Source organism: Nuphar pumila, chromosome 2, assembly GCF_984573655.1.
Source record: "Nuphar pumila chromosome 2, dmNupPumi1.hap1.1, whole genome shotgun sequence".
In the NCBI taxonomy this organism is placed as follows: Eukaryota; Viridiplantae; Streptophyta; class Magnoliopsida; order Nymphaeales; family Nymphaeaceae; genus Nuphar; species Nuphar pumila.
The window spans coordinates 115,920,795-115,992,883 of record NC_143250.1 but is presented as its reverse complement, the minus strand read 5'-3'; the positions used below and the strand labels follow the sequence as shown (position 1 = coordinate 115,992,883).

Below are 72,089 nucleotides of genomic sequence, written 5' to 3'. Positions count from 1 at the left end.
TGATCTTTTCTAACTGTGGAACAGCGTTGTTAGCATCAACTACTTCTAAAATGTCAGATAGTTTAGACCAATGTTGTCAGTATCGCTGCATATCGATCAATATGTATCATATCGGCAGAAAATCGATAGGCGTCACCTCTGAATCAGCTATTTTTAATAAATGCAAAAAATACTTAAAATTATTTTAATAGCTTTAACACATGTCACGTTCTGATTGACAAGTAATACTTTTTAATTATTTTTTGGTTGATTCAGAACGATTCACTTCAGTATCGGTATAGGCCAATTCACCTGAATCGTTGGCCAAACGATTCAGTGCAGATACTGATACTGACAACATTGGTTTAGAGTCTTTAGACAGCCTGTGCAGGCCCATCTGCCTGTAAGTTACAGGCAGGTCCAGATATAAATCAAGCCAATATAAGCAAGCCAGGTAAGAGGAACGCACATTAAGATACATGCTGATTTGTCATGCTAAATCACAAAACATCCTCATGGCAGCAAGGAACTTGATTTTTTCTTTTTCCTAGTGTTTGGATGCAATCACTTATCCAGATGAATGGGAGAAGGTGGGATGCTCTATTATAGATCACAATGCAATTTCCCAGCTTATGCCGGTTATCAGGGTAAGTGGGTGCACCCAAACACCCCTTAACTGTAGTGGTTTTACCAACCAAGAATAACCATTCGGAGCATTTTAGCTCCAGATAAACCACCACACTTTCTTTACTCAGCGTTCCACTGTGTGTTTTAAGAACAAAACGGTAACAAAAACAGATTGACAATAGTATCTTTATTCTATCTTCATGAGATTGGGTATTTTTCTATATCATTCAGGTCAAAGTTATCACCATTTCTAAACCACAAAAACTTGGCTTCTAAAAGTGTTTTTTTCTCTCTGTTCCTAGACAGGTTCCTCATCATAGAAAAAGTGGAATTATTTTTTGTGATTCTCAAACCTATTAGGCTGCCAACAAAAGAAAAAAACAGAAGATTTACATAGATTGGGAGAAGTTTGGAATCGTAGATCCGACTTCCGGATTATGGTTGGTAAAAAATTATATGCAGATCGACAGGAATGCAGGTATGTCATGCCAATTTGTATAAAGTGCTACGAACTTGTGCGTGTATGTGTGCATGTTTTGAGAACGGAATATCTATTCTGCGTTCCCCATAAGAATCAAAAGTCTAGAATGTCAATGCACGTGAAGAACTGCATCCGAATCGCTTCCAAAACCTTAATAGAAGACTACCAATTTCTTGGATACACCAAAAAACCCCAAGAAAACAGCAAGCAAACGAAGACAGAAAGAAAGAAACGCCGAACCAACAAAGCTAGAGGGTGGGGGGTAAACGAGAACAATGTGGATGAAGAAGAAGAAAGGGACTCACTGGTGCTGTCTGAGAAAGATGAAGCGACCAAGAAGGCTGCTACGAGAAGCCACTTCAGGGAGAGGATCGCCATTGCTGCCAGCAAGCGGTTGGTGGATCTACAGCCTTCTCTTCTCCTCCTTCACACTCAGACTGCACTCTCTCTCTCTCTCTCTCTGTGCCACCCTGTTGGTGAGATTAGATGACCATTATTTCCCTGATTTTTGGTGTAAAAGACCCAATTGTCTCTCAATCAGGAAGAGCAAATACTCGCCTTTACGAAAAGCGATGGGAGGGTAAAATAGACATTATGGTACTTCAAAGCAGTATGCAACGTCAATGTTGGTACGATCTGCTCATTAAGTGAATCGGTTTTTAGAGAGCGATAAAATCGGTATAAATCGAATCAAATCAGTTTGTTTTTTTATGGATCATTTCGAACGTTGCTTTTATTTAATTATTCTTTATAGGGAAATTTTCAAAAAAACGGGCATTAACAAAAAATGCACCTAAGTTTTGAAGAAATTCAAAAATCACAAACAAACTTTTAGCTATTTAACCTAGGTTGTCACTTTATCACTAACTCATGATGAATTAAAAGAGTTAATTGATTAGTTAACCCTCCAAAGACTCCTCACTTTTTAGGTGCATTTTTAAAATATGATGTTGAGAGTAAAATAATAAATTTATATAACATCTAACAACAAACTTTTTTTTGGACAGAGAAAGATGGGGGTTAGGCAGACCCCTACCCGTTATACAACCATACCATTTGGGGTTCGAACTTGCAATGTCCCGACACAAAGTAACGTGCACTCTAACTGCCAGACAAGCCGAGTCCCCCATTGGTACATTTAACAACAAACTTGACGGTACCAGCCATTTTAATTAACCATGAAATTTGGTAGGCGTGTTTTTCAAAATTTTCAAATTTTAGGTCCTATTTTGTTAATGTCCAAACTTTAAGTGCCTTTTGAAAAATTTCCTTTTTATAAATATAGGTATTTTTCAAGAGTAATATTTGGTAAAGGCACTATTAATTGCAAGCACCTTTTTTTTTTCTTCCTTTTCATTTTGATTGCTTTTCATGAAATTAACTTTACCAAATCATTTTGATTTTTTTCTTCCTTTTCATTTTGGTAATAGTACTCTCTCGCATATTAAAATTGTGTTTTTTTATTAAAAAAACATGATCCAAAAGCTAGTTCTTATTATTTTGAATATATTGAATCCATACAAATTGAGTTAAAAGAACCTGAAGCATGGAGATCCAGAGGTGTTTGTAAGTAAAAGTACTATTACCCTATTTTTTTTAAAGGTGTAAAGCTGGGGTTAGGCAGACCCTAAGCAGATAACTCTTAAGCCCCATGTGACAGCGGGATTCGAACCTGAGCCTTCAGCTTGGCACAGGACCCCGCTTACCACATGGGATACCACCTCGGTGGTATTACCAAATGTTACTCCATGTTTTAAACATGCAAACGAATAGCTTCAGGATAGAATCAGTCTGATTAAAACTTACTCTGATGCCAGCTGTGTTTTTAATAATACCTGAGTGTTGTTTTGTTTTGTTAAGAGGCTAATTTAATCACCAACACGGGCCGCGCTTGTCTGGCAGGAGCAGTTAGTGCACGTCACCTTGTGTTGGGACGTTGCAAGTTCGAATCCCAATGGTAAAGGTTGGCCTAACCCCAGCTTTCTCGGTAAGAAAAAGGATCCATTTTATTAATATCAATTGTAGTGACATAGTCACAAATCTCGTTCATGAAAATATATTGGCAAGTAAAATTGTAGTGACATTTTGAAAAAAGTAGTTTTCATTGAGAAAATATTAGTAAATATAAAATACAAAAATGTACCATAAGTATAAGAAAATGTAAATAGAAATACAAATGATATAACAAAAACTATGAAGAGGTGCTTTTATCGTGAAAAAAAAAGTTTCAAAATAAACAATATTGGGAAAATATCATGTTTTCGGGCATAATATTGGTCTGTGGTATCTATGATATATCTGCTAGTCAAAGCCTTGCCTTGGATGTGGGCATCGGGTCAGGTATCCAACAGGTAACCGGATACCTGACCCCAGATATGCTGGGGATGGGCGCTTTGGGTTGGGGATGAAAGCAATCCTGATACGGGTTGGGCCAGGTATGCAGGTATCCAACTCTATACTTGTTTTTGAATAGTGGGACCAGACCCATATCTGAATCCAACTCCAATATCATTGAGAAGCAGCAGATTCCGTTAGAATCTAAGCTTCTTTTGTAGTATTGGATCAGCCAGAAACATATAAAACTTATTGATATTTATGTGAAAAACGCAAAATCGGGTCATGCCTGACCTGATCTCAATCCAGATCTAATTACTTTTACATGCCTGATTCAGATCCAGATTAGAAGACATAGTATCTAGATTTGACAATATGGGTCAGGTTTAGGTCAGACTATAGTAAAAAGTTGACGGGGAATATTGTAAGCTGATGTTCTCTACAGGCTCCAATCCACTGGATATTGGGTAATCAGTAACGGAACTTGTCTTTTCTCTAGCGTTCTAAGGTTTTATAATGAGAAAGCATTTAAGGAAAAGATGAGCGCCTACTAGCATTTCTACCAATACTTTCCTATATTACTATGGAAAATGGCTCACTTTATAAAAAATTATATAAGCCATTGCAATCAATTAACAATTTAGTTGGAAAATTATACATGCAAGTCGGCTGTACCTGATACCATCTTGTGCCTTTTTAAGCAACACAGGGGTTAGGTTCTCCCCTCCGCTCCGCTGCTCGCCCTTCTCCCCCTCGGGCTCCTTCGTTGGAGCCGCTTCTGGCGACCCCACCTTCTGACGACCACCCTGCGTCCCCCTTCTCCTCCGGCAAAACCCCTTTGCCTCTAGCCGTCTCCCTCTCTCTGTTACCCTCGCTCTCTCCCTTCTTTCCCCTGCATGTCAGCAGGCATCCCCGGCCGGTATCTCCCCCTTCCTCTCCCGTGGACTCACCTCGCTGGCAGTAGTCACTGGAGCCCCATCATCGCAACCTTCTCAGGTAACCCCTCCCCCGAGTCTTGTTATTCTTCTCCTCGTCCTTCCTCTCCGTCTTTTTTGACAGTCCGGCAGGGCCGACGCCCCTACCACCTGTTGTTTTTCGACAAGCCAGCAGGGGTGAAGCCCCCATCGCTTGTGTCTATCTGGTAGGTTGACAGGGGCAAAGCACTCTTGCCGCCTTTCTCCATGGGCAGGCCGGGGCTTCGCCCCTGCCGCCTCATTTTTTGGCAAGCAGGGGCGAGGTCCCCCTGCCACTTTCCTCTCTATTAGGCAGGGGCTTCGCGCCTGCCACATAATTTTTTGGCAAGCAGGGGCGAGGTCCCCCTGCCTCTTTCCTCTTTGTCAGGCAAGGGCGAAGCCCCCTGCCTCCTTCCTCTTGGTCAGGCAAGGGCTTCACCCCTGTCGTCTTGTCTTTCGGTAGACAGGGGCGAGCCCCCCTCTCTATCTCTCTCTCCTTTCTGTCAGGCAGGGGCTTCACATTTGCCGCTTGATTTTTTGATTGACAGGGGTGAGGACCCCTACCTCCTCTCTTCTGTTAGTGCTGTCCCGAGTTTCGGCAGACAGGGGCTCTCCCCTGGCCCCTTGCTTTTCACATTTTCTCTCTCACGTCCTCTCCTCTCAGCCGTGTGACCATCTTCTTCCCTCTTCACATTTTCCCAACTCTAGCCATTCTTCCTCCATTATAGACATGAGCCAAGCATTGCCACATACCTTCAGATTTCTTATTTTCAATGAGGTAAGGACATAGTATTTTTATGCATGTACATGATGCTATGGAACACAAGCATGTTGTGCACCATGAAAATCTTCATAAAGGGGCATTTTATTTTTCTATGGTTGCTTAGGAACGTGTGATACACTTAAGTATCGATAGTCCTGATATGTACAACAATACATATCCATGAGACATAAGGCATGAACAATACCAAGTGAATCACGGTTAAAAAAAAATAAAAATAACATAAGTCATCTCATGTGATTAGTTTAAATCTATATCAACAGAAAATAATACTGCATGTTTGGACCATATAAGGATTCTCATTTTGTCATGCAATTTAACTTAAATCCGTATAAAGAAAAAAAAGAAAGATATACTTTTGTAAATTCCATAGTGATTGTCATAATATCACACTATTCATTTTGGATTTGCACAAACCGTAGGTAAATGGGCATGATCGAACTATAGTCGGTGATTCAACATGTTAATCCTCATGTTACTATGCGATTTGGTTTAGATCAAAAATATATATAAGAAAATTAAGTGTGATCGGATCATATTGTTGTTGCATGTTAGATCGGATCACCTCATGATTGCACATAAAATAAAAATTCATGTATCGTGTTACCATTGAATTACTTTAGATCTGTACAAAAATTTAAATAAGTATATACATGGTTGTCTCGTGCATCGTTTGATAAAGGTCATAACTGAAACAATTACGCATGTCCTTCATTTTGGACAATGGATATCATATCAAAAATAAATAAATGTATATACATGTCTGAATTTTCCTTTTTGTCACCATAAAAAAAATGAGCTACATACATAATCCATGAGTATTATTATTGTTGCAAGATATCATAAGCTGACTATGCATTTTTTAGTTACGTGACATTAGATATGCATAAAAAAAAGAAGAAATATATGCATATAGCAGATTTAATGTAAACCTTATACACCTTGCTTGTAGTGTATACTATAAGAAAATGGGAAACACACACACTTTACTCAAATCTGTTCGTGGTTTATTCAAAAGATTTTTTTTCTAGTTCACACATGTGCATTGGAAATCAGAGACAGGCTTTGGGCGACTAGACCCCAGCCTATCGCGTGTTGTTGTAGGTGGTCGATGATACGGTGCAAAGTCGGTTGGAGTTGTCTCGACCCTAGCTACTGTCAGCACTTTGATAGCCGGCACCACTGCCATAGCAGGCCGACTGGGCCTACTGACCGAATCGATTGCTAAAGAAGGGCAACCTTGTGTAGTCGTTCTGCTGTGTTAAGCAACAGTAACTAGTGTTTCACCCTAGATGGTCACACGATTGAGAGAAGAAGACATGAGAGAGTACTCCCTAGTGGCTAAAACTAGAATTAGGATTCACCTTGTAACTTCTGCAGAAGTCTTTGATCTACCACCTAAGACGTATTGGTAGTTCTGACCCCCTAACTTCGAGGACTGGAGACCGGGTGAGATGCCTCGCTCTCACAAAACAAAATTGTCCCATGGAGCTTGTACCATCTACCCTCTCCAAGGTAAACCATGGGTCCGATAACATACACCATCTTTCAGGTGTACTCAGAGCCCTGGGAAACCAGTAACATATACTGTTTTCAGGTATACCCAATATCTCGAGAAACCAGTAACATATACCATCTTTCAGGTATACCTAGAATCCCACAATTAAGTTATATGTGCACATATTACATTTTGTTTATTTCTTAGTGCGAGTCATTGCACCGCAAGGGATTTTCAAAATCCCAACCCACACTTGGGGTGATCACAATGTATGCACATTACCCAATTTAGTGTGTAGTAAGAACTAATACAACTTTTCAGAATTTTGGTTCAAACTCGAGCCAAGTACTTGTATATGCATTAGCTTAGCTTTTATTTTTGAGCTAGGGTGTACGTATAATACCCCACCCATTTATGCCCCCATATGGCATATCACAAGTTCAATATTTCATAAGTGCACGTATGGCATTAGAAGAGTTTTATGAAACCATAAACTTAATTTTGAATGTTTCATAATTCATGACCTGCCATATCAATAGAATTTATCAAATCTTATGCATTAAATAATATGCATTTTATAACTAGAACCATGGTCATGACATTCACAAGTACAAGATATATAATCTCAATGTGTTCGATGGACAAGAGTCTGTGAGACCCGATCATGCTTGATAGATTTCCAAGGTAAATGCAATTGAACTAACATTATAGTTCTTATATCAGAGTTTTCTCATAATCATAGGTCCATATACAAGTTGATCCCTTATGCATGCATATATGTAATAACAACATACAAATTTTCAAATACCAACTTCATATGATACAAGTTATATATCAAAATTAATAAACATATTGCACCTAATCATTAATTGGGGTGCCTAGTTCATTCTATGAAAATTATTGAAATTTCATGCACAATACATTTACCTGTACATCATATGCAACTAAAATATCATGCATCCATTTTTGCTTACATTACTTATTTATTTGCTATAAATAAATGCAAGTAGGTTTGGGTGAACATGATTTTGTTCCACACACATCAAGATTATTATTTCATTAATCTCAAGTACATTATTATCAAGTTGAGGCTACTGATAGCATAATGAGGATGAGCAAGAAAGAAGGTAACCCAGCCATCAATAATCTCTATGGCCCACATAACCAAACTCTAAGTTTACAATGCATTTTACCCTTAGTAGTATTACATTATTTTTTTTTCATTCAGGCATGATTGGACTTGACCCAATCTTTTCCTTGTCCAAGCGGTAAAATATACATCCTTTGCAAAAACATTTTTAGTTTCATTTTTTTATGGCATATCAATAAGGTGGTGTATCCTACTAGTAACCCAAAATTGACGAGATGACTCAGGTTGACACATCCAGTTGGATGCACCACTAGGGTGAGACACTAGTTATCACTGCTTAACACAGCAGAACGACTACACTAGGCTACCCTTTTTTAGCAGTCAGTTCGATCAGCAGGCCCAATCAGCCTGCCACGACAGTGGTGTCGGCTATCAAAGTACTGACAGTAGTTGGGGTCGAGACAACTCCAATCGACTTTACACCGTATCATCGGCCACCTACAGCAACACACGGTAGGCTGGGGTGTAGTCGCCTAAAGCCCGTCTCTGATTTCCAATGCACATGTGTGAACTAAAAAAAAATCCTTTTGAATAAACCACAAACAAATTTGAGTAAAGTGTGTGTGTTCCCCATTTTCTTATAGTTTACACTACAAGCAAGGTGTGTAACATTTACATTAAATCTGCCATATGCATATATTTCTTCTTCTTTTTTATGCATATCTAATGTCACTTGACTAAAGAATGTACAGTCAACTTATGATATCTTGCAACAATAATAATACTCATGGATTATGTATGTAACTCATTTTTTTTTATGGTGACAAAAAGGAAAATTCAGACATGTATATACATTTATTTATTTTTGACATGATATCCATTGTCCAAAATGAAGGACATGCGTAATTGTTTCAGTTATGACCTTTATCAAATGGTGCACAAGACAACCATGTATATACTTATTTAAATTTTTGTACAGATCTAAAGTAATTCAATGGTAACACGATACATAAATTTTATTTTATGTGCAACCATGAGGTGATCCGATCTAACATGCAACAACAATATGATTCGATTGTGATGTCATGACAATCACTATACGGGCTGGAATTTACAAAAGTATATCCTTCTTTTTTTTTCTTTATATGGATTTAAGTTAAACTACATGACAAAACGAGAATCTGTATATGGTCCAAAAATGCAGTATTATTTTCTGTTGATACAAATTTGAACTAATCACATGAGAAGGCTTATGTTATTTTTATTTTTTTTAAACTGTGATTCACTTGGTATCGTTCATGCCTTACGTCTCATGGATATGTATTGTTGTACATATCCAGACTGTCAATACTTAAGTGTATCACACGTTCCTAAGCAACCACACAAAAATAAAATGCCCCTTCATGAAAATGGTGTCACTACAACAAAGCAGTAGATTAGCGACAACCACATTCCGTCGCTAACAGGCGTAGCGACGGATTAGCGACGACGAGGCGACGATATGCTTACATCGCGAATTTTTCGACGCTAACTGGCGACGGATTTATTCCGTCGCCAGGTCCGTCGCTAATTGCGACAGACTAACAAGCGCTGTATTCCGTCGCCAATCCGTCGGTACTAAACGACGACCACGGTTTGGCGATGGATTTACGTCCGTCGCTAGATTTATATGAATAGCGACGGATGGTTCCGTCGCTATCCGTCGCAAACGCGAAAAAAAATAAAAAAAATTTATTTGAAAATTAAATACCAAGAACAACACAATTTATATTTCCTGTAAATAAAAAACAAACCACACAAAAAATTCTATATAAAAAGAATCTACAATAATTAATCGTTCCACCTTAAAATTAACAAGTTTAATTATTTACAATTCAACAATTACAACTAGGAAACATAAAAAAATAGAACTTCTTCAACACATTTATCTAATCATCGCCAAGATTTTGTGCGTCTTCTTGTTCATTGCCTTTATCAGTCCCTTCAGCTCCGCTACGCTGATTATCGCTAGCAGCCTACACAAGAAAAAAACAATCAGTATTGATAAACAAAATATAATGAAATAAATTATACACTATATGTAATTCTATCATGTGCTCATGTGTGTTCTAAGGCAATAAAAAAACTCTATATGTGATTCTATCATGCTCATATGTGCTCTAAGGCAAAAAAAAAGTTATATATATATATATATATATATATATATATATATATATATATATATATATATATATATATATATGATTCTATCATGCTCATATATGTGCTAAGGCAGTCAAAAAATTGAATATGTGATTATAGCATGTTCATATGTGTTCTAAGGCATCTAGAAAAACTCTATATGTGATTCTACCATGCTCAGATGTGCTTTAAGGCAGACAAAAAACTATATATGTGATTCGATCATGCTCGTATGTGTGCTAAGGCAGTCAAAAAATTGAATATGTGATTATAGCATGCTCATATGTGCTCTAAGGCAGGCAAAGCAAAAAAATTTATATGTGATTCTATCATAAATGATATATGTTCTAAGGCAGTAAAAAAACTCTATATGTGATTTGTGCATGCTTATATGTGTTTAAGGTAGTCAAAAAACTGAATATGTGATTATAACATGCTCATATGTGTTCTTAGGCAGTCAAAAAACTGAATATGTGATTATGACATGCTCATATGTGCTCTAAGGCAGACAAAAAAACTTTATATGTGATTATAGCATGCTCATATGTGCTCTAAGGCAATAAAAAAACTCTCTATGTTATTATAGCATGCTCATATGTGCTCTAAGGCAATAAAAAAACTCTATATGTGATTCTATCATGTTCATATGTGTGCTAAGGCAGTCAAAAAACTGAATATGTGATTATAACATGCTCATATGTGTTCTTAGGCAGTCAAAAAACTGAATATGTGATTATAGCATGCTCATATGTGTTCTAAGGCAGTCAAAAAAACTTTATATGTGATTTTATCATGCTCATATGTATTCTTAGGCAGTCAAAAAACTGAATATGTGATTATAGCATGCTCATATGTGCTCTAAGGCAGGCAAAAAAATTTATATGTGATTATAGCATGCTCATATGTGTTCTAAGGCAATAAAAAAACTCTATATGTTATTATAACATACTCATATGTGCTCTAAGGCAGGCAAAAAACTCTATATGTGATTCTATCATACTCATATGTGCTCTAAGGCAGCCAAAAAGTTATATATGTGATTCGATTATGCTCATATGTGTTCTAAGGCAGACAAAAAACTGAATATGTGATTATACTTAAGAGGGACCTGGAATCGAAGATCCCCTGTTCAGAACAAGATTGTTGATCTCATTTCGGAGAAAGGGGGCGACAATGTCATGGAAGTAGTTATTCAGTGATTCCGTAACGATCTGGCGTACATCATCACCGGAAAAAATAGTCTGCTGCTTAGAGCTTATGTCGGCGCAAGAAGTCGGTGAGCCGTAACTGAAAGAAGCAATAACTGGTGAAGTGTTCATATTACTCCCAAACCCGAACACACGACCTTTTTTGGGTTCATCTGCTGCAGTCACCCATGCTGTAGGATCAAATGATGGATGTTGAGTAGCGTCATCGTCATATCGCTCTACCATTTGTTGCTCATATGCCTCATACAAAATAATGTTTAAAGTATTCATTAATAATTAATGATAACATTATGATAACTTGCATATATATTGCAATGATTATTAATAGAATAAATACATACCGTTGTCGTTCTCACCTTCTCTGATACGAAGACTCCTGTGGTCTTCCGTTTATGTGTTTCAACAAACACATCCTTATATGGTACACTGCCTCATTTTTCTGCTTCCTGCGAAGTTAAATGACAAAAGATTTAGTACACAAGTTTGCAACAATACTTATAAAATTAATATTATATATTGATGAGTTACCATTTTCTTCAGGTGGCTCCCAAATGTCTTAGATCCATCTGTGTGTAGATGGGCTTCGGGCATCTTCGATCGATTTTGTGCAGCCTTCGCAAAGCGATTTCTAAATGCATCTCCCGCCCACTTATCACACATTTCATCCCAGTAATCTCTCCTGATAGTAATAGGGCCATGACCCTTCTACAGTAATGGATCATCTACTACGCCAAATATTTTTTTTGCTGCAGTCTTCATAGTGTGCAGCATGCCTGCAAATCGATTGACAGCCACCTTCTGCCACACCTTCCTTGCATCATTTTCTTCCACCGTAGTTGCGAAGCGATTCGAAGCCTACAAATATTTTCAGAAAGTTAGTAGACATTACTTAAATAAATTAAATATGAAACACATTAACTATGAGGAACAACTGTATACCGTGAATGAGGACCACAATCTGTTTAACACCTCCTTTGGGCACTCTTTCCATTGAGCAACCGGTCCTGGTAGATGTTGAAGAAGTGAATTCCTAATCTCTCGTACTACTTCTTGTGGCTCAAACCTCGTGCTACACATGAATTGTTACATAGTAAATATCAATATAAAATATTTATAAGATATGCAATAATTGAAAACAAAATACTTACGGTCGATTATCGATATACACTATTCGAATGAGTCTTGTGCCAGACTCAGAAGACTTTGCTTCCTGTGTTGGCTCCTGACTTGTGTGATCAACTGGTGTAGGTGGGTCGTCTATAGGCGAAACATCATCTGTAAAAAAATACATTAGAAGTTCTCAGAATGCGCATTTGAACTAATCAAGCATCCAATTAGTTAATCAATATACCTATCACAGGAGCCCGTGAAGATGAAGGTTGAGCCTGACTACTACTGGATGAGCGACCACTGTAACCTCCACGAACCATATTCTAACAAATAACATATGTCATACAATACATTCAAATAATTCACATCAAGTATTACAATACATTCAAGTCATTCGCATCAAGTATTACAACAATTCAAATCATTCATATCAGGTACTGCAATGATTCAAGTCATTCACATCAAGCATTGCAATGCATTCAAATCATTCGCATCAAGTATTACAATGCATTCAAATAATTCGTATAAAGTATCACAATACATTCAAATAAAATTTTTAATCATTCACATCAAGTGTTGCAATACAACTCATGCATTCGCATCAAGTATTACAATACATTCAAATAATTCAAATCATTCACATCAAGTATTGCAATGTATTCGAATAATTCGTATCAAGTATTACAATACATTCAAATAAAATTTTTAATCATTCACACCAAGTATTGCAATACAACTCACATCAAGTACTGTAATGCATTTAAATAGAGGTTTGTAGTATAAGATTTTGCTCACTAGCTTGAGAATTCTTCTTCGTCACTAGTTTGACTTTCTTCTTCTTTTTCTTCATTGTTTGCCCATCCACTTGGTACATCATTTGGATCACATTCCTCTACGAATGTTTCATCGACCAATGGAGATATGACATGCATATTATGCACAACATCGTGACCATAAGCGAAGTCATAAACATCATCTGATTGATAGTAATCGCTGTCTTCAGCTAACTCATCTTCCTGTAACTGATCATACTCGGGGTATAGTTTGGACTTCACCTTGCAAACTGCCCGCCATTCATTTCTATCTGACTTTTTTATACTCGGATATAAAGTATAATAAACTTGTTGAGCTTGCGAGGCTAATATGAATGGTTCATATGTTCCAAACCTAGATTTATGATTCACCTCCACAATGCCTGAAGCTTTGTTGAGTCTTGTTGCAATTGGATCAAACCAATGACACTTGAATAAAGTTACTCTGTTATTCATGCTTAAGTAAGTCAACTCCATTATTTTCTCTATAACACTGTAGTAATCATGTTCATTTTCACCGTAGCTGCTACCCTTGACACACACACTACTATTTATCGTTGATTTGTTTATACCATAATCTTTTGTATGGAATCGATAACCATTTACGATATACCCGTTGTAGCATTGCACAACTTTGGTCGGACCATTTTCTAAATCACATATTCCTTGATCTTTAACATCACCATGGCGAACCTACGCACAAACATAAACAATGATTGTGATCACGATCAATTAAGTAACTTAGTGTTGTTTATAAGTACAAAATTTATGTTAGCTTCTTTACCAGCTGTTTCAACCACTCCACAAACTTAGTTTCACATTCTTTTTGTACTTCTGCATCAGTGAGATGTGAAACTTCGCTTTGCAACTCTAGATCAAATCGTCTGCAAACCACAAATACTTATATTACCGAACCATGTATCCACATATAGAACATAAAAGGATTGATAATTGAGTTGCATATACATATACTTACTCGATGTATGGGTCGATCGCTGAGCAATTAAAAACAATATAGATGTGTGCTGCATCTTGCTCTCGATCTGTCAATAGCCTTGATCGTCAACTACCAAATGCATGCCCAAGTGGTTGAAATATCGACAGCTTGTCAGCTACAGTTACTTGTTCTCCATCATCGTTATGGGGCGGGCATGTGTAACGTGTTGAAATATGAGGTTCAAAGTACATAGATGAGAAATTTGAAATCTCTTCTAAAGTGTACGCCTCACAAATAGAGTCTTCTACTCTTGCTTTATTACGAACCTTTTTTTTAGGTCGAACATGCATCTGACAAGAATATACATTTCAAATTTTAAATATTTGTCATTAAAGAGACAAATATAAAAAAACATATACCTTTCAAATGGGTACATCCATCGATATTGCACAGGGCCACCAACCCTTAGTTCATATGGCAGATGTATGATCAAATGTTCCATAACATCGAAAAATGCTGGCAAAAATATCTTTTAGCAGACAAACAGTGGTGATGACAGAGTTCTCGAGATTCTTTACATCTGATACTACGACCTCCGATGCGCACAGTGTTCTGAAAAATCCGCTCAACTCAGACAATACCCCCCATATAGGTTTGTCTAATATATCATGGAATGCTAGGGGTATCAATCGTTGCATAAAGATATGACAATCATGGCTCTTCAACCCATATAACTGTCCATCGTCAATCTTCACAACCAGAGTAATGTTAGAGACATATCCATCTAAAAATCTCAGTTGTCTCAACCATTGACATACATGTTTTATTTGATCAGGTCCGAGCACATACTTTGCCTTTGGTTTCAGTGCTTTGTCATTATACTCTTTGAGTTCCAATTCTGGTCTTTTACATATTAATTTTAAATCCATACGGGCCTTCGGATTATCCTTCGTTTTTCCTTTAATATTCATTACTGTATTGAACACATTATCAAACACATTTTTCTCTACATGCATCACATCCAAATTATGTCGTATCAATAGGGTCGGCCAATACGGTAGTTCCCCAAAAATAGATTTCTTCGTCCAATTGTGATCCTTCCCAAATCCACGGAAGGGTGTAGGACTGCGGGCATCTGTTAATACATCTGGAAAGTATCGCAATTTTCTTAGAATCTTTATGCCAGACAATCTTGAGGATGAACCTTCTGTTTCAGTTGTGTCTACTTTAAACGCATTCTCTTGTCGTCGGAACGGATGATCGTTGGGTAGAAATCGACGATGAGACTCAAACCAACAAGGCTTCCTTCCATGCCTCAATCTAAAAGCTTTGGAATCCTCCATGCAGTACGGACAAACCAACCTCCCATGTGTGCTCCAACCAGATAGCATACCATATGCAGGGAAGTCACTGATTGTCCATAGAACAACAACCTTCATGTTGAAATTTTATTTTTTGTGGGCATCATACGTGGTAACACCGTCATCCCACAATACTTTTAGTTCATCAATCAATGACCTTAAATATACATCAAGATTTTGGCCAGGTGAGGTCAGACCAGGGATCAACAGAGACAAGAAAAGATTTGGACGTTTCATACACAAGCTTGGTGGAAGGTTGTATGAAGTTACAAATACTAGCCAACATGAGTATGAAGTTGATCTACCCCCAAATGGATTAAATCCATCTGTACATAGACCGAGTCTAACATTTCGCACTTCCATTGCAAAGTTCTGATGAGTACGATCAAAGTGCTTCAAGCTTCAGCGTCAACAAGATGCGTGATCTTGTTTTCATCGTGTCGAACTTTATTTGCATGCCATCTCATGTGTTTAGCTGTCCTTGAAGACATATACAATCGCTGCAATCTAGGAGTGATAGGAAAGTAGCGGAGCAACTTCTATGAAACTTCCTTTGATCTCGTGCTACCATTGCCTCTTGTCTTTGGCTTGAACAAAGGATGCCCACATGACGGGCATGATATGTTGTTTTTCTGCTCCTTGAAATACAACATGCAGTGATTTGGACAAGCATCAATCTTTTTGTAGCCCATACCTAGAGCGTTGACCATAACTTTCGCACGATAGAAATTTTGCGACAATTTTTCATCTTTGGGCAACATACTCTTCACAATCATGCACAAACGGTCAAAACATGATTGACTCAAATTCATTAGTTGAAGAACTACATACAAGATAGTGTGACTCTCACAACCGTTCCAAAGTGGCTCATCAGCATCTCTAAGTAAATCATAAAATCTACTAGCTGCATCGTTTGGTGATTCTTCATCTACGACAGTTCTTACATCACTAGAACTCATAGCAGAACCCAGTTCTGTTCTTGCGGCATCAAATATCAAATCCGTATATGGATTATCGTGCACCACATTCACCCGTGCATCAAAATCGTTTCTAAATTCTTCTCTATGAAACGTCCAGTTCTGATAATCACTCACAAAACCCTTCCTGTATAGGTGATGTCTAACGCTATGAGGTTCTACAAATCGATTATTCTTACAAATCTTGCAGAGACACCTAATCTGACCTGTAGGATCCACATTACTGACACTTGCCGTTGCAAATTCAATAAAACTGTCAACACCATCCATATATTCATGCAAGAACTCATTATCCACTATCCTACCGTACATCCATTCACGGTTTGCAGTCATTTTTTATGAAGTTACGAATAATAGCTTAACGAATTAAAAGAGAACAATCAGAATGCTACGATGAAGAACATATCAAATTTATCATGCAATATATGATGTCATACAATAACAAGAATTTTGATGCATGCATTGATAACTTAATATTTTCATGTGCAAACTATTAATGACACAATACAATCATTTGAAGCATGCTTTCATTATATAATTTTACATGGAAGTCATAATCAAATTGAAAGTAACTACATGCAAGCATGAATACAATTACATCAAACATTGCAATACATTGTAATCAATCATATCAAACAAATGACAAACATGTACCTGCATCAAACACACTTCAATATCTTACTAACTACTACCATGCCTAGCATGGACTCCGTACTCCAAAAATAAGAACACTTCAATATTCATACATTAAAATCATGCTCAGCATGATCTCCGAACTCCAACAAAGCAACCCTAAATATTAACAACTAAGTGAGTGTGTGAACAATAAAGTGTTACATCTAATAAATTAAATAACATGTGATACGCTTGCATCACTTACTCACCACGGGTATTTACCCGATTTGCATTGTTTTGGCTGAGCATGAGCTGGTTTCGTTGAAAAATCTGCACAAAAAATGCTGTTTTGAAATGAAGTCACCACGAAAAAAAACCGAAGCAAATAAAAATATCTTGCATAGGGCTTGAGAAGCCTAGTACCTAATGTGTGAGATCATTTTTGTTTAAAATTTGGAGCGTTGATGAATATTCATTGTGATATACACTAACATCTTAAATAATCCAGACCAATATTGTCAAAATTGGATCGAATCGACCATTTTTTATTCGATATTGGGACCGATACAGAATGGGCCCATCGAGGCACAGATCGGTTGTACTTGGCTGAATCTGCCGAATCAGACTATATGCATGGAATTTTTTTTTTGAAAATTTCTGATTTTTGAATTAAAAACATTTTTAGTAGCCCGATTTAAAATGATTTCATTTCATTTGATTCAAACCAGTTGGGGATTTTTTTCGGAAACCAATTCAATTCCGAAACTCTTTTTGACAACATTGAAAAAAAATCGATGTCTCCTTCCCTATTTTTTTTAAAGAAAGATATTATTAAATCAGTTTGGGCCCAAATCAGTACAGGAGAACGAAGTAACAGGAAATTTCTGATACAGAGAGCAGAAATGCAGAAATGGGAATGCTAAATTGCAGAGAGAACCCCCTGCAGGCTCACGGTTAGTGCATGAGACATACAACTTAATCAAGTGTTCGACAATAGCTCAACCGTGCTGTCCCTGACCAGAGCCACTGCTCAAACCATTGCCCGGTGGTTGCCAATCTAAGCTAGCGTTGCATCAGGCCATTTTCTGCGCACCCTGTCTGCAACAATCCATCAGAGTGACTCGAAGATTAAATCAAATTCCTTCTGCATGCCTCTGAAGATTTGATCATTCCTCTCGCACCAAATCAGCTGTCAGGCCAAAACGATCCAGACACGCCATATAAACCTCCAACGTTTGCCCGCTGCAGAAAGGTAGGTGTGCTGCATACCGTAGGGGGTCGACCCCTTGTTGGGGTCGACCCCCTGACGGGGTCGAGCGCCTGCCGGGGTTGACCCTCTACCGGGGTCGACCCCTGTCGGACGTGACAAGGGGTTGACCCCCTGCCGGGGTTGACCCCCTGCCGGGGTTGACCCCCTGCCGGGGTTGACCCCCGGCCGGACACGGCAGGGGGTCGACCCCCTACCGGGGTCAACCGCCTGGCGGAGTCGACCCTTTGCCGAAAAACGCAGGGGGTCGACCCCCAATCCATTTATCAGTGGGGCCCGGAAATACCTGCGCTTCCTCCGGGCGGCGGCGGCGGAAGGTTGACGGAGATCGACTTCCGACGAACGGTGGGGGCCGACAGAGAGGTCGACGGGATGGATAGGGCGGCCGAAGGAAGAGGGCGGCAGGAGGGAGAGGGCGGCGGGCGGGAGCGGGAGCAGCGAAAGAAGAAAGGAAAAAGAGGGCTGGGATTAGGGGTAATACGACATTTCGCGATGGCTTAGCGACAGATTAATTCCGTCGCTAAGCCATCGTAATTCAAAAAACGAAAAAGGTGACAGAATATATTCCGTCGCCTAGGCCGTTGCTATTTCGCGACGAAATTTTATCCGTCGCAATTCCGTCGCTAACTGTCGTATTTATTGCGACAAAATATTCTATCACAAAATCCGTCGCTACTTAGCGACGAATTTTGTGAGGGAATATAATCTGTCGCTAGTTTCGTAAAATTCTCCAATTATAGCGACGAATGCATTTCTCTCGTTAATCCGTCGCTAAGTAGCGACGACATAATTCTGTCACTAAATTCCGTCGCTAATCAACTGTTTTTTTGTAGTGTGCACAACATACTTGTGTTCCATAGCACCATATACATGCATAAAGATACTATGCCCTTACCTCATTGAAGATACGAAGTCCGGGGGTATGCGACAATGCTTGGCTCACGTCTCTAATGGAGGAAGAATGGCTAGAGTTGGGAAAAACGTGAAGAGGGAGGAAGATGGTCACACGACTGAGTGAAGAATGCTCCTTCCTCGCTCCCTTGCCAGGCCGGGGTCAAGCTTGGCTTCACTGCAAGCCCACCCTTCGACCTTGGTAGCTCGAGCCAGAGTCGGGCTCGACCTGTCTGCGAACCTCACCCTTGCCCCGTCCCTTGTATTTGATTTTTCAAAGTTTTTTGCATGTATACTCATGCTTCTCTTTTTGCAGCTTGCGCAATGGCGCCCTCTGGTGCCCTGTGGCCTGAGTCCATCACCACTTATACTCGAAGACAAACTCAACACCATGACTCTCTAAAGTAGGGGAAAGTTGCACAAAGGACAATGGATGAATTAAATATTAAAGCAATTAAAAATAAAGACTAAAAATGGAAAATAAAGGACCATATATATATATGCCTTTAACTCAAGGATGCAGTTTCACGATCCTTATCCTTTTTACTGCTTTCTATTTTCGCCGTGCTTGATGTGCCCAATCTTTCCTTTTTTGTATTTACTTTTCTATCTTTATTGCTTTCTGTTGCCACCGCGCTTGATGTGCGCAAGCTTTTCTTTTCATATTTACTTTTGTGTATTTACTGCTTTCTATTGCCGCCACACTTGATGTGCCCAAGCTTTATTTTTTGCGTTTACTTTTTCATATTTACTGCTTTCTATCCCTATTGTACTTGTCTTTACTTTCCTGTTGTCAGCTTTGCTTTTATACTTTTATTTTTTGCCTCTTTTCTTTGTTGCCCTACATTGGGTGTAAGCTTGCTTCTTGTGACTCCTCCCATGCAAGCCTCGGAGGGACACCTACCAACTTCGCTCTTTCAAGAAAGAAAGAGAAGTTGTGTACAAGTGCTTTAGTCTCCAAAAAAGAGTTCCCCATACAGGGCTTTGACTTCTCGATCACACAGTTGTGAAAGGCCATGATGAAGCATTCTAGTATCTGGCCCCACCCCGAGTCAATGCACTTGGGAGAGATACTTCAGATCCTGGGAAATCCTAGAACAAGTATGATGTTATTTGTTTCACAAAGTTTTAGTATGCCAGACTTATTGTACATCTTGATGCAAAACTCTGTGCTGGGTTGTCCTCGAGAAACCCATACCCTATCATCGTAACCATACCATTAGACATGTATGATTCTACGATGAGTAGGATGAGAGGTCGCTGGTAACCTTGAAGCGTATAATATGCACTTGTTGAAACACATAAGAATGATAATGATTCGCCTCATAAGCAAGATGCTCGAGTGGGTCTAATAGACCAGAGCATGTAGGATAGGGCATCCATTAAGTAACCTCTGACGTGCCCATTTGGTAAAAACGGGAAACCCAAACTTTTGTATAATTGATAGTTTTTATAATAGATATTTGGCTCACTAATTTTCTTGTTAAATTGTTTTTTGATAATTATAGTTTCAATGATGGATTTTTATTGTAGGCAGTTTATGCACAAGAGTAGGGACGTGTGCCATCACATGTACGAGTTGACCAACACTTTTCACCTTGTGTTTCTGAGGAGAATATCCCCCTCAAGGTTCAGGAAGAATGTGTCTTTTGTGGAGGCATACGACACACCCTAGACACCTATCTCCTTAGGGTAGGGTCCGTCGAGACGACTGCAGGTCAGGGACTTAAGGGCACCACTACCTTAGACAGAGACACCTCAGACTCACCTGCAGCAGGCGAACAATTACCTCACCCTTCAGTCACCATGAGAAATGCTTCACCCACTTACACACTCGTACTTGCCTCACCAATCTACATCTTTGACTCGCCAGAGCATACGCCTACAATGCCGCTCTACAAGGAAGAGCCCCCCTATGATGAGCCACCTCCTTTCACCCCTCTGCTCTGGTTTAGGTGCACAAGTAATTAGAGAGAATACCTTCGACAGTTCACTAGCCGTATATAGATGAAGTTAGTATCTGTCAAGTTTTGTATGGGGGTCTGCAAACTCCATTGCGGATAATGTTCCTTTTTTGGCTTATACACCAGTATAGCTGGATTTTTGTATAAAATACTGGTGTAATGTTTAACATACTGAAGGATAGTATGCTTTTTATTCTAATTTCTGGTATTTTTGATTGATGTGTCTTGTTTTATTTACAAGGATGATGAGGAGCTCAAACGAGGACTCGACAGATGAGTGGTCTGAGTAGAGGGGATTTGTGATAGATTCTCTCAACACCCTTGTCGAGGCGATTAGGGGCCAAGTCTGCTCGCAGCAGAATCAGGTTCCTTTCTAAAAAATGGCACCAATCAAGACGTATGAGAAATTTCTGAATCTCAATCCATCAATTTTCTCAGGCAAGGTGGACCTAGACATGACAGAGAGTTGGGTCAAGGAGGTGAAATGCATGTTCTAAGTCTTGTCAGTCCTAGATAACAAGAATACACTTTTGGGGGCCTTCCATCTGAAGGAGGATGCCCACAATTGGTGGGACACAACCCGAGAAGTGCAATTTCTGGAGGCTATCATTATCCCATGGAAGGCCTTCAAGAAGGCTTTCCTAGGAAACTATCTGCATGCGAGAGAAAAGAAGAAGATCAAGTTTTTAGAGTTGTGCTAGGGAAGCCTGAGTTTGGGCAATTACATCACCAAGTTTCAGTGGTTGGAGCGCTATTGCCTAAACTTATTCGAGAACGACCGCAAGAGAACCAGAAAGTTCATCCAGGGGCTGAAGGAGGGACTCCGACACCGAGTCCTCACTAGTATGCCCTCAACTTTTTCTGTGGTTGTAGCAAAAACTACCCTCCTGAGTGAGGATTGAGAGAGTTTGAAGAGCGCGCAGGGCAAGAGGCCATCTGCGGTAGGTGGTGAGCATAAGAAGAACCTCTTCGACGGCCAAGTCAGGCGGCTACCCTTCCCGGTGAAGAGAAAAGGAGGGAAGAAGTCAGTTCCTTCGGCAAAGAGACAACATCAATAGGGCAACCCGCCGCCCAGACAGCAATCCAGCGAGGTCTGCCCTAGATGCAAGCGGTTGCATGCTGGGCAGACGTGCCCTCGTGAGACAGGTTGTTGCCTGTATTGTGGCAAGATGAGCCATTATATTCAAGACTACCACAAGAAGGAAGCTGACGACCTCGGGTGGACTGGTGGCAAGCCTCAGCCCCCTCGGCCACCTCAGCAGTAGCCATAATCTAGCAATGTAAAGAAGGCTCCAGGACAGGTCTACGTCACCATGGTCGAGTGGTTGACTAAGGGGGAGCTTGTGCAAGGTACTATCCTAGTCGCTAGCCAAGCAACCTTCATGTTTTTTTTTATTGTGGTGCTACACACTCTTTTATTTCTGTAAAGTTTGTAGAAGAACTGTGTGTACGTGTAAAATGCGTGAGTGATGCCCCAGACATGTATAACTTGGTTAGAAAAAACATGGAGTGTGCTACCTACATGCCAGATTTGAACGTAGTTGTGGTAGACCAACATTTGCCGGCTTGTGCCATTCTCCTGGACATGACGGAATTCAATGTCATCCTAGGCATGGATTGGCTGCACAAATATCACGCTAAGGTCCTTTGCCAAGATGGCAAGATTGTTTTGTCTTCACCAGGTCTTTTGAAGGTGGAGTTCAGGATTCCCAGGCTGATTCATGCGAGCTGAATGATTTCCTTGCTGAAGGCACATAACTATTTACGTAAGGGATGCACTGCCTTCTTGGTCAGTGTTGTCCAGTCTAATCCGATGCCTACTCTCATCAGCGAGCTGGTCGTGATTCATGATTTTCTAGACGTGTTTCCACAGGAGCTCCCAGGACTTCTCCTGCCTCGTGAGGTGGAATTCAACATGGAATTGCTATCGGGCACAACATCGATTTTTAAAGCACCATGTCGAATGGTGCCAATTGAGCTCGAGGAGCTCAAAAAGCAATTACAATAGCTGTTAGATAAGGGATTCATATGTCCCAGTGTTTCACCTTGGGGTGCTTCGGTGTTATTTGTGAAGAAGAAAGATGAATCCTTGCGGTTGTGCATCGACTATCGAATGCTCAACGAGGCTATAATAAAGAATAAATACCCATTGCCGCATATTGAGGATCTTTTTGGCCAATTGTAGAAGGCCAAGATTTTCTCGAAGATCGACCTTAAACCTAGGTATCATAAACTTAGAATTAAGGGAGATGATATTTCTAAGGCAGCCTTTTGGACTAAATATGGGCATTATGAGTTTACTGTTATGCCATTCAGACTCACCAACGCCCATAACTTTTATGGATTTAATGAATAGGGTATTTAAGCCATTCTTGAACTCATTCATAATCATGTTTATCAATGATATCTTGGTGTATTCAGAAAGTTGAGAGCAACATCGTGAACACTTGAGTATTATTTTAGAGACCTTGTGTAATGAATACCTGTTTGCCAAGTTTTTCAAGTGCGAGTTTTGACTTTAGGAAGTCATATTTTTGGGACATGTCATTTCCAAGAATGGAGTGTCCATAGATCCTACGAAGGTGAAGGCTGTGCTAAATTGGCAACAACCAAAGAATGTGCATGATATCAAGAGTTTCCTTGGGTTAGCTGGATACTAGCGAAGGTTTATCTAGGATTTTTCTAAGATCGCTCTGCCCATGACAAAGTTGCTGAGGAAGGAGGCCAAGTTTGTTTGGGATGACAAATGTGAGGCTAGTTTTTAGTTGCTGAAGGAGTGACTCACCACTGCTTCTATTTTGACCTTGCCCTCGAGACAAGGCGGGTTCATGATCTACACCGATGCCTTTGGGTCAGGATTAGGTAGAGTGTTGATACAACACGGTAAGGTAATCACTTATGCCTTTTGCCAACTTAAGATTCATAAAAAGAACTACCTGACTCATGACGTGGAGCTAGATGCAGTTATTTTTGCTTTGAAGATTTGACGACATTACTTATATGGGAAGTAGTTCAAGGCTTTCATAGATCACATGAGCCTTAAGTACTTATTCTCTCAGAAGGAGCTAAACATGAGGCAATGACGTTGGCTAGAGTTTATCAAAGATTACGACTCCACCTTTTTCTACCACCCCAGAAAGAAGAACGTTGTAGCTGATACCCTCAATCGTAAGTCTTCAGGAGGTTTGGCCAACCTTCTCTATGCTAGGTGGAGGCTGATCGAGGATCTGGTCTCTTGTTAACATGTTACTAGTATACAATGTTTGATCAGATTATCGAACATGGTGGTTCAGTCTGAACTACTCGTAAGGATCATCGTTGGGCAGATGTGTGATGCGCTCTATGAAAGATCGAGGGCCCAAGCACTACAAGACGATACTCATTTCCATCTTTTACAAGACATAGGCATATGGATGATGAATCACATTTGGGTCCCAAGCAACTCTATTTTGAGAGACAAGATTTAGGCTAAAGTGCAAAAATCCATATACACCATCCATTTGGGTGGTACGAAGATGTTAAAGAACCTACAATGGAGTTTTTGGTGGAATGACATCAAGTGAAACATGGCTAAGTATGTCTTGAAGTGCTTGACCTGCCAACAGATCAAGATTGAGCATCAGAGGCCTGGTGAAGTGTTGCAATATATGAAAATCCCATAATGGAAGTGAAAAGATATCACCATAGAATTCATCGTTGGTCTACCGAGAACACGAAGAAAGCACAATGCTATTTGGGTGATCATTGATAGACTCACCAAATCAGTTCATTTCTTGCCTATCCGTCTCAGTTAGTCATTCGACACTTTGGCAGATCTTTATGCCCAAGAGATTATGAGACTACACGGTATTTTTGTCTCTATTATTTCTAATCGCGATCCACGGTTCACCTCAAGGTTTTGGGGGCAACTTTAGCTAGCCTTGAGCACTAAGTTGAAATTCAACACCACTTTTCATCCTCAGATTAATGTGCAGTCTGAATGTACAATCAAGACTTTAGAGGACATGCTTCGAGCTTGCATGATGGATTAGAAGAGAGAATGAGATTCTCACCTCAGTCTGGCAGAGTTCGCGTACAACAACAACTATCACGTGAGTATTAGGATGGCCCCATATGAGGCACTATATGGGAGGCCTTGTCGTTCACCTGTCTACTAGGATGAAGTCAGCGAACGAAAGTTGGATTCACTGCTAGTGCTATAACATTACACTCAGCAGGTGCAAATGATTCACGAGCGACTCCGCACTGCGTAGTGTCAATAGAAGAGCTACGCTGCTTGTCAGCATCGAGAACTTGCTTTCTCGATAGGAGATATGGTCTTTGTAAAGGTTTTACCAACAAAAAGCGTCTTTCAATTCAAGAAGAAGGGAAAGCTCAGTCCCATATATGTTGGGCCGTTTGAGATCTTGGAGCGGATCAGCAAAGCAACTTATCGTGTGGCACTACCTTCTCAGTATGCGCAGATCTGTAACATTTTTTATGTATCCATGCTGAGGAAGTACGTTCACGACATGTCACACATCATTCACTATGATGATGTGGACATTTGAGGGGACCTGACGTTCGAGGAGAAACCAGTAACAATCATTGATCGTTATAACCAAGTGCTTAGATTGAAGATGATATCCCATGTCAAGGTGCGCTGACAGCACCATCAATATGAGGAATGTACTTGGGAGCCTAAGGTTGATATCAAAGAGAAATTCATTGACTTGTACTTTGAATCTTGAATGCAATAAAAATTTCGCGGATGAAATCATTTTAAGGAGGGTAGGATCTAAAACTAGAAAAAGGATCGGGTCTGGACCCGACTCGGACTCGAGCCGGGTACCCGATACCGCCCTGTGCCTTTTTAAGCAACACAGGGGTTAGGGTTTTCTCATTCGAGAAAACCCTTTTCCCCTCTGCCACTCCCCCTCAGGCTCCTTCATCGGAGAAAACCTTTGTATAATTGATAGTTTTTATAATGGATATTTGGCTCACTGATTTTCTTGTTAAAATATTTTTTGATAATTATGGTTTCAATGATGATTTTTTAAGGTAACGTGCCTTAATTTTTTAATTCCTTAAAAAACCTGCATACATGAGACAAATATATGATTCAAGAATTATTTTTTACTAAACAAAATATATAAACCACATCTATAAGGGCAGAGTTGCAAAAAAAATAAATGAAATTGTGGTGTTTTCTATTAGATTGCTTCTACAAATGACTGAAACATTACTATGGGTCAAAAGCAGCGACTTTGTAACTATAAGCAAAAAACTCGCCGCTATTGATCAAGCAATAACGCCGAGAGTGTTGTCCTCGCTACTTGATAGGTAATAGCAGCGACATAAATATCATATTGTTATAACTCTACTACGGCCATGAATCTCACCATTATTGCTTCATTAATAATAGTGAGTTGGACAGAGCCTTGAATGCCTTGCCCCTGCACACATCTCGTCGTTAAAGACATATATATAACGACAACATCTAAATGTTGTCGTTAAAGATATGTTTATAACAACGAGATTATTTGGGTATTAAATATTACCGTTAAAACACTTTAACAACCATATTTAATAGGCAAAAGATCTCACCATTATAGAGCAATAACAGTGAGATCTAAATCTCATTATTATAGACATTTACTCGATAACAATGAGAGACATGTCACTATTATAGAGTCATATTTAAAAAGGGTCAGATGGACCCATTTCATATTTCTTTCTCTCTTTGTAATTTCGTCGGGCTGCCGATGACTCGATCCTCCTCCCTCTTCCTCTCCTTCCCTATAACTGTCGGATCTATCGCCAGAGCTCTATCTCTGCCTATAACCGTTGAACCCGTTCACAACCTAACCCTCAATCTCTCTCTCTCTCTGCTATCACTAGTTCACCCTCTTTAGATCTGTTTTGTAATCACTCCAAATGAAGGTACTCATTATCTGCCCTAGAAAGGAGAAGGAGAAGGAGCTCTCCCTCTTGCTTGCTGCTATCATGAGTTCACCTTCCATCGATTTGATTTGCAGCCATTCCGAACGAAGATACTTACTGTTAGGCCTAGAAAGGAGAAGGGGAAAGAGCTGATCTATCATCAAAGCTCCTTATCTACATCCGATTGAAGGACAAAGTTTAGAGCATCTTCATTTGATTATTCTAGCGTAAGGTGAGGATTTTGCTTAGATCTTTTGGTAGATGCTGATATCATGTTTATGTTTGATGTTTTGTTTTTTTTTCTTTCTTATTCTTCTTCTTCTTTCATTTACCTTTTGTTGTTTCAGTGCTTGAATTGATATAGGAAAGGTTTTTTTGAGAAGAATCACATTCTTTTCTAGGGTTTTAGGGGTTCAATTTCAGGAATGATTGAATCTATCTTTAGTATCTTGGTATATATTGTGGATTTACCTGTTGCTATGAAATTAAAAGATCTAACAAGGAATTCCATGTGCTCACCTTTCCTAGACAAGTCTTATGCAACTTAGACAAGAATCATCAAGTTATAGGAAGCAAGAGTATCTAAATTTATAATTAAAATTTTGTTTTTTTTGTGCAACTTATGTCATGAAGCTTGATTTTCTCATTGTAATAAAATATTTGGCTAACCTATGATTTCCCTTCATTTTAATGAAATTTTCATTAACTTCCAATAATGAAAGCCATATTTATGTGAATGTTAGAAACTTAGAACTTTAGGGGTATTTTTTTTAATTTTAGAAATTTGTGTTTTTATTTATAAATTTCATTGGTCAAAGATTCTCTTGTTGAATATAGTGGGATCACTATATATGAATATGGATTAATCATGGATACACATTCACGATAAAAGTTTTGAACTTTATACATCTGAAATTGATCAATTCTTTGAAGCTTTACATGCTTATATTGATTTCACTGGTAGGATAAGATGCTCATGTCAAGACTGCAAAAATAAAAAATATAAAGTTTTATACTTATTAAACTAAACTTGATTGAATGCGGTTCTACTCATTTTAATGTGTCTCAAATTCACATAGATGAAGTGCATGTACATCATGATCGATTCAAAGAAATGCTAGATGAAGTTATTAGGGGTACAACATTAGATTCAACTTCGGATGATAATGATAAACACATGTCCCTTCAAGACTTAATGGGTGATGCCAAAAGATATCTATATCCAAGTTGTACAAAGTTAACCAAATTAGCTTCTATTATCAAATTATTACATATCAAAACAATGAACAATTGAAGTAACAAATCATTTGACATACTGATTGATTTATTAAAGGATGTGTTGCCAAAGTGAAAAAGATTGTCAAACTCACACTTGCTTCGATTACGTAAAGATAGATGCATGCTTTTCTGAGAGGAGCATGAGAACAACAAAATGTGCCCAAAGTGCAATTGAGTGAAAATGACATTCTAAAAGATATTATCGAATTTAAATATATAAGACAAAATTAGGTGTATACATTTAGATCTGATTAGTTTGATAATATGCACATATGTAAGGATAAATACTTTATATGTATCAATATGTCTCACCTAACATACCAAGATGATTCCTTTATTTTAGTCTCTCAAGCTATGCAAGTAGTTTGTATTAGAGATCACACAAAGAGCAAAATGCATATATCACAGAAGATAATACCGAGAAATATATACAAGATTCTATCATTTTCATCTGAACGAAATGAAGATTGCAGAGGGGTTGATTCATTACTCCACATACCATCGACGAATATCTCATGCCGTTACATCGAGATAATTTAGAGGATAATTAATAAATATTTTGATGCATAATTTCGTAAAAGATAAAGGTTGGAAAAGAATTCAAGTGTCATCACCACAACCATACTAGCTTTTATGCATTATAAGCAAATCAAGTAACAAAAGACTTTAGTAACTATCAAGCCTGGTATGTCTTTGTACTTTTAGAGGTATCATAGGAGGGTAAGTTTCTTATTTCTTAAGTTTATTTTTTCATATAGTATAGTGCTAAATATGTTTGACTTAATAGATTCTTCATTTGTTGATTGCAAACTGAAATAGATGGGTAAAAATCAATGATGAGTGTATTTTATAAATTAGTGGATTGTCTTCGTACCTTCACAGGTATCATACAATGGTAAGTTTCTTATTCTCTAAGTTTAATTTTTTTATATAATATAGTGATAAATATGTTTGATCTAATAGAATCTTAATTTGTTATTTGCAAACTAATATAGATGGGCGGAAACTAAAGATGAGTACATTCTATAAACCAGTAGATTATCTTCGTACCTCTAGAGGTATCATACAAGGGCAAGTTTATTTTTTTATATAGTATAATGCTAAATATGATTGATCTAATAGATCTTTAATTTGTTATTTATAGACTCAAATAGATGGGCATGAATAGATGGTGAGTGTGTTCTACAAAGAGATACACCTATTTAGTTTTAAACTTTTTGCTTATAAGAGAAGTGTATATGTTTTGATTTTTAACTTTTTGTTGTAAATGTTTTGGTTTATATGAATATTAGAAGCGTATATGCTTGTTGTAGGCTTGAAGAGGATATAAAGAGTGTAAGGGGTTTATATTTGAAGTGTATTTGTTGCAGACTTGGGGAGGATGTAATGGGTTCGTATTTGACGTGTGTTTGTTGCAGGTTTGGAGAAGCTGTAGTGGGTTTGTATTTGAAGTTTGTTTGTTGCAGGCATGAAGAGGTTGTAGGAGAATTTGTATTTGAAGTGTGTTTGCTACAAGGCTGAAGAGGATGTGTGAGGGTTTGTATTTGAAGTGTGTTTGCTACAAGGTTGAAGAGGACGTGGGAGTGTTTGTATTTGAAGTGTGTTTGCTATAAGATTGAAGAGGATGTGTGAGGGTTTGTATTTTTTAAGTGTGTTTGCTACAAGATTGAACCTCGACCATGTAGGTTATCTAAAAAAATCAGGTGTCAACTAAGTTGTTGTTTGAAAAAATCAAGTACCATATAAATTTTTACATGAAGAAAAAATCAGGTGTTTTTTTTTACTACAATACCTAATTATTCATGCCACAAAAGGGCCGTTAAGAAAAGATTAAATTGGCTATGTTTGTCATATTTTATAGTTTGCCATCAATTAGGATATTGTGCCAAAAATTAATGCCATCTACGCCAGTGTCCGTTTTTTGGGATGACAAAGTAGGTTCATAGGGATGTGGGCCACTTAATGAACCTGCCTTGCAGTAAATCCCAAGTAGTCTACGATCTTCATGCACCCTACTGCTGGTCAAATGTGCTCAACCTATGAGCGTTGCTTCTTTCCAAATTGACTTTATAGAATATCAATTTGATTTAATCTATTAGTTTATATTAAAAACTTAAGTCTATAAGATAGAACAACAAATTTATATGGTGATCTCATGTTGTTAGGGTTTTGTCTAAAAAATTATGTGGATTTACAACTATGTCCGTCGGAGCACGGCGGATAACTTGGGGTGTTAGACAATACAATCACTACACACACATACACACACTTGAGTCACCAGATCCTGAAGTGATGCAGATAAGCAGGCTTAACTAGCCCGATTAGGTTTCTGATCCCAAGAATGGTTTCCCTGCTCCTCATGAAAAAAAAAACTGAATTTTTAAACTTTCAATTTTCAAGCGGCACTAATTGGTAATTATCTTTTCAGTGGGGCAGCTAATTAACCACGCAGAAATCATATAATCATGGCGTCGCTAATGGACAAACATTATCTGTGATCAAGAAGGAGAAATTGGTTTGGAAGAGTTATTAATAATTGCAACTGACAAAGTCCAGGCCACAGACATTTCAAATCAAGTACTCTGTTCTCTACTAATAATTGGCCACCAACTTCTTTTACCAGTATTAAACTTGGTCAACAAATGCTTGACGCTCTAAATGGCTTCATGTAGAAGAGACTATTTAGTACCATATTCTACAGATCTTCATGATTTGCCATGTTCTACAACCTCCAAATTCCACCATCCACTCGGTTGGTCCCACTTCAAAAGCTTGATCTTCCATGAGTTTCCCAGATCAAGTTTACTGGACGTTTTGAATACCATCCAAGCCCCCATCTCGTTCTCAACAGGCGTGTGCGCGCCCCCCCCCCCCACCACACACACACACATATATATATATATATATATATATATATATATATATATATATATATATATATATATATATATATATATATATATATAAGTAAAAGCTGCCTACCACTTTTCTGACTTACCACTAGCTTACCTGACTTTTGAAAGGGTTTTTATGTTTTTCTTTTTTAAATCTAACCATACATATATATTCTACATACTTGATTCTATAGAAATCAGATATAAGTTTTTATAAGGTTTAAAAATTAATGGTCTTATATTTTCACAAATATTCAATGCTTAAAAAAATGAATTTTTGATCGAAAAACATGATCCAAGTATTATTTCATAGCAAATTGACCATGCCAAACACATATGCAGGGTCAAATTTGCGAAAAATAACCAGAACTCATTCACCTGAAGTAGGCTGGTGGTAGGCAGCTACCACTTTTCGTCTTTCTCTCTCTTATATAAAATTGTGAAGCTATATAAATATTTTCCTCTCTCTCTCTCTCTATCTCTCTCTCTCTCTCCGAGGAAGGATCAGGTATAGGGATGTCAATGAGTCGGATTTTATCCAATATCTGGCCGAATTCAATTCCGTTTCGTCATGTTCGGTAAGTCAAAACCATATCCTATTATAATTGGATGCGAATATGGTTTTGATTTTTTCTACGGAATCTGACAAATAACCTAATTTGACGGATATCCGAATCCATTTACATGTAAAAAGGTGAACCTGGTATGAGCTTTTCATCGTCTGAATCCTAATATGAATCTGAATTTGAGACCGTTAAGCCAACGTCCCATTAGTCAAACATGGTATTGGCAACATCCAGCCCAAATCTGAACCGTTTACATGCTTAATCAGGTACAATGTGATTGCATACCTTAAGTGTGCTCCCGCACCTGATCGCTCACCATCTTTGAGATGCAGCCTGTAAGCTGTGGGGCCCAACAGTAGATGTTGGGTGATACAACTGTGATGCGCGCTCATGCACACTTACACACACACACACGAATATATGAAAACAAGAATGATCCAAATGGCCCACATCAAAGCAAAAAAAGATCAGATTCAGCTATATTTGTGAGTACATGAAGTCCATCTCTAACGGATCTAGCTACCAAAGTCTCATTGCATTTCTAGTTTTTTGCTATTTCTGTATCTTAAGGTTGCCATCTTCTCGGGTTGGTTTCTATACAAAGCTCGAGTTGGGCTGCACTGGGCTCGCCCCGCCAAAGTTTTCCAACACCAACACAGATCCACCATCGTCACCTACACAACTTCCCCTTCTCGCGGCGTCTGGAACCGCACTCCCTTTTTCTGCACACCAACAAACAAACACGCCGTGAGAGATCGATCGAAAGCAACCAACTAACCAAGCTTCAATTTTGAGCAGGAGTCCCTAAAACTAGGGATGCAAATGGGTTGAATCCAAGATGGAGGTTTTGCAAATTTTGGTTGTTCTGGATCGGACTCTTCATGTATTTAGCTGTTTCAGATCCGACCCGTTTGCATCCTACCTAAAAGAAGCTAGTGACAAGCACCTAAAACAAACAATCAAGATAGATGATAGTCGGATCTCGTGTAGGGCTCATGCCAGATCCGACCTCGATCAACAGGCCTGTGGTATTCAACCAGAGCCTTAAAAAGCTGTCACAGGGACCCGGAAAAAGAACACAGTATACACCATTTTTGTACTACTTTTTTTTACACAGAATTAGTGTATAAGAAAGAGGACACCACACTAGAGCAATTAACATACACAAGCACACCGGTCACAAAACTGATTTTCTCCTTAAGAAATCTTGAGATATTTTGAAAAAGGAAGTTTCACTTGAGAAAATATCAATATATATATGTTCTTTATTTTTGATAGGCAAGCAGGGGTTAGGCAGATACCTAGCTACCTGTTCATTAATGATCAATACATATGTTCTAAAATATATAAAAAATAAAAATAATATAAAAATTCACGTAGAAAGTGCTGTTTTCGAATTATTATCTGGCTAAAAGCACGTTATTTTCAAACAGGCGATATTTTGAAAACATCTCTGGTATAAATATCATTTTCAAAATCGGCAATAATTGTGACTAATTTTCAAAGGGATCATTTATTGTACACCCCCTACTGCATCATTTATTACCCGTGGCCTCATCAATAATTGAACTAAGAGGATTGACAAAAGGGACAATCACAAACAGCCGTCCATCTCAATATGAACGGTGGCGCAGCTAAATTCTACAACTTATAACAAAATTCTAATTTTTACAATTTCAATTAAGAAAAATGATTCAAAATGTGAGTTGAGGGCGGATCAGGTGCAATCACATTAATTAAACACTTTAATGTACCGCTGCACCTTGTGGCCTTCCATCTTAAGCTGTAGGTTGTGGGGCTCAAAAACAGGTGAAGAAAGGGCAGCCATGCTCAGGATTGTGCAATGTGATTGTACTTGATCTGCCATCAAAGGTGGGTGCACACCTACTGATCACTCACATATGCAATCAGGGGTAGTGACCAGCCCAATGAGCCAAGCTGACCCTGCCTGCTGGGCCGGGTTTGGACCATGATTTTAATTAAGCCCGGGCCCGTTAGGTACTAGGTCGAAAGCCGGCCTGTGGATCCAGCTCGGGCTGGCCCGATGGGCCTGAGTTATTTATTATTCTTTTTAATAATATAATTTTTTTAAAAATTAACTATTACATAACTTGGATAACTATTATTATTTTCCTAATTAGTTGCTTGAGAACTTGTTATTTGTTAATTATTACTATTTACCTAATTAGTTGCACGAGAACTTGCTATTCTCTCATTAACTCATAATTTCAGTCAAACATTTATGCATTTTAAGATTGATCCAGGACGAGCCAGGCCAAATCCATCCCACTTTACATTGGCCCGTAGAGCCAGTGGGCTGGACCATGGGCTTCTCTTCAAACAAGAGCCCGTTAAAAACAAAGCCAAAACCCGGCCCGTTAGTAAACAGGGGCCAGTCCATTAGCGGGCCGGCAGAATGGATGTTTGAGAAAAAACTAAATGGTCGTGGTGCAAGGACGAACGTGCATCAGAGGGTACCCTCGATAGATTACCGTCAGAAGTACCCTCATCCCATCTTCAGATGAATGGCTGATTGTATGAGTGCTGTATGAAAAAAAATACAATCCTTTCATGCAGCCCCCCCCCCCCCCCCCCATAGTGCAAAATATCAACAAATTTTTTTGCAAAAAAAGAATACGAGAATTTGACTGGCTTATATTTTTCGATAAATGTGCAAGAAATAAAATTTTTAAATGATTTAAAGATGGTATTTATTTTTAGTTTATTTTTTTCATTTTTCTAAAAACTAAGAAAAAAATAAAAAAAGTTTCAAATTATCACGAGAAAATTGACAGCCAATATTAAAAAAAAAAAAGTTTTCTCATTTGTCACGATGAGGATAATGTTACTCCTCGTTTTTAGCCATTTTTTTTTAAAAATATCAACATAACGCGTATTTAGCAAAAGAAATTAACTTCACCCGCACATTGTGTGGCCAGCCCGTTATATATGGGATGAACACATCGAGTGGCACAAAGCTTCACGTGAAAATATTCTCGTGTGTTTTCTTCCTACGTGTACTAATGAAGTTAAAACTATTTTTTAACAGGAAGGTCTCCGTGGATTCGAACCCAAGAACCTCCCGTACGTATTGATGAGCAACCTAACCATCTAGCCGTCTCAATTGACCATGTACTTGGAAAATTGTTTTAAGTACTAAATAGCACTGTGGTAGTGACAACACCAAATAACATAATAATGTCTAATTGACAATTTTAAACGAAACAAAACAGGAGAGAGAGAGAGAGATTAATCACCTTTCATCACCCTTGCCAAAAAGTGAGCACGTGTCTCTTTTGAAAAGTAGCCAAGGTCAGTTTTGTATAAACAAATCACACTTAACTTATAAGTTGTGATGGAATCCCGTGCATTAGATTCTTGGTCCACTCAATACTGAAAAAACAACTCATTAAGGGATTTATAATCACCTTTGTGTGCAGCTTTTTTTTTTTTTTTGAAAAGGCAAGTTGGGGTTAAGCAGTTATACAAGTATGCCATTGGGTTTTGAACTTGCAACGCCCCTAACACACCAAACGTTTCCCTGTTGGTACTGTTTATATAACTTTTTGTGTGCAGCTTGCTCCTGTTTATATTTAGAAGAATTTTAAATACCCCCAAAAGTTTCGGCCTAATTCATTTGTTTCAGACTTAGCAAATGCCAATCAAATTTTGTATTTGGGTTAATCAAATAACCCTAAAGATACACTAACGTTGGGTTGTTTTTGGGTTAATCTAACTCATGTTGTAAAGTTATTATTTTACTCTTGTAACTAGAAAAATAAAACATACAAGGCTGTCAACTGAATGTATTTTAGCAAAAAGCTTAAGGGTTATGATGATGCTTAAAATACTAACCTCCCTAACATAAATCACAATTCTAACCACTACAACACAAAACTTGTTGATTGATTGATTTTCGAAAAACAGTTATATATTTAGATTGTAATAAGCCAATAAACCCAATAATTACTCGACCCACTATAATGCAATTGAGTCTATTTGGTTCCTCAATAGTTGATCTGATAAATATTTGAACACAAACTAAATATATTTTTATTTGACCCAAAAGCCTGTGATTATATATAGTTGACAAAAGTTGTACTAATTCAAGAATTAAGATCAATTAGCTATTGCTATGATAGTAACTATGTCAGTTTTAACGTTTTCATTTAGATTTGATAACTTAATCTACTTAATTTTAAGCTCATATAGATTTTTAAAAAGTGGTAGCTACCTAAAGCTTTTTAAGCTTATTGTGAGCTTATTACCATGAAATAAGGATTTCGAGTTGTTTTTGCAAATATGACCTTGTAGATGTGTTCATCATGATTGATTTGCTAGAAAATGATACTTGATCATGTTTTTTTGATAAGAAACATGTTTTTAAGCATTAATTATTTTTTAAAATTGTAGACCATTGATTTTTAAATCTCATAAAAACCTAACTACGTATAATAATAAAAATTTATAGACTGTTGATTTTCCTAGTTACATGGGTAAAATAATAAATTAATAACATGAGTTAGATTAACTCAAGAACAACCCAAGGTAATTTGATTAGCTCAAGTAAAAACTTTAATGAACATTTTTATAAAATCTGAAACTTTTGGTGTGCAAATGAATTAGGCGGAAACGTTTGAGGGGTATTTGAAAATTTTTCTTTATATTTTAAGTCCAATGAGAGCAAACCCTAGTGATCGAGTAGAATACTAGAATTCTTGGGAAGGGATCTTATCATTTGAAATATGATGGGTTTCATCATACATTCAATCCTAGCCATCCAGCAAAATCATTTAGCCATTTATTGGATGGCTAAGATTTGAAAGAGACAGCGACAGGCGTGCATCGACGGACATGAACTTAGTAAGTTTTACATGAATTGATGTGTTACTTTTAGAAAAGGAGGTACCCGTCCATTTCTAAAAAAAAGAAAGTGGTCGTTCCAAAATTCGATTACTTTTTTGATATTTACAGGGAGAAACCGCCCTCAAGACAAGAGACGTAACCTTATTGACTTTGCCTCTCATACTTACTTACGGCCGTTGTCCATGATTGTTTTAGAAGTATGTTCCTGATCATCGGTTATATCCAATATCCACCGCACATCTCACTGAGAACCATGAGTGGGTTCACGCACATCTGAGATGTGCGGTGGTGATTCGGAATCACCGAATATGAAGCTGGCGAAGCAAGATGTAATGAACCTAGAACGGCGAAAAAACGAGAGAAAAAAAAATTAGGAGAATTAGTGTTTACCTGACGGGCCGTGGTGTTGGCTGAGCCGGACTCATGGATGCTGCCGAGCGCCGGCTTCCAGGCGCCGAGGTTGCCGCTCTTGCTGCCCTCGGCTACAGCGGCGACCTCCTCCTCTCGGTTAAGGCAGACGCTGATGATCTTCTCGGCTGCCTCGGCGGAGTCGGAGCTGCCCTGGATGAGCTGGGCCACTTGAGACTTGGGCAACCTCATCTTTACCCTGACCAAGTCCTCTCCCTCGCCGGGACACTTCACGTAGGTGAGGTCCGAGGCGGAGCGCTTGGCGAGCATGAGGCTCTCCAGCCGCTCCTTGGCACCCATCTGTATGCCCGACCGCACACGCCTGGGCTCCCACTCTCTTTCCCTCTGCCTCTGCTGCTGCTGAGGCAGCAGCTTCGGCAGCTCGACCAGGAAATATAGCTTCTTCTTGCCGCCGCGAAGCTCGTGGTCGTCCTCCAACGGCCTCGCCTCCGCCCCTAGCCTCTTCACCGCCTCCGAGTCCAGCACCGCGTGGTTGGGGTACTGCTGCACCACCTCCCGCACCCGCACCGGCCCCTTCAGATTCAGCGTCTCCCCGTCGACCTTCATAAGCCGCACCCTCTTCCTTCCCCCCAACACCATCGCGTTCCCCATCTCTCTCTCTCTCTCTCTTAATTTCTTTAACTTTCCTTTCCCCTTTGGTTGGAAAGTGGTGGTTATAAAGAACGGGGGAGGTTGGATTCAAGCGTGATATGAAAAATGATGCGAAGGGCTCACTCTTTATGAATCATTCCCTACCTACCTTTTTACTCTCCCTTCGGTTTTGTGGGCGACTGATCGGGTGAATCGTAATGATATAAGAAGAAGGAAGAGTTATGGGAGGAGCGGAGGTGACAGATAAGGACGTGGAAGAGGAAGGAGGGTCAAAAAAGGGAGGCCAATTTCGGGAGGAAACCGTCTTCCTTTCCGCCGTCTCGCTTCACCCCTTAACCCTCCGCTTCCCTTTTACTTTCGGCGTCGTTATATATGACCAGGGTCGTACCATTCAACCTCGGGTCCGGTCGCAATTGAGACAAAATTACAGGGTTGCCCTTGTAGCACGGACGATCATGATATAGTCGCTCGCATGTGGGGGGTCTCCCTTTATTTATGGTTAGTGAATTATGGTGGAAAATTCGACGACGGAACCTTTTGTTTCGTATACGTCACATCGATACGGAACAGCGGACACGTTGACACATTTCGTGCTACTTATCCGCTACCTTACATGATTTTATGAAAAAGAAAGAAGAATAAGAGAACTTGTTTTTTTTTTTAAATAATTAATATGTAAAAACATTTTCGGGAACGCATTGGTACTTGGTGCAAACCGTACCCTATAAACTGCAAACAACCATATAAACCGGCACTTACCACACAAACCGAAAATTTTACTAGTTTTGTATTTTTTATTTTTTATTTTTTGTGTGTGTGTGTGTGTGTTTTTTTTTAAAGTCTGATCATACATTTGTTCTTATAAGAATATTCTCTTAAGTTGTCCGATTACAGCGCATAAACAGGTTTTTCTGAACTTAAAAATCAACTATTCAAAGTTTTGTAAATATTCAAGCATAAAAAATCATATTCATTCATCGAAAATACACGATCCAAGTATCAATCCCCTATATCAATTCAACCATGTCATGTGATAAAGAAAACCCACCAAAAAATACCCAATTTGTGCAAGTTTTTATAGATGGTTTGTAGCAACCAATTTTCTCATAAAAATGTATTGGCATAATTTTAATGCACAAAATATATTTATTAAGTATATATGTATGCACAAATCTCGACTAAATCAAGCATTGTTACAAAATCTAAAAATAACTAAATGATAAAAAAATGAAAAATACAAAGGATACTGAAAACATATAAGATGACGCATAAAATGGCAATTCGTCTTAACAGAGATCGTGTCGTGTCGTGACACCTGGGCACCGAACTCCCACATGGTGAGTCTTTGCGTTGGATAGAGATTGACAGGGTAGTTTAGATATTATTGTGAGAGGCCGTGTAGGCCCGGGTACTCTGATTTGATTGGATCCACTATCTCTTCGAGCGGGTAGGATCCATGTCTTATCTCCAATGGGACTTGACCAAGTCAAGGTCACATCAGGGTTCCATCATGTGGACCTTGGATTCAAGCCTTACATGGATTAGGTCCAGGTCCGTCCAAAACAGTTTGGCGTTCAATCTCATTATTTTTCCACATATTTGGCATGTAGGAGCGTAACTATAGAATAAATTTCATGTCTTCCACTTGTTGTCCATTGACAGATAGGGGTGTCAACGGATCAGATTTGGTTCGGACCGGTGGAACCAAACTTGGATCAGATTTTTGGGTATGGTATCAGGTCCGAACCCAAGTCTAATTTGGTCTACTGTAAGAGAAAACATACCCGGGCCCGATAAGAGCTACATGAACCAAACTCGAACCATACTCGGTGAAACAATAAATTTTTTATCATTTTTACATTGAAAAATTGTGGGTCTTAATGGGAAGACGGGTCTGATATAAAATTTCACAAACTATACGTGGGTCCATGTATTAATCAGCCCTTGGGGTTCAGACTCGGGTTTTCTTATTTGTCATATACCCGGCAGACCCTATAATGTTTGGTCTACGCCAGGTTTGGGTAAACCCGACCCGTTGATAGCCCTATTGATAGATACGAAAAATTATGTGGAAAGAATGAAAATTGGACCAATTAGGAAGTTCCTGGATCCATTAGCACTAGGATTATCAACTTAGTTTGAAAATTATTCACTATTATTGTAATACCTGCATTTTTTTTATAATTGTTTAAATAAATAAAGATGTTTTATTATGACTTTTATTTATTCAAATATGCTTATAAATTATAATTTATTTGATACATTGATTTAAAATAAAATCACAAATGAATTAGAATTTTATCGAAAGTTAAAATGAAATTCGAATTTAACCCCATAGTTAAAATCGGGTAAATTGGAAATTAATGAAAATTTAATTTGAATTTAGGTAAGCCTTGGAGGAGATTCCAACAACTATTAAAGTTGTTGGTGAAGGTTTCATCAAATGGAGGAGATATCTAATCCATTGAAACTCGTGTTCAAGGTAGGTACCTCTATTATATAGGCTTAAAAATGGATTTCAGATATGTAGATAATGCAAAAATCAAGATCAATGATAATCCATGGTGGATCAGCCATAGATCTTATATTAAAGAGGTTGTAAATGTCTGTACATGACATACCTCATGCTGATATGTTTTAAAAATATCAAATTTCTTAAAACAAGATTGGTTTTATGGTTTTACCAAAATCAGTTTTTGGGAAAAGCATGTAGTATTATAGATTAGATGTAAACCAGTTTTGATTATGCATGTTTACTGATTTTATGCATGATTAGATGAATAATGATGTTGAAATTGATGTGGATGATGATAAAATTGGTTTTATTAAATACCATGATGGATTATAAAAAGAGTATTTTTCTAAAGATATGCTTTAGATCATGGCAAAAACATGATTTTGGTTATGTGTTAATGCATGAATAAATTTTTATTCTATGTTATAGCAAAGTGATTGTTTGATTATGTGTATATCAAGCTTAGAAATTAATGATTAGATATAATTGCATGCGTTATCATGTTGATGATTAAATTCAAAAAATAACTATATGTTGTTTGTATTTTCCTAACTAAACAACATCGATAGAAAAATTATAATGCTCAAACAAATTATTTTATGAAAAAATGCTTTTATGTGGGTCGTGTAAACATGTACATGAAGACCCAGTAAATAGGGCTTGGACAGAAAGTCTATCGTTTGAGGGTTATAGCTTCTGTAACATGAACCATGCAATCTGGGCTGTGTATAGAGCCAGATCTGAAGATGTTATATCAAAAAATCCAGTAAATCTGTTTTATAAAATATTCAGCTGATTTTTGGATATGTGTTGTCAGACAATCTATGAAATCCAAGTAAAATAATGAAAACATTATAACTCTTCCTAGTGAGTACCATAACTTTATCTAAGTTGATGAAAATATGCTACTTGCAGAAAAGTAGGACCAGTGAAATTCCCTCATATGGGTCTGGTCTAGATTAATTTTAAAAATATTGAAAATGATTTTTGTAGCAAGAGTGTTTGAAAGTTAAAAAATAAGGCTATTACCAAAAAAATCAAGAAAATTATAGGCCTTCAGATAGGGTGCTGAATCACGATTTTTTCAAGAAGAAAATTTTTGCACCTGTGTCTGTTGACAGAAAAACCAGTTTTAGTTTGGGAATTATTACACTAAAAATATAAAAGATTTCCGAATCTGTAAATTGAAGATTTTAGAAGACACTTGTAAGTATTTTCCAGATTTTTTGATTGATTGTTAGAGCTCTGTATGAGTCATGGAAGAGCCTGTAACATAAATGTGATTTTTGATAATTACTATTTTTAAATAATATTTATGAACATGTATGATTCAATGCTTATCATGCTCACATGCACATAGTTAATGTATGAATCCGTGTACAATCTATGAAATATGTAGAATTGATATGTGACATCATGATAAGTGTATGCATGATGATTATATTGAATGCCATGCTACTTGATGTGATGAATCATAATGAGATAAGTCATGTATAATGATAAGTTTTATGAATAATGCATAAATGGTTAATGTATAGGCATGAACATCATGCATTATGTTGAAAGATATATGTAAAACATGTGGGATGGGACATGGGTCATGAGGGACCCCATGTGCACATGGTTTGAGAATGAGCCTGAGTTTGATAGGACCATTACGGTGTTTGTGTACACTCTTTAATGAATAATTGTAATACATGCACACACACTCTTTAACCTCAAGGGAGGTATGTCTTATTTTTGAGGGGTATATGTTACTGCAAGTCTGGCTCGGGGGTATCCCAGAATAGAGATATGTTACTGAGGGCTTGGTTTCAATGAATTGATATTTTTCTTGTACTGCTGTGAGAGCATTCTAAAGAAGGCTCAGACGGAAGGCCCTTTGTCCTAAGACACTTGAGTTGACTTGTGAGTTTAATTAATCAACACTAATGACCCATTCAAACCATTTGTCTACCTTAGAGAGGGTAGGTGGTATACACGATCGAGAAAATAAATGACTAATTTGGAGAGCGATGTGTCTCCCCAGTTCTCCATCCTTGAAGTAGGGAACTAGGACTACTTGATAAGGTCTGTTGGTAAATCCACGACTCTGCAGAATAGAAATCGATTTCTTGGACTACTGGAGTATCTCTCACCTGTTGGCCAATTGGGTGTTCACAGATCTTTCAGAGTTCATGGGTTAATAAAATACATGGCATAACGAACCCCCCATTGGATTGCTTAGATTGAAGTTGAGTCCTTAAGAGTGTACCCTTACAAAGCGAGAAAAGAGAAACAATGCTTTAGAGATGAGGTTTACCTGGTTCACATGTTTCACATGTTGAGATGTATGAAATGGTTGTATGCAATAGTGTATGATCTTGTTTACTAACAAGTTTGAATATGAGTATTGTGCTAAAGAGTAAGTTAATGCCATTTATTTATCTGTATGCTCAAATGTTTGTACAGGTGAAATGAATTTGTGACATGTGTGTGATTTATATGTAAATTGCATACTGTATGTTCTTGAAATTGTTTTTCGTGTTTGTATGGTAGTGTCACGTGCTTATTTCCTTCAATGGGCCAGCGCAGCGTGACGATCCCTCCTCACCATCGCAAGCCTACTTGTCAGCTCGCTTGCCAGTCGCGGAAGCTTGTAATCAGAGTGCAAGAAAGCAAGAGAGAATAGAGGGAGAGAAATTGCAATCACAAGAAACAATCACAACGAGGGTGAACAAAAGAAAGCTCAATGCATTTACTTCATTCACAATTTTTCTCGCAGGCTATTACAGTTCAAGTATATGGGCTGCCCCTTCGGGGTATTGATTCACCTGAACTGGGCAGTTCACATCAGACTCAACAAAAGCAAAACAGACTCTAAGCACAACTATACAATGTAAGTCGCAAGAGAACAAGTAGAGTGTTACCTATTAAAGAACAATTTGACTCCCTACTTTTACTATTTTTTAGGCAATGATTTAGCTGGTGATGCAAGAACGGCCGTAATCACTCTTTTTTTGAATATTTGGCTCATGTTTTGGCTTATAGGCATTTTAGATAATTAATGATGTGTTAAGACTTTGATTTTATTATGATTGAACATTTTAAATTAACAAATGATTTGTTTATAACTCTATTTCAATCAATCAGGTGTGTGTTGTGGTTCGATTATAACCCACCCAAGTTTATTCGGGTTTGCAAATGCCTAGTAATAAAAAAAAATCTCTAAATTTTTGAGATAAATTTGGGGCGTTAACAATCTTAGGAAGCATCTGACTATGGAAAGTAATAGGTGAAGTGGAAGTAGAGAAGCCAATACTCAAAAGTAACACATAGCATGATGCATTATTTGTTTTAAAAGTGATTGTGAAATCGTATAAAAAGCAAAAAAGAAAACATGGAAGAAGCCATGCAGAAACAAAAGAAAATTAAGTGAGAAAAAGAAAAGAAACTAGTGGGAAGCAAAAAAGCTTAAAAAACAAAAGCAGAAATGTGAGAAGCAATATCAATTGAGTGGAAAGCAGTAGAAGCGAGTAGAAAGCGTGTTTCTTATAACATAGAAAGCACACATCCTACAAATGAAAAGTGAGTATCCCTGCTCGTTTCCTACTCTTGAGGGAAGCATGACACTTCTTGCTTCAGAAGCAGACTTCTCCCCCTAAGAGGGTGCGTGCGGTAACTATTTACTGAATTCACACCTGCTGCAGTTTCCCTTAAATTTTTTGTTAAAGTCTATCCAATAGAGGTTCTCACACTGGATCATGATTGATTTCCTTGGTTTTGTTTTTATCATAAACTTAATCGGTTGCTTTCAATTACATAAATCAACATCCAAACGACAGTCAAAGGTAAAGCATTTCCTATTGATATAGGAATTTCTTTACTAAAAACAATGGTGTCTTTGATTATAGCCCTTTTAAGATATAAAATATATTTCTTTCCATTTTCATGTTGTATGTTGTATGAGAAAAAAATTGGATTAGAGTCCAATTATGTGGATACCATTCTACAATAAAAACAATGGTGTCTTTGATTATAGCCCTATTGATGTGTAAAATATATCTTTAATTACCGTTTCCATATTGTATGAAACAAATTTGCTATTAGTCCACCCACCAAATGGTCTATCCTTGTTCTTTCTTTCAAAATCTGCATGCTAGATATGGTTTTTTTTTTCAAATCTGAATATATATATATCATTAGACATTTATTGAAAACAGTATGAGTTATTATTTAAAAATTTTAAAAATAATAAAAGGTCATCTATACACCGACATATCATGTCATGCCTAGGGGAGTTAATGAGTAGGGCCCCTACCAAACCCTATAGGATCAAGGTTTGGTGATAAATAAGAAGGTTTATTTAGAATCCTGCTCGAACCCGAAGGTTGAGATTAATATATAGAGCCGGGTATATTTTGTGAAATTTCATACCAGACCTGAGCCCAACCCGAGTTCAGACTAAGATCCGCAATAAAAAAGATAAAAAATATTATTTTACTGGGTATGGTTGGGGGCGTGGTTCATGTCATCCTTATAGGATCTGGGTATGTTTTCTCTTATAGTGGGTCTGGTTGGACCCACATCCCGACTGGATACCATCATCTCAAATCTGGTCTGATCTGATTCCACCTGAGTCTGAACCAAACCCTACCCGTAGACAGCCATAGCCACGTCTCATAGACATAAGAACCTAAATAGTATGTCCCTGTGACATAGTGCTTGGGGCTTAGGAGCCTGATTTTCTTTTTCAGATGGACTAAAATAAAAAAAAGGAAGTGTACAAGGTGTCTTAATTAATCTAGCTCTTTTAGCTACAAAGGTCGGGGCAATCCAATAATTTGGCCCCGAAATGAGGCAAAAATTAGGATGTAAACGGCTTGGATTCTGTCTGGATGCATGCAATACTGAATCCGAGGTGTGGGGTTTGGATCCGGGTTTAAATTCAGATGTAAAGCTTTCCTTTTAATCTAAATCCTTATATTTTTCGAGAATTAGCATCTAAATCCAATTGTTAGGCTGATGTTGCTGCTCGACCCAGTCCGGCTAAATGGATTTACATTTAACTGAATATCCGACCCGAATTTAAACCGTTGGCATCCCTATTCCCTAGGAAGAATTTCGGCCTTCCGAAATCTCAAAAGTTTCACACATTTCAGCTGCACCCAGACAGGCTGTGGATGGTTACACATCACCTGACCCTACCCGACCCGATTTGTAGAAAGAAAGAGTGGAGCCAACGTGTAGAAAAACGGGTTCGGTGGGGTTTCAGGTGGGCCACCACTGCTAAGACATTGTGTGACTATATATGAGCCGTTGTGCATTATTACCTTCCTTGTCTCTCTGACTCTTTTGGGTTTGAAAGCTCGACCTTACCCGAACCTATTTTTGAACCTTCGACCTTCCACGCCATTTCTTTCTATCTCCGACGTCCATAGTGGAAAGGGATATGAAATGGGTCGGGTATAGGCAGTAGTGACTCCAACCTAATTGGATCTGGACTACTTGGATTAGGATAGGGTGGGGGAAAGCTGTCACCCTATCTGAATCAGCTTTATTAAGTTAACCTAAGCTGACTCACTGTTACATAATAGCTAGATTTGGAGTTATATCTTTATTCAAATGTGAAAACGGGAACATCTGACTTGATTAAACAGTCGAACTAAACAGACCCAGCTCAGTTGGATACTGGACCCAAAGACACACCAATTGACACCCTTGTTAAATTGGGTCAGGGCCAGGTCAGGGTTGACCCGAACCCACCCATATAACTAAGGGTTTTGTCGGGTCACCAAAATAGAATCCCAATCCCATGACGGGATATCAAAAAATTGTATGTACAAGCTTGACTCAAGTTCGAGCTGATCTTGAACAACCTGTACAAACTTGACTCATCTAAAGTTCGAGCCCAGTTGATTGTTTAAAAAAGAACTTTTTTGCACAAGTGTGTAAAGGGTGAGATTTAAACCCTGCTCCACACACTCACAAGTGCCTGACAACACCCTAACCATTTGGGTGAAACCCCCTTTCAGCTGTGTATGAAACAAAAGTATACATATGCTAGAACTCGTTATTATATGATTGCATTAACCGAGCCTAATCGAGTTTCAAAGCTTGATCAAGCTCGACTCGTTTATGTTTAACGAGCTTGAGCTTGGCTCGTTTAACAAGTCCAAGCTAGGTTTAATCGAACAGAGACCGAACTAGCTTAGCTCGTTGTGCACCCCTAATTGTGGGTCATGCAAGCAGCTGATTATAATCACGTCTCAGTCAAGAACATGTGCACGAAGCCTTGGTTTGATTCTTGATGACATTAGGGTCGCATTGGTCATTTTAGTGATAATGGGCCGCCATACAGGAAGTTAATGCCTTGACCTTGGCCTTCAAAAAACTGATGAAAATAGCACAACGATCGGAACAGGTCAATATTGCGGCCAACAACCGATGGAGGACACTTTGGAAATTTGAGGGCTCTATTAAAAAATATTAAATATGTTTGTAGGAAATTTGGTAAAAATTGTTTTGCTATTTTATGAAATGCTCAAGGTTGTTGATAACTATAGGCCTGATTAGCTAAATATTAGAGTAATGGGTCCGTGCTAAACCCATTTAGTGCTAAACCGCGTGTTAAATGGGGTTTTTCAGTTTCTCCGGTGCTTTTTATGAAGTTCTGGTCTTATGAATGTATTGGGCACGGTCAGAATTTTAAAAATAAATTGAAAGAAGCTGGAAAAACCTATTTAGCATGCAATTTAGCACCAAATGGGTTTAGCATCAAACCATTACTCCTAAATATTATATATAGTTTTCAAATTTATGTTTGTCTGTCTCAAAGTGGTTTGGCATAGTGGGATGGGGCCTATGCCGCGGTCTAGGTTCAAACCTTATGGGCATCACTCTTTTCCCAAGCCGAAGCATGGTGACTCCTTGAGCCGGCCTTGCGCGCAAAAAAAAAAAAAAAGGTTTGTCAAAATTCCAAACCCCCCAAGTTGTGGTGAGAACGTTATGTGCTTTTCCCGTATTTGGAAGCATTTTCTGCCTTGACCAATGGTTTAAAACTGGTATGAAAATTTCACAAACCATACCTGGCTCCATATATTAATCGGATCCTTGGGGTCTACCCCAATTCTAATCAGACCTTATTTATCACCAAACCCTGACTCTATAGGGAGTGGTATGGGCCGGGTCCAGGTCAAATCTGACCCATTGACACCACTACCTATAGTGCCAAAAACAAGGGAGTGGTTTGGATTAGATGCTCATGAATTGGATTCTGAGTCAGATATAAGAAATTATTACTGAATCCGGATCCAATTCACTAAAAGGGCTAATTGGATATGGGTTTTGCATGTTTGAGTGTTAATCAGATTTGGATGTAAAACTCTCAAACTGAATTTATCTGTACATTGTCACCTTTGGGTGATGTCTTACCACCCAACGTTTATCAATAATATTTTCACTTACCCTAAAAAACTCTTTCAACTTATTTTGAATCCAATTAGTAATCTGATGCTACGGGATCCAACTAAATGGATTTAAATGATTTCAGATATCCAACACGAATCCTATCCATTGACATCCCTACTAAAAGAGCAATCAAAGATTGACGATCCAGGAAAAATAGATCTAAGGTTGCTAAACTACATGGTCTCTTGATAACTAAAGTCTAGTGTTCTTATAATAAGATCAGGACTACTATTTTAATCCTCCCTTTTTAAAGGTCTTCGTTAATTTGTAGTGTTGAGTAAAAGGGAATATAGTCAAATTCAAACGATTCACATGCATCCGAGTAAGTGAGGATGCCTTTCTTATTGCACAAGTGTGAATTTGAACACCTCAAATCCACCATCTTTATTTCAACTGTTCCTTACTTTTTCTTCGTTGGTTGTTATATATATTTTTTTATTTCTTTCTCATGTGATGCAAATGTGAAACTATGTTAACTATATAATGATTGAAAATATGGAAAATGATGTAATGGGAATAGGCAATGAGGAAATCTTGAGAATGTGGTTTCATTGATAAATATAAAGCAAAGTCATTACTGGTGGACCAAGCGTTCACGTGTTGCCGAACTTGTGGCGAAGAACTTATGGGTATGGAATTAAAATAAAAGTAACCATTGTCATCATTTATGTATGACCAAGATCCTAATGTTTTAATTATCAACGAAGTGCTGTAAATCATGAACTTGGTCGGGATCCGCATGATACCAAACTGTTGCCTGAATTCAAGGAACTTGAACACTGAACTATCCAAGTTAGTGAAGTGGATATATATGTGGGACAAGTCTCCACCACATCACCCACAAAAACACCAAAAAAAAGGAAAAAAGAGCATGAAGCAGCATATCTTCTTAATGCATTTTACTTCCTCCCTCTCTCTCTCTAAAAAAAAAGTGGCAATGGGTCGGGCTGACTGCGGGCCAGCCCAGCCCAGCTGCCTGACATGGGCCAGGATATTTGAGCCCAGACCGACTAGTAATGGGTCGATATGTCAACTCAGACTGGGGGTGTCAACGGGTCCGGTTTACCCAGATCAGACACAAACCAAACCATATAGGGTCCGGGTATGGTGATAAATAAAAAGTAAGGCTTGGGTTCAAACCCAAAAGGTCCCATTAATACATGGATCCGGGTATAGTTTGTGAAATTTTATACCAGACCTGAGCCCGACCCGAGTTCCGATTAAGACCCACAATTTTTCAATATAAAAATGATAAAAAATATTATTTTACTGCATATAGTGCAGGTCTGATTCATGAAGTTCTTATCGGGTCTGGGTATGGTGTCTCTTGTAGTAGACCTGAGTCTGAACCGGATACCAAACCCAAAATCTGGTCCAAATCTGATTTTACCTGGATTACCGGTTGACACCCCTACTTCAGACACTGGCTGGCTCATCACGTGGAGATCCCAATGTACAATCTTCTAAATGGCATTTCGGTATGACCACATTGTATGTAGCGTCGCTGCATATTAGGCTTGGAGCGAGCTGCCTGACAGGTGACCATCATGGCATTTATCGAGATTCGAGACGGATGTGGTGTTCATATCAAGAAAGGCCGAGATGGATGATAAGCAGGAGCTGCATGCTTTGCATGAAGCGCAACTGCATAAAAAATGACTTCGGTCTTGCATTGATAGTTTTTGTGGTGGTCACAAATATCGACAATTTTTGAAAATTTTAATGCGAGATTTCAAAAACCGATAAAAAAAGGAAATATTTTAAAAATATCACATGTTTTGAAAATATCATGTTATTAACGTAATATTTATATATTTTTCATTGTCCAACAAAAAATACTTTTTCTAATGCCTGCATGTTGAAGCGAATTTTAGTGTATAATATATAACTTGGTAGTCAAACTTTTTGTTCTCCATCAATTGTGCATGGAATATGTGGATCTTCTTAGATTTCACACTTAATGCCAACTTTCTTTGTCTCTTTGACAATTTTACTTTGCTGCTCTCCAACCGGTCCCCTTCAATGATATGAAATTGTGGTACACCGATGTGTGAATATAAAAGTAAACGCAAAGCTTTATTGACATTATTAAGTTGATTACTTCAAAGGCAAGTGATCTGACCCGAAAGCAGCTCCAGTAATCGGACTGACTATTTTTCCCCAACAAATCAGATTATATATATATATATATATATATATATATATATATATATATATATATATATATATATATATATATATATATATATGAGACCTAGCCGCTCTGGCTTTTTCTAATTAGGATCACTGTCCTAGCAGCATAAAACGGACTTACCCCTTAACCCCGGAGAGTCATCACACTTGGGCTTGCACAAAGAGTGACACCCATGGGATTTGAACCTAGACAGTCTGTCTAAAGGCCTAGTCCCCAACCAACTAAACCAAACCCCTTTGGGGCCAATAAACCAAATGGTTACAATGCTTGTTTTGCTTTAATGACATCATTTATAAAAAAATTTACTCAACATACACAACTTCTCATTTTGCTTGGACAAGGTGTTTGGCTCGGGTGAACTGGTGTATATAAAATATGTACATGTTTTATGTGTAATATGTATTTTAAACATAATTTATAAAGAAAAGAATGTATAAAATATATATACAAAGGAAAGGATGCATAGAAAATATAAACATAAAATATGAACTATTAAGTGTAATATATATTCTATAAAAAAATATGAAATGTTTTTACACGAGACAGTTCGTGTTACTTGGCTAAACAGGAGCACGAGCTCAATCCATTGGTAAATGAGCCGAGCCCAAACATGCCCAGTTCTGTTCGATTACCAGCCCTAATCAATGGTAGGGGTCGGGCCTGACCCAATGAAATAAATGGGCCAGAACTGGGTGCAGCCTGTTAACAAATAATATAGGGTCTGACAAGCCTGACCCGTTTTATTATTCAGGCCTAAATGGTCTGGCTGAGACCGACTATAACCGGGCTTAATTATGCATGACTCCCAACTCATAAGGGTGGCATTCTTGTATATGAGAAAAAATGGATCTATGGCTCCATGTATATGAGTATACTCCTTGTGATGCCCACATCTTGGCTGCTCCAACTTTTAGGTCCAAACGCATGATTAATTGGAGCAACATTCACTTGAAACAAAAGACAAAGAACGCACACCAAAATCTTCAACCACCATGGAAAATTGCATCAATGTATCTTTGACCAATCCAACCCAACCCAACCCAAACCAAACCAACCCAGGCAGTTTTTTCTTAGACATGGGTGTGAACCTTTTTGTGTGTGGAGTCTACCTCAGTGGAATTTCGTGTCAAAAAGAATAAGTTGACACGTTAATAACAAAAAAAAATTATTTTGAAGCTAGCCCACTCAGTCATACCAAGGAAAAGAGTAATTCTTAAATGTTGAAATAGAGAGGACACGTGTCAATACTGCAGAAGCAGCTGACTCTTGCTGGGACCCAGTTGAACGCTTAGGTCTCTTGGCTCTCAAAACTTCAGCACAAATTTATGAATTCCAGCTTTGAAGTATGAACATCTAAATATCATCTAGTTGTATATTGTATTAAGATAATTTACCAATGGGCCTAACGTAAGGTGTATTTATATTGCACTACCTCAAGAGTTTTAAATATTTAAAGGAGATACTTCACTTTATCGGGAATCGCTTAATTAGTTGTCCATGTTACTTTCAACTTCTGAAGTTACTTAGCGTTTTGGATGACAGAAGGCAAAACCAGATCTTTTGAAAACTTGGTTGAGGTGGATAAAGTTAGTTTGCCAAAAACCAAGTCTGGCTGATGTTTGGATGACCCAAAACTTGAAAAACTAAGTTTTGGGTTTCCAAAACACAAAAAATAGAAAAAAGAAAAAAAATGGCTGGCTAATTTTCGGCCGGCCACCAACTGGAGAATGGTTGGGCTGGTGCCGCCTTGGTCGAGAAGCACCAACTCAGCCATTTTCCGGATGGTGGCTGGCTGGAAAACAACAGACACAAACTAGAAAAATGTGAAAAACTAAAAAAAAAATACACTGACGATTTTCCAGATGGTGGTGCTGCCCTCGGCTATTTTCTAGACGGTGGCTGGCTGAAAATAGCTGAAAATGCTAAAAACTAAAATGAAAAAAATAAATAGACCAACCATTTTCCAGCTATAGAAAATAGCCTGTTGATGCACCCTAATATGGAGGCACCATACTGTTCATTTTCTGGCCAGTGGCTGGTAAAAAATGTAAAAACCAGAAAAAATTACCATTTTGGCCAGCCACTGGTCAGGATGGTGTTGCTCTAATCGAGAGCCACCAATCCAACCATTTTCTGGTTGCTGACTGGCCAAAAATGTTCAAATTGAGATACAAAGTCAAATTTAAAAGAAAATTTCAGCCATTTCTGGCTCAGTAGGTACTACCTGGCATGGTTGGTACCAGGCTGAGCATTTCTTAGCCGGTCATCAAATAGAAATGGCCAGTTTGTGTTGTAGGATTCTGGTGGTGGAAAGTGAAGGGAGCAGTGAGGGGTGACATTAAGGGTGGAGAAAGAAGACCATGCCCATTATGTTTTTCATAACTTTTTATTATGGGCTCATTTACTTTAGTGATTGCATAACCTGCCCCAAATATTTAACTCAAAAATTTTGAAATATTTTTTTTAAAACCACAGGAAAAATATTTTATTAATCTTTCGGTCAAATAATTTGGCAGGTTACAGGTGATAACACAAACTCAATATCAATTGACGAATTCAAACCTTGCCTTAAAATATTACAAGTCATAAATAATACAATTAATGAATTTAAAGTCAGAGTTCTTCAGAATATCCACAGAAGATATGGTCTCATAGCACCGCCGCAGCGATGACCGCAATTGCCCCGATATCTTTATTTGTTTCCTGAAAAACAATAATTTAGATGGGGTCAGACTAATCTTCGTCTGAGTAAGAAGCATAATATCAATATGAATGTGTTCAGTGTCATGTGCACAAATATATGTGCAAAACATTCGAATAATGATATGAAAATGATAAAATTCATGTAAGTTCTATGAGATTCATCCAATACAAAACAACTCATTGTTTAGTAAATAAAAGAAAATATTAATGAGTGATGCATTATATGAATGCATGTTATAACGATTTGAGTATAAAGAAAAATATTACTAAGCTACACATCATATGAATGAATCACATTTATACTATAACAATTGCAACATCAAGCATTGTATGTACTTAAAGACATATAAAAGTGAATTGACTACTTAAAGACATTCAAAAGTGCACTGACTTTATGTTTCTCTTGTTAATTACCATGTGGGTACACACATACATTCGACATCATAGCAGACCGATATCACACGAGAGTCTGTTATGCTTTTCCAATTAATACCCAATGTGACTAGTCGTACGAAGACCTAAAGGGGACAGTTCGCGACCGAGAGAGTACTCTCCAATGACTAGAACTAGAAATAGGATGCACCCTGAAAACTTCTGCAAAAGACTTGGATCTATCACCTAAGATGTATTGGTAGTCCTGACCCTTAACTTCGCAGACTGGGGAGTGGGTGAGACGCCTCATTTTTACAAAAACATAATTGTCCCATGAAGCTTGTACTATCTACCTTCTCCAAGGTAGACCATGGGTATGTTAACATACACTGTCTTTCAGGTTTACCCAAAACCCTAAAAAATCGGTAACATATACCATTTTCAGGTATACCCAAAATCCTGAGATCCCGGTAATATATATCATCTTTCAAGTATACCCAGAATCTTGTAGTTAGGTTATATGTGCATATATTAAATCTTGTTTATTTCTTTTGTGCGATTCGTTGCACCACAATGGATCTCCAAAATCCCAAACCCAGACTCGGGTTGATAAAGTGTATGCACATTTCTCAACTTAGTGCACAGTAGGCACTAATATAATTTTTCAGGACTATGGCTCAAACCCGAGTCAAGTATTTGTAAATGCATTATTTTAGCTTTTATTTTTGAGTTAGGGCATACGTATTATACCCCACTGATTATGCCACCACATGGCATATCATAAGTTCAACATTTCATAAGTGCTCGTATGACACTATAAGAGTTTTGCAAAACTGCAAGTTTAGTTTTAAGCTTTCACGTGATCATGACATGACAAATGTCTTTTATTATGCAATTTTTTTGCAGAACAAGCATATATCAACCAGAACTGGACATGGTCATAACATTTGCATGCAATCACAATTTAATTTATATTCAAATCAATTAGCATCATAAGTGCTCATATGACACTACAAGGGTTTTGCGCGATCAGTTTCAATCTTGTACCATCATGCCCTTGTAGTTTTTCTTAATTGTGCAATTATATCAAAAATATGTATTTAACAAAAGGTGGTTCATGCATTGAACATGGGTCACAACATTCATATGTCAACCATATACAAAACCATGTGCAACATGAATACGTCATTGATATTTCATTCATTTGCCACATTCATCATCACATAATATTCTCTTCATAAGCAGACAATAAAAATCATTTCACTATTTAAACATGTGCACAACAATGAGTTTTGCCATAACCAATGTATGTGCACAATAGCAAGCGAAGTAACCAGTAAAATTGTCATTTTCTATATTTCACAAACTCAGAAATGAGATAATCATTTATTTCAGGAACAATTAGAAAAGCGCGTAGCTTTTGCAAAAGTGTGTCTGTGTACACTATAACGGTCAAAACCAACCAAATTTTTATTTTTCCTTTGGATTATCAAATAAAACGAGGATATGTATAAAATTGAGGTTTTAAAAATTCAAACACTTATCATTTAAAAGATCATACCAAACCTTTTGTCTCACAAAATATACAAAATTACCTTTAGACTGTAGTTGGGCTGCGATGAGTCATATACATTATGGCAGTTCGCAGCAACCACAACTGGGCATGTTGGCAGGGTAGCATACCCTGTCGGTCACTGGCTGTTAGTGAGCAGTTGGGTTTGTTTGATCCCATCCTGCTGCACCCACAACGGCTACCACCCTACCTAACAATGTAGACTCAGTTTACTATGTTCAACAGGCACTGAGCAACTTGAACAGAGGTGATCGGCTGGGCGCAGTCAACCCCAGCTAGTGTGCCACTATTTTTTTTTTTTTGCATAATAGGGATTACATGAGTATGATTGGTCAATTTTCTAGACTCATACTTGGTTCAAATAATTCTAGAACCAACTAAGAAAAATTAAATTGTATAAACAATGAAACTAAACCATAAAACAAAATTCTTATACTAAACATGGAAAATTCATATCAAACAGAACAAACTTCAGATCTAGTATCATATGAATCTGGTCTAACCATAGTTTGGCATTTGTAAAGATCTAGGTTAGACTGTAAACAAGTTTAACAACTACCAATTGATTACAAACCCGTCTATGCGGAGGCCTTGTCAAGATGTTTGAGTCAATATTGGGTTTGATCAAAATAAAAAACCTTGAATCGTTAATGAAACAATTGATTTTGACATTAAAACAAAATAATCATCATATTGAACTAGATCCAACAGATTGTGTGAACACATATTTCTGCAACTACGTATTATTTTTGGTCAACATCTAAAAATGAATGAATAGATAATATTACATCTCATGAAATAATCGAATCAACTTAAAAAGAAATACTCAATCACGTCTACTCGGATATGTTTGAATTTCAAGAGATTAGCCAAAATAAACTCGCTACTTTATCAATAATCTAGTTTATTATTGGTTTTCTGTTTGTCCAGTCTTCACACATATGGGTGGAATCCGATTCATGTACTGTATGCTATCGATCTCGCAGTTGCATGAGATCGATCTACATACCGACACTCACCCTATCATGATCCTGTGCTTTTTTTTTGAAAAGCAAGCTGGGCTGCGACAGATCCAAATTAAGAAAACCATGCAGTGCTGTCGGGCCTGCAACGCCCAGCCAGCATGCCCTGCACTGGCTGTGCATCAATGGTATTGCAGCACATAGCCAGTGTAGGGTCGACAGACCTTGGTCGGTCGGGTCAGGCTGACTAGACATGGCTAGTCAGTCAAAAAGGCTATGCAGTGTTGTCAGGCCTACAACACCCAGCCCGACATACTGCGCTAGCTGTGCATCAATGACATTGCAGCGTATAGCCCATGTAGGGTCAACAGACCCTAGTCAGTAGGGTCAGGACTGCAGTCCACTGCAACGGTATTCTCAAATAGCATTTTTTTTTGAAGTAAACTTTTTATTTAAACCTTATCGACCATGGCTATGGTTGTGACTGATTACATATATCAGACCCATATCAACACTACATAATGACTATGATAACCCTCATGAATTAACAAATCCATTGAATAAAACATGTACATATATGGCAAAGAAAATGGACCAAATTACAATATGGGAATTATATAATGTATAACAACAAACATATGATATTGATTCATATATACATAAACAAAACAACATATAGCCCTATACAATATCACAAAGAACCATATGTACCATTTCAAAAGAAAATAACATGAATATGATTTTTTCCTAAACGTTAGTTTCAAATACTGTTTCCCTTTTGTTTTTGTAAACTTTTTATTAGATTTTTATCTCAAATCAGCCATGACTAATACTCACGGTTGAGTGCATGTGTACATGTGTGAAAGTCAAGAACCACAAAAAACAAGTATACCACATGACCGTGTATGACCTATATGTTATATATATTGAAACATTTCCAACAATTGACTAATGTAAAATGCATGTTCACGTATATATATATATATATATATATATATATCATGATCAGAAATACCTTACTTCTAAATAATACAATCTAAGATATTTATATATATCCTTTCTTTTCTTTAGAGAACTCAAATTTAATTCATGTATTCCATAATCATTCATGAACAAAAACATTTGCATTGCCTTTTTTTTTTTTACAATCTAAGATCTATATGCACTTACAAAAATTCAATTCTTACTTCATCTTGTAATACATGCATATTTACATGAGTTTGTTACGTCAATGAAGCCGTACATGATACTTCAAGTACAAGGTTTTGATGATGAGCAAGTGAATCAACTGCATTTCAGCTAAGGCAATGAAGAAATGTGACAAACATTGAAGAATTCGATGAAGAATCTTTGAAGACTAGTGTGCAAATGTTAAATTCATTAAAAGTCTTAGATTCTTGTAAGAGCCTTACTTAGAGTGCATATTTCGGTTGCATTTCAGCTAAAAAGTCTTTAGAAAAACTTTTCTAAAAGAACCCTTTATGAAAATCTTTTTAGAAAACTCTTTTATTAAATTTTCATGTTTATTAGTCGACCAATAGACTCACCAGTCGACTAATTCTTTCGCGCCAAATTTTCTAAGCAAAATGTCATTCTTATCAAATTAGTCGACCGAAGGTTTTATTAGTCGACCAGACAGAATGTCTATTTTCTGGAAATTTTAGCAGCAGTCGACTAATGACTTTATCAGTCGACTGGACAGAACATGTGTTTTCTGGAAATTTTAGCAGCAGTCGACTAATGCTTTTATCAGTCGACCAGACAGAACTTGTGTTTTTCAGAAAAGTTTAGCAGCAGTCGACTGAAAGGTTTTTCAGTGTACTGATGATATTATCAGTTGACTAACTTTTTCTCTAGTCGACTAAGTTTCAAAACTTCAGATTTTCAAACGGCTAGATAAACAGATCAGTCGACTGACGATAACTGTCAGTATACTAATAGCCAATTATCAGTCAACTAACTACTGTTCCAGTTGACTAATTTTGCCATTTTTCCTGAAAATTTAAAAAGGCGTGTCTTTTTTATTTTTCAAACGTTTTGATCTTTCAAAATGAACTGTTTTGACACCCTTTCATACCCTCAACGTATGAAATATTTCAACTATAAATATGAGTGCATTTTACACTCAAAAGCACCACAATTCAATCAATTTGAATCAATTACTCTTTGTTTTTCACTCATATTCATTTTCTCACTCACGTGATATTTTTCACTTCAGTTTTTCACTCAAATTCCTTTGAGAGATAGTGAATTCGTGAGTAGAGTATTTCAACAACCTCAAAAGCCAATTGCATCTCATTTGCATTCATAAGAAGGGCTCATAGGTTGTATTGTAAGTTGTTACTTGTTTCAATTTTTTGTAAAAGGAAGGACTCCTTGGTTTAAAGGAGTTGTTTGCTTTCAGTAGGTGTGTTACTGAAAGTGGGACCGGATTTGGTCTGTGTGATCTTGTAGTTACACAAGGTTGATAGTGGAAATCTCAAGAAGGTTTTGCTTGGGGACTGGATGTAAGTCGGGAAGGACCGAACCAAGATGATATATTGTGTTCTTTGTGTGTTTGCTTTGCGAATTGCAAAATCCGTCAAAATTCTGCAGACAATTTTTAAAAGCACTATTCACCCCCCCTCTAGTGCTCATTGACTCAATCCTACTACACTTTCATTTGGTATCAGAGAAGGTTTGCTATTATTTTGATTTGACCATCATCTAGCACGACAACTATAACATCTCAGCACAAAGAAGGATGCTCCTCTGTTCGTCCTCCTCTCTTCGACGGAGCAAACTATGGATACTGGAAAGTGAGAATGACAATATTCTTGCAATCCATGGATCTCGAAATTTGGAGAGTTGTTTCAGAAAAGTACCAAATGTCATCAACTGATTTTAGTCAATGGATTGATAAAGAAAAGAAGACCGCTTCACTTAGTGCCAAGGCTATGAATGCTTTGTATTGTGTCGTTGATAAGGTAGAGTTCAATCGCATCTCTCAATGCTCTACAACAAAAGAAATCTGGCATACTCTTCTCGTGACTCATGAAGGTACGTCAAAGGTAAAGGAATCTAAAATCGCTTCTTTAGTTCATAAATTTGAATTGTTTAAAATGAAGTAAAATGAATCTATATCAGACATCGTAACAAGAATGACCAATATCACTAACACTCTGAAATCCCTTGGAAAAGAATATTCATAAGTGAATTTAGTCAAAAAAATCCTAAGGTGTTTAACTCATGAATGAGAAAGAAAAACTACAACTATTGAGGAAGCAAATGATTTAAACACTCTCACTCTTGAAGATTTGGTTGGTAACTTAATGACATATAAAGTTAAACTTCAAGACAGACAAGAAGAAGAACCCAAGAAAAAATCTCTTGCTTTTAAGGCTACTTCTGACTCTGAAAATTCAGAAGAAGATGAAGATATTGCTCTTATTACAAGGCAATTCAAAAGATTCATCAAAAAGGGAAGATTTCAAAGAAAGGTAAAGAAAGCAGATTTTTCCAATCCAAATGAAGTCAAGTGCTTTAACTGCAAAAAGGCAGGACACATCAAGAAAGATTGCCCTCTTCTCAAAATCAAGCCCAAGGACCAATTCAAGAAGAAAAAGCATTTCAAGCATGTTGGGATGATAGTGACTTTTCTTCCGATGTAGAATCAAATTAAGAAGTCGTCAACATGTGCTTTGTAGCACAAGAAGACTCGGTAAGTCAATTTGACTATGATGATTTGTTAGAAGCATTCAATGATTTATATGCTAAATTTAAAAGTCTAAGTTCTAAAAACAAAGAGTTAAAAACTGAAAATTCAACTCTTGACTCTCAAAACAAAGTGTTACTTCAAGAGATAAAAGATCTTAAGAAGGAAAACTCTTGTCAAGCATTTGAGATAAAAGAAATTGGAATTAGAACCAATCTCTTACAAAAAGAAATAACTAGTCTAAAAAAAAATCAAATGATCTTCTTTCTATAGTGACCAAATTCACAAATGGTCAAGAGAATCTAGAAAGACTTCTTGGTTCTTAAAGATGCTCAGTTAATAAAACCGGATTGGGATATAGCTTCTTTGATACTCAAAATAGACCAAACTATGTGGTGAAGAATCAAAGACAATATTCTCAACCATTTGTTCAAAGAACTAAATTTTCTAGAAATGCATCTAATCATGGAACTTATAATGCTTATAAGCCTAGACACGATTACTCTAGAAATGCTAAATCTTTTTATAAAAAGAATATTTATTATCAAAGGAAACCAAAATCCAAATGGATATGGGTTCCTGAGACTAACTCTCATGGACCCAAAAATAGAAATGGGTCAAATGCTTTGTCTTCTAATTTTGTTGTAGGTACACAAAATAAGGAGCAAATGGATATTGGACAACAGTTGTTCCAAACATATGACTGGAAGACCGAAGTTATTTTCCACCCTCCAAAATAAGGATGGAGGAACCGTCACCTTTGGTGACAATAACAAGGGAAAAGTAATAGGTATTGGTAATATTGGTAATCCAAAATTTCCCTTGATAGAAAATGTTCTTTTAGTAGATGGTTTAATGCATAATTTATTATCAATTAGTCAATTATGTGATAAAGGTTTTCTTGTTTATTTTGAACATGATTTATGCTTAATTTCTGATTTTCAATCTAAAAAGATCATTTTTAAAAGAAAAAGAAGGAACAATGTGTATGAACTTTATCTAGATGAGTTACCCACTTTTAATGAAAAATGTCTTATTGTTTCAAATGAAATTCAATGGTTATGACACAAGAGACTTGGACATGTTAACTTTAAAATTATTTTCAAGTTATCCAAGAATGATCTTGTTAGAGGCCTACCTAGAATACCATATAAGAAGGATCACTTATGTGATGCTTGCCAAATGGGTAAACAAATCAAGAGTTCTTTTAAAGCAAAATATATAGTTTCAACAAAACATCCTCTTGAACTTTTACATTTAGATCTATTTGGACCATCTAGAATTCAAAGTTTGAATGGTAGCAAGTATGCTTTTGTTATAGTAGATGACTATTCTCGATTTACTTGGGTGATTTTTCTAAAAAACAAAAATGATGCTTTTTCTGAATTTTCCAAACTTTGTAGAAGAATTATAAATGAAAAATCTACATCTATTATTAAAATTCGTAGTGATCATGGCAGTGAATTTGAAAATGAATCTTTTCTAAAGTATTGTGATTTACATGATATATCTCACAACTTTGCTTTTCCTAGAGTGGCTCCACAAAATGGAGTTGTCGAAAGAAAGAATCGAACTTTGCAAGAATGTGCTAGAACCATGCTTCAAGATAAAAATTTACCAAAATACTTTTGGGCTGAAGCAATAAATACAACATGTTATGTTTTAAACCGTGTTCTTATTCGACCAATTTTACATAAAACATGTCTTGAATTGTTTTATGATCATATACCAAAGATCTCATATTTCAAAATTTTTGGTAGTAAATGCTTTTTGTTAAATACCAAAGATAATCTTGATAAGTTTGATTCAAAATCAGATGAATCAATATTTCTTGGATATTCTTCTAGAAGTAAAGCTTATCGTGTTTTTAATAAAAGAACATCTTGCATTGAAGAATCTTTACATGTTGCATTTGATGAGAATTATGAGCAAGTTATACCTCTAAGCGAAGGAGAAAAAATAATACTTCAAGAAAGACCTTTGATAGAGAATACTTCTCAAGAAAATGTTCCTCTTCAACCTGTTTGGAAAGAAGCTCCCAATTATCCACATGAACAAGTTATTGGAGAAATAAAGAGTGGTGTCTAAACTAGAAGCCAATTGCAATATATTGCAAATATTGCTTTCATATCTAAAATAGAACCAAAGAATATCAATGAGGCTTGTGATGATGAATTTTGACTTTTGGCCATGTCTGAAGAACTTACCCAATTTACTAGGAATGATGTATGAGATCTAGTTGATAGACCAAAGGATCATCCAATAATTGGGACAAGATGAGTCTTCCGAAATAAGCTGGACGAAAATGGCGAAGTCATTCAAAACAAAGCAAGGCTAGCAGCACAAGGCTATAATCAAGAAGAAGACATAGATTTTGATGAAACCTATGCACCGATGGCTCGATTGGAGTCAATTCGAAAGATGCTTGCTTTTGCTAGTTACAGGAACTTTAAGTTATATCAAATTGATGTTAAGAGTGCATTCTTAAATGAACACATAAATGAAGAAGTTTATGTAGAGCAACCTCCAGACTTTGAAAATGAAAAATATCCAGAAAAAGTCTACAAATTAAAAAGAGTTTTGTACGGACTTAAACAAGCACCAAGAGCGTGGTATGAAAGACTACGAAATTTTCTAGAACAATCTGGTTTTTCCATTGGTCGGGTAGACTCCACTTTATTTATTAAAAATCTTAATTCAGATATTCTTATTGTGCAAATTTATGTTGATGACATAATATTTGGTTCTACTAATGATTCTCTTTATAAAGAATTTGCTAAAGCTATGCATGAAGAGTTTGAAATGAGCTTGATGGGCGAATTAAACTACTTCCTTGGACTTTAAATAAAGCAAACTGAAGAAGGAATCTTCATCAATCAGGCTAAGTATACAAAAGAACTTCTCAAGAGATTTGGGTTGGACTCATCGAAATCAAGAAGAGATCCTATGAGTACAACTACTTCTCTTGATAAAGATGAAAATGGTAAAAATGTAGATACTAAGCTCTACAGAGGTATGATCGGATCTCTATTATACTTAACTGCTAGTCGACCTGATATAATGTTTAGTGTTTGTATGTGTGCAAGATTTCAAGCTAATTCAAAGGAATCTCATTTAACTGCAGTAAAACAAATTCTTCGTTATTTGAAAGATACTTTAGATTTTGGTTTGTTTTACCCAAAATCATCTTCCTTTGATTTAGTTTCATATAGTGATGCAGATTTTACAGGAAGTAAATCTGATTGCAAGAGTACTAGCGGAACTTGTCATTTCTTAGGAAATTTCTTAGTCTCTTGGTTTAGTAAAAAGCAAAATTCAGTGTCACTCTCAACAACTGAAGCAGAATATATAGCGGCTAGTTTAGCGTATTCACAAGTACTATGAATGAAACATACCTTAAAAGATTTTGGTTTGAATTACTCCACAACAACTATTTATTGTGATAACACTAGTGCTATAAATCTTTCGAAAAATCTTGTTCAGCACTCAAAGACTAAACATATTGAAGTTAGACATCATTTCTTAAGAGATCATGTGTTAAAAGGAGACATTTTGTTAAATTTTATTTCCACTAATGAACAACATGTCGATATCTTCACTAAACCACTTAAAAATAAAGATTTTATGAGAATTAGGAGAGAACTAGGTATTTGCTCATTTTTGGATTTATAAAATGCTGTTTTTTCAACAAAATCTCAAAATCGCACCATATTAGTTGACCGATAAATTTCTAGTCGACTGATGCTTTAAAATTTTTTACAGAAGGAATCACACCTTATTAGTCGACCGATAAAATTCTAGTCGACTGATATTTTTAAAATTTTTAAAAGGACCCGATACCCCTTGGTTTTTAACGCATCGTTTCATTTTTACGCACCTTTTCATTTTTTCTTAAATGAAACCCTTTGAAAAACGAAATCTTCTCTCTCTCTCCTCTCTTTCTTCCGAAAAACCCTCTAAGTGCCGTTTGAACCTCTCCTCGCCGGAATCTTCTGGTTGTGATAGAGAGTCTCTTGACTTTTCGCCGGAATCCTCTTGCCGTGACCGGTGCCTCTTCAGTCCTCGCCGGAATCCCCTTGTGGCAACCTCCTCTCTCCTGTCGTCATCCACCGCAGACTCCTCCTCATCTCTTCTCTCTTGCCTAAAATCTGTGGAGAATCGACATCCCTTTTCAGTGGGTTGTTACTGTTGATTATTTTGGCCACTACCAACGAATTTGAAGGCACATCGTTCACTTTGCACAAAGTGTTTCTGTTGCACGACGTCATATATCTTCCTCCCGCCAGACGTCATTTGGAAGCCGACATCAACACCATCTTCAACTGTTCCTCTCAACAACTGTGTTGATCAATCATTCTCTGCAACTGTGAATTTTTAGGTGAATCTGTTTCAACCATGCCTCGTCAGAAGACTGCATCCGCAAAAGGTTCTCCTCCTCCTACACCTCCAGCAAGACTTGGATTTTCTCTTAGATTACTCCGAAATCCTCTTTTATATGATACTTTTGGATCGATTTCTGCACTTCTTATTTTACCAGGCTGAAATGTCCTCTTTCATCTATTTTCTTGTTACAAAATCAGAGAATTATTTCCAGGTATTTCACATCTTTTTGATGCCGGTGCAGACCCTCTTCATTATCGTTTTCTGATCCACTTGTTTTACACAAATTTACAAATTGATCATGAAACTGGAATTCTTTCCTCTCTTGTTCGCGATGTTGAAATTGAGTTTGATTCTAAACTGCTTGGACAAATCCTAGATATTCCACCTTCAGACACTCTTTTCAATACTATTGAACTTAATGATGAAAGAATTTTTGAACAAATTCTTCTTCCCGGTGCACCTGATTGCCCTCCTTTCAAAAATACGAATCTTCAAACTCGTGCACGCATTGCTGGACGAATCCTTGCCCACAATGTTCTACCTAAAAGTAGTTCTTTTGATTACTATTCCACAGATCTATCTACGACTCTTTATGTCTTATTTGGAAATATTTCTGTAAATTGGGCCAACGTGTATTTTACTAATTTGTGGAAACAAAAACCATTTCTTTCATATGGATGTCTTCTTACTCATATTTTTAGATATTTCAAAGTTCCCTTAACCAATGAAAAATATATTGAACAAAAGGAGTACTTTGATCAAACTATTTTTAAACGAATGAAAATCAAATATCTGTTTCCTTTAAACTTTGATCAAACTGAACCTTCTGAACCATCAATTTCTGAACCCTCACCATCTTCTGTGACACCTTCATCTCAAGCAAAACGAAAGAAATTGTCTACTAGTCAAGACAATAATGAAGTTTTGCAGCAACTTGAAGCTTTGGAGCTGCATCAACACACTTTTCGTGAAGATGTGACTCAACAACTTTCTTTGATTCAGAAAGATATTACTGCAATCAAGGAGTTGCTCAACTCACTTTTCTGATCTTTGTTTTCTCTCTTTACTGAACTTTGATACTTTATGAGTTGTAATATTTTGAACTTGAATTTACATTTTGCTTATGCTATTTCTGCCCTTACTCTTTTTGATTATGACAAAGGGGGAGAAAAAGATAGAAAAAGATAGAAATTACATGAGAAATTGCATAAAGATAGAACTTGCATGAGAAATTAAGAGAAAAAGATAGAAATTGCATATTGCATTATGACATGAAAATTACATCATGTGAAAGCATTGAAAATTGCATTTATGAAAAAGTTTTAAAAATGCATGAAGTAATGATGGAAATGCAAACCAATCAATATGTGATATATGTGTTTTGAATATACTAACTTTTACTGTTGTGCAACATATTGATAGGGGGAGTAAAATCTCCATCTATGCATCTAAATGCTCCATCTTTGATTAAGTTTGTCATCATAAAAAAGGGGGAGATTGTTACGACAATGAAGCCGTATATGATACTTCAAGTACAAGGTTTTGATGATGAGCAAGTGAATCAACTGCATTTCAGCTAAGGCAATGAAGAAATGTGACAAACATTGAAGAATTCGATGAAGAATCTTTGAAGACTAGTGTGCAAATGTTAAATTCATTAAAAGTCTTAGATTCTTAGTCTTAGATTCTTGTAAGAGCCTTACTTAGAGTGCATATTTCAGTTGTATTTCAGCTAAAAAGTTTTTAGAAAAACTTTTCTAAAAGAACCCTTCATGAAAATCTTTTTAGAAAACTCTTTTCTTAAATTTTTGTGTTTAGTAGTCGACCAATAGACTCACCAGTCAACTAATTCTTTCACGCCAAATTTTCTAAGCAAAATGTAATTCTTATCAAATTAGTTGACCGAAGGTTTTATTAGTCGACCGGACAGAATGACTGTTTTCTGGAAATTTTAGCAACAGTCGACTAATGACTTTATCAGTCGACTGAAGAAAACATGTGTTTTCTGGAAATTTTAGCAGCAGTCGACTAATGCTTTTATCAGTCGACCAGACAGAACTTGTGTTTTTCAGAAAAGTTTAGCAGCAGTCGACTGAAAGGTTTTTCAGTCTACTGATGATATTATCAGTCGACTAACTTTTTCTCTAGTCGACTAAGTTTCAAAACTTCAGATTTTCAAACAGCTCGATAAACAGATCAGTCGACCGACGATAACTGTCAGTCTACTAATAGCTAATTATCAGTCGACTAACTACTATTCTAGTCGACTAATTTTGCCATTTTTCCTGAAAATTTAAAAAGATGTGTCTTTTCATTTTTCAAACGTTTTGATCGTTCAAAATGGACTGTTTTGACACCCTTTCATACCCTCAACGTATGAAATGTTTCAACTATAAATATGAATGCATTTTACACTCAAAAGCATTGCAATTCAATCAATTTGAATCAATTACTCTTTGCTTTTCACTCATATTCATTTTCTCACTCACGTAATATTTTTCACTTTAGTTTTTCACTCAAATTCCTTTGAGAGATAGTGAATTCGTGAGTAGAGTATTTCAACAACCTCAAAAGCCAATTGCATCTCATTTGCATTCATAAGAAGGGCTCATAGGTTGTATTGTAAGTTGTTATTTGTTTCAATTTTCTGTAAAAGGAAGGACTCCTTGGTTTAAAGGAGTTGTTTGCTTTCAGTAGGTGTGTTACTGAAAGTGGAACCGAATTTGGTCTGTATGATCTTGTAGTTACACAAGGTTGATAGTGGAAATCTCAAGCGGGTTTTGCTTGGGGACTGGATGTAGGTCGGGAAAGACCGAACCAGAATAAATTATTGTGTTCTTTGTGTGTTTGTTTTGCGAATTGCAAAATCCGTCAAAATTCTGCAGACAATTTTTAAAAGCACTATTCACCCCCCCTCTAGTGCTCGTTGTCTCGATCCTACTGCACTTTCAGAGTTTGCTACAAGACTTATGCTATTGATCCTACCATCTAGAGTGGATTGATACACATACTAAAATGTGTTCCAACATAATCCCATATGATGCACATTATTTACATACCAAGGATCAGTTTGATCTTTGATCCGCCATGGTTGATTATATGTTTTTCATACATATATTCAGTATAATGGATAAGTATGCTCCACATCACTAGGCATACACATAAGGATAAAATGCCCTTACATACAATCGAAAGGTACTGCGATATACTCGTGTTAGAGGGCACCAAACACAAGCATATAGATACGATCCCCTTACCTCTCGATGGATTGGAAACCCGAAACCGGAATCATGTGGTTAAATGATAGATCGATTTGGTGGCTACCTTCCTTCGGACTACACCTTCTGCTGCTACACCTTGAACAATCCCCTTTTCCAATGTGTGAAAGAAGGAGGAGAGGAAGAGATTAGGGAGATGAGAGAAGAGAGTGCTGGAATGATTTTCACTTAAGGTGGAAATCAAAAGAAAATTTGGAAGTTTTCTAATTAAAACCTCCTCCATAAATTCATTCCTAATTAATCAACAACCTCATATGGTATGGGAGAGGGCTGCCACCCCCCTTTCTTATTTGATGTCCTCTTACAAAGGGGAAGAAAAAGAGAAAACATATAGAAGGTGTTCAGGATATAAAACATACATGTAAATGGCCACCATTTGAATCCACCCATGGAATTCGTGGGAATAGAAGAGGAAATTAATAAGTTTCCCTCAATAGCCTTTTTTTTTTTTCAAATATTCAAATCCCAATTAAGTTTCCTTAAAAGTTAAATATTCAGCTAACCCATATCTAGCTTAATTAAAACGTGTATTCTTGCCATATAACTCAGTTCTTTTGTCCAAAAAGAATATTTCTATATGCCAAAAAGGGACCTTGTGCATGGGGTGGGGATTCAAACTCTGTTTCGATCCCAAAGAGGTAACAAACCTCTCCACTGCACCATTATTCATTCTGTGTCTTCTTTATTAAAACTGTGTGAATGTAGTTAATGGGATTTGAACTTAGGTTGACTCATAACTAGGCAGTACACCTCACCACAACATAACTTCTCATATTGTTATAAATTTTGTCTATATTAATTTATTTATATACTTATGATTTTCTAACGGATCTCGGATTTGGGTTAGATCTTCCTAAAATTTTGGATCCTCCAAGACTTCTCAACTGGACTTCAGATCTTGATTGAGGTTTCACCATATTGGATCTATTAAAAGTCCAATCCAACTCCAACTAGGTTTCAGATCCGTCCATAATCCAAACCCACTTGCTATATCCAGATCCTCATATTGGATTCGATATGCCCATATTCGGATCCAAGATATTTAATATAATATTATATTATCCTTCATTTTGAAGAAATTTTTTTCTTTTATTTATTTCTAAAATTCTCAAAATTTGCTAGGTTTTACATAACCAAAATGCTTGCCAAGATATTCTTGTAAGCAAATATCTACTACTCTCTATTCATAGATTGAAAGTTTGCTCCTTACACCCGATAAATTTACGTACATTAATTACTATAATAAAATATATGAATTCCTAAATTGTTGTTTAGGTAATTCAAGTCTATTTTTACCACATATCTGATTCATTGATAGCCTAAATTATCAGGTGGGCCCCATTGCTATTATCATTGTCTTGTTAGGCATTGTCAGCTAAAAATAATAATTATATTTTAATGCTACTATTATGTTGGTATTGAATGAGAGTTTCTTTTGGGCTGGTAAAGGGATCGATCAAACCGAACTTGAGGTGTCTAAGCTCTCCGCTCATTAATGTAGGGAATTAATCCAAGCAAGATTAAGCTGACTTGTTTGCAAACTCTAAAAATCTACAGCTTGCAAGCCAAAAACTTTGACTATGTGATTGTATATTACATTGCAAAAAAAATTTATTTGTTATTAATTGTCTAACGTGTTAAGGAAAGTGGTGAAGAAGGCAACAATTATTCATGTATGATGAGGTGGTTCAATTAATAGAACCTCCTATTTGAAGCACCAAATTCAATCAAAAGTTTCTCATTTTTTTTCTAAGTTTTAAATAAAAACTTTTGAAATATCATTTTCTAGAGTTTTACTTACAAATTTTAAAGCTTAATTTCAGCATGAGGTGCCACATAGGATGGGCCCACATAAGGGGGTTCCCCACCGTACAGACCTCTACCATTTTATTAAACTTAATTAATTTAAGTTTTCCATTCTATAAAATTCATATTTAATATTTTATGATATTTTAGAATTTGGATTTCAAATCCATACAAACAAATTTTAATTTAATAAAATTACATCACACACATATCAAATTAAACCTAAATTCTTCTGAAATACTATTTGACGATATTTGCCAATTATTTTATTAAATTCCATCTTTTTCGTAAATTCAATTATGAATGCGAATTTTACTAAAAGCAACTTTAATTTTTTATAAGATATTTCTTATCATTCATCTTATGCTAATTTATATTTTTATACTCATTTCTCATAAAATTCATCATTAATATTATTTTATTGATTGAAATTACCTTAAAGAATCACACATATTATATCTAAATTCAATTTAAATTCTAAGTTTTATTTTGGCAAATATTCAAATTATTTCATAATTCAAACTTGAATTGACATTCAATAAATTCTTAATTTAAATTTGAATCAAACCCAAATCCAATTATATTATTCGAGACATATTTATTAAATCTGACTTAAATCCAAATCCGATCCAAATTAAAATTTTCAAATTTATAAAACTCTAAAAATTAAAATTAAAATTCAATGAGACTCTAAATTCAAATGCACACTCAAATTGAATCTTGAAAAATATTGAAACTCAAATTAAATCTGATTAAAAATCAAAACCAATTCGCCACCAAGTTTTTACAAAACTTGGTTTTGGTTTGGTTTGAGAAATGTCTTTCAAGTATTCCAAAACTGGGTTTTGGAGGTGAAAACCTACTTGAGGCCCGAAACCTAGTTTGTAACAAGGTGTTAAACATCATCCAAACGAGCCCTAATTTATTGTAGCCCTGGCCAGCTAGAAAATGGCCAGGATAATGCACCCTAATATGGAGGTGCCGAACTGCCCATTTTCTGGCCAATGTCAGGTCAAAAATGTTAAAAATAAAAAAATGCAAAAACCAGAAAAAAATAAAATGGTCATTTTTTGTTCCACCGGCCCCCAAAAAAGAAAAAAGAAAAAATGGCCTTCAAGCGAGCCATTGGGAAGCATATACTTGTCAAGACAACAAGCGAGCCTTTCGGGCCTCCATGAGTGCACCCTCAAAATATGCTGCCTCTAAGGGTTTTAAATGCATGAAGACCTGTCGGTTGGCGATCACCAGGGCAGCCAACAACAGGTCCATACAGTCTATAAAAGCCTTGAACAACAGGAAAAGTGGGTTCTGGCACTAGTAGCCGATGGGACATATCCCCAATCAGGGGCACTCATGAGGAGTTGGAACATGATGCATATGGAAACCAAACCAATTGTTAATTTAATCACACTTTCACACTAGCAGACATACAGTCTGAAAGAAATAACAGCAGCCATATACTTCAAAAAGCCAATATCTCCACCTTCCATTTCCACTAACCAATTGTCCAACATATCCATCCAATCAAAGAACCAGACGCCAAAGGTTGGCCAAGGACAACAACAGAGCCTCCTAATGGTCCAAATGGGATTCTTGAAGCCAACACCATAGAACAAGCGGAAGCAAATAGCAACACTAGCAAATAGAACAAGAGTTTTGGATATCAATACTAGCCAAATTGACCAACCATAATCAGAAAGCCCACTCTTCACAGAAAAACGCTATAAGAGAGTTTTTTTTTCTTGTAAAGAGCAACAAAAGATCCAAACTCTGTTTCAAATAGTAAAACAGCACCGACAAGGGAAGGAACTCCAACAGAACTGCCACGTGAAGTCATATTCATAACATGCTGTAGGTTGCCAGTACTGGTCACCATCCAAACCTTTCCAAGCAACTTCTTTCGATCCTGACGCTCCATTTCAGGGTCGTCACTGGTACGAAGGTTATGTTCAGATGCATAAATTTTGCGTTTCTCATCTGCTTCTTTGCAAATATCCCGCTTGCACTCATAGCAGAATTAAACCCACACCATCGCTAGAGAGGGAAGCATTAGACAGGTGGCTATGATATGTTCAGGAAGGAAGGTGAAGATGGCACAGGTTCCCCACTTGGATACAGGTGTTGATCGCCACAGTTATCACGAGGAGAGACAGGGAGACCAAATTGGAGAAGATGTCTGCGTTCTCTGAAGTTCCTAATCGGTGAAACCCATACCAATGCATAAGAGGACGGTCCCACTAATCTCAGTCAGCTGGTGCTGAGGCCCAGGCATTCAAGTCTTGAGGCAACTTCGTTGCAACAGAAAGTAGTGTCAAAGTTGAGGAATTCAATCTGAAAAAGTTGCTACTAATCCAATAAATTCTAAGACAGAAAGCTTGCCAAAACATCGATGGCCATCAAAATCACGCACATCACGGAAGCAGCTGCAATGTACAGCCCGATAACAGGCAAAGGTTTGGTGAAGCCACTCAGAGCCGTACCTGTGTTTTATGGGGCCTGAGGCGGAGGGAAAAAATGGCCCCCCTATTAATAGTAGGAATTCGGTTGCAGTGCCTCCCATTTTTTTTTAAAGAATCAAAATATCAATAAAATTTGCATTCACATTAAACAAATATAATATTCCAAATATTTATATTATATTAAATAAAAATGTATAAAATATTTATATAAACTACCCAAACAATGGGCCCTTAAAATCTTTTTGGGCCCAGGGGCCCTGAGGCCCAAGCCTCATTGGCCTCTTTACAGGTACGGCTCTGAAGCCACTTGACTCCAATTCTCCAGTGGAGTTGTTGCACATATGCTTCACCATTTGTGGCCTCTTCCTTTTCTTCTGTCCTCGGATAATTATGTCTCTTCTTAATTCCCTCCGTCTCCTTAATAAAATGTTAAAGAAGCGAGAAAATTAATTAGAATTGCAAAACAACATCACATCAACATGAACACTCAGATCAATCAATGTAAAAAGCTCTTAGGAATTTAGAGCTTCACCTATTATTTGACTCCAATATGAACGTGTGCAAAAACTTTGCAAGACGACTGAGAGGGTGTTGGGTCTTCTCCCCCGAACACGCACTATAGCTACAGTACGTGTTCGGGTTCCCGACTGAGCGCCGCTTGACAGTCGGGTGTACAGGACCTCCCAGACACCGCCAGACACTCGCCTGTGAGTATGCGGGGTCCCATAGACCCGTCAGAGCACCACGCGACACTCGATCGGGACCCCGACCATGCATTGTAGCTACAGTGCGCATTGGGGGGGCATATAACCTTCCCCCCATTTAATGATGAAGCAGGTTATATGTTTCCCTCCCAAAGATGCACTGTTTGCTACAGTGCATGTTCGGGGATCCGAATGAGCACCACGTATATAAGCACGTGTGGTTTGTATCCCAGTGTGTGTCTGCATCACTTAGCATCGGAGTCCGGTGCAGTTGCAAAGACTTAACTACCCTTTCCCGCCATTCTCGCCATGAAACGATGGTTCGAGAAAAGAACAAAAATGCCCTCTATCTAGAAAAGTGAAACAATGGTTTGAAAAAAGGACA

At 37.3% G+C, this 72,089-nt stretch overlaps 1 protein-coding gene across 1 annotated transcript; it reads right to left on the bottom strand.

The window, feature by feature from the left end:
* Positions 1 to 32,159: 32,159 nt before the first annotated feature.
* Positions 32,160 to 37,647, bottom strand: LOC149846849 (uncharacterized protein At1g66480-like). The gene is made up of 2 exons (XM_089996610.1): positions 36,983 to 37,647; positions 32,160 to 32,448 (listed from the first exon to the last, which is right to left on the bottom strand). Exons 1-2 carry the CDS (start codon positions 37,610 to 37,612, stop codon positions 32,401 to 32,403), a joined length of 678 nt encoding a protein of 225 aa, XP_089852736.1. The 5' UTR covers positions 37,613 to 37,647; the 3' UTR covers positions 32,160 to 32,400.
* Positions 37,648 to 72,089: the final 34,442 nt, after the last annotated feature.

Coding starts and splice junctions, on each gene's coding strand:
- LOC149846849 (XM_089996610.1), bottom strand. CDS start 37,612: ATGGGGAACGCGATGGTGTTGGGGGGAAGGAAGAGGGTGCGGCTTATG. Junction 32,449..36,982: donor CCAACACCACGGCCCGTCAG/GTAAACACTAAT, acceptor GTTGGTGTGCAG/AAAAAGGGAGTGCGGTTCCA.